Genomic DNA, 57,500 nt, shown 5'->3' with positions numbered 1-57,500 from the left:
TTTCTATTGCAAGCTGAACACTTTCTTCTGACTATTCCCTTCGTTGGTATCTAACCCATCAGAACCTGGGATTAGTGATTGTGTCTATTTATTCTATAGCCACAGACCCGGCACCAGAACAAATCTACAGGGAGGGCTTATGATTTTCATGGGAGGGCACACAAAACCGCAATGTGCCGCGGCCAGTATCGGCGGCAGAGATTTTCTTCTGGGGGTGCTGTGGGGTAGCTTGACGTTTCATAGAGGGTGCTCAAACATGTAGGGTTTCCTATTAATGTACCGGGCGCTACAGTGGAATGTTCTACTGCAACACTCCCCAGACGCACATACACAGTGTACCCGCGACTGTTACAATGAAGGCTCGATAATCAGCTCACGACATATAGGTGTAAGCAGGGGTAAAGTGCTATTTTTTTAAGTGGGGGTGGACCTAACCTCCTTTTTTTATATTGAAGTTAAAAGCATCAATCTGGTGCAGTTTGAGAGCAACATGAAGAGATCTATGGATACCTCTCTCAACACCCATATGAAACAGACCTGTAAACAGATGTTCTTTTTCTTTATGTATATTTTACAAATCACTCCCCTTTCAAACTGTATTCTTGTTTTATTGTCATATGTATTTCATACCTGTTTTGCATGTATTACTCTTATATTACTATCTGACATCACATATATCGTAGCCTTAAAGTTCACAGTTTATTTATAATTTAAAAAAAATAAAAATATATTTTTAAAATTTTTATAAATAAAATAAAACGTGTTTATTTGGGGGAGGGCAGGGATGTCAAATGGGAGGGCCCTTCCAGTCCTTCCCACGGCGCCGGGTCTGTATAGCCATAGCAATCTCATGAGCACAATAAGCATATAATATAATAATAAGAATCAGTCTTGCAATGTTATATAAAAATATCTCCATCGTCTATCCCCAACGTCTATCCCCATCGTCTATTCCTTGACCTCTGAGTGAAAGGTCACGGGGTTAAGGGATAGTGGATAGGAGAATTCAAAAGGACTTAGGAGAAGAGACTGCGGTACTTTAGAGAATCAAATGCACTTTCACTATCCCACGTGTTCATGATGCGCCAGCGGACGTCATGAATGTGCGTCTGCTGCTGTGGGGAAACTATGGAAACTACAGTTTTCTATACAGAGAACTACAACATGGATGAAACGCCCCCCCCCCCCCCCAGAGATTTATTAAAGGCACATCTTGTATGTCGTAATTGCATATATATTTTCAATAACCATATGCTGTCTGATGCAGATATTTATAATATTCCACAGGTTGGTTTCTGGTAAATTATTGTAACAATTTAAATAAGCAGCAACAGAATAAACAAAGATTGAAGTGCCAAATTGTGCATGCATGCTATATGACAGAGAAGCAGAGGCAGATTGTGTAGGCCTACTACTCAGCTATTTTAATAAGTTGAAAAATGAAGAAACAATAATACATTATACATAGACAGAAGTTTAGTAAAAATGAATATCTATATCTATGTCAGAAAAAATGAAAATCTATGTCTATATAAAAAATGTACATTTTCAAGTTAAACACAAGAACATGACACCACCCCGCCCCAAACCATATTTACACAAAGCTGCTCATGAACGTTTAAAAGAGCTAAAAGCCCTGAAAGAGGACTGTTCTGCAGAGCTTCTTTCTCGTGCTCCCTTTCTGCAGGTCAAGAGAGGGGAGTTTGGCAATGTGGTGTCGTCTTATTTTCAGAAACATAACCAATGACAACAAGTTGGAATAATGGTTGTCAAAGCCAAACTGCGTCTCCTCAATGTGTTCCCCAAGCTGAAAAACATCCTCCGTTCCAATCTCCTCCCGGACGATGTAGGTGACCGTCGACACCTTTGGAGCTTGCCTTGTTGGAGCTTGGCGAATCACCCTCTCTGCAGCTCTCAGCACCTTCACTGTGCCTTGTGATGGAGTCACTAGGCCATCGTTGTTTTTCAGGGCTAGAAGGTGGTAGCTCTCATCAAGTGATGAAGGCACAGCATCTCTGACCAAGCTTGCACGGCACACATCACAGGACAGCTTTCGCAGAATCTGATGGACTACAAATCCTGCGATGTAGACCAGGAAGATAGCTGTGGTTAGGGGTGGGCGATATGACGATATATATTGTCGTGACGATATTAGGTCTCCACGATATGCTTTTTCAGAGATATCGTATCTATCGTGAGAAAAAAAATTAAAAATTGAAAAAATAAAATCTTTTTTTTGGGAAAAAAATATATATAAAAAAAAAAAACTGATGTGAAAGACATGCTCTGAAGCTGTCTAGTCAGGATTCAGACAGTATTGCACTTTATTTATTGTCTTGTTTGATTCTGTTGGCTTATATTTTATTTGATCAATAAGGTATTTATATAGTTTTTCCCTTCAGTTATGCTAAAGTCTTTTATTGCACTTCAAGTCTAAAGTTTATATTTTAATTGTTTGGCACTGACTTTTCCTCATTGATGTTTTATGTTTTACTTAGTTATGTTTTACCCTCCTTTTCATGTTTATTGATGTTCACTGCTGGTGCTACCTCAGAAAGTTCATCTTATACTGAGAAACTGTGCCTTGAAGCCATATCCACATGTTGAATTGTTCATTCAGGGATTCATTTCAGAAATAACACCAGCTTGAAATGCTACTTTGGTCTGTTTCTCCTTTTTGTTTTAGTTCCTGTTACCTTGTAGGTGGTTGTTCTGTTAGGTAACTGGAAAAATAACCATAATAACCAACATGAAAAAATATCTCGATATATATCGTCTATCGTGATACTGCTTGAAAAATATCTTCATAATATATTTTTCAATATCGCCCACCCCTAGCTGTGGTCACTCACAACAGACCAATGGAGATGGGTGCTCTTCAGCAGTTTCATCAGAGGACATCTCTACGGCAGACAGGGACACAGTGTGATCTTGGGCTGCCACATAGCCTCACTAGGTCAAACACCACACCGAACCATCAGACGGCGGAAGATGGCCTGGAACTGGATTGTTATTCCAGCCACCTTGTTTGGAAAACAGGCACACAATACATACATTACTCATAAGTCATTTTCAGAATTTATTGCAATTAAAAGAATATCAACCCTACCTGACGCTCTGATGGAATTAAATAGGAGCTCCAAGTGATCCTGGCTGAACCTGTAGGTGAGGACATACCGCTGAACTTGGAGCAGTTCAGGAATCATCAGCTAAACGTGTCGATGTTAATGACAAATCCGATGACCGACAAGTACCTGCAAAAGAAAAACATTTTATGACTCTGATCGTGGCAAAACATATACAGTGTACTTGTAGGACACTTAGCTAACTAGGAACAATGGAATTGCAGAACTGGGATGACTTGAGAACAAGAACACATGCAAGAACACATGCAATACAAACCATTCTGACACCTTCATGTGCTTGATGTTGTGTAATACGTACCATTAGAAGCATCCGGGACCTCAAAAACAATGAATACAAGATCATTCAAATAGAAACAAAACTGCAGATTGAAAAACATTGAAACAAGAGAACATCGTTTCAACATCCATACCCTCCTTCTGACACCTGCAAAACTTGATGTTGAGTGATATATACTATAGAAGCATCTGGGACCTCAAAAACAATGAATCCAAGATAATTCCAACAAACAAAACTGAACACAGAAAAACATTGAAATAAAAGAGCATCATGCTAGCAGACAAAATTAAAGGGAAAAACCTTAGCATCATATGAACCTGATGTAGAGAACAGAGCATCTTATGAACTCGATGCGTAACGGAACAGAGTATCGTTGAACTCATGTCGTGAACTTTTCATGCATGAATAACAAGCACTATTTGAATAGACCTCTTAGATCGGTGAAGTGGTGTTCCATCTTTTGTCACCAAAGTGAGCAAGTACTCCCTGGCTCTTGACAAAAATGCTTTCCTCTCTATCCAATTCAAAGCACCCAAGGGAGATTTGAATCCTTTGGCACGAGGATTGCGTCCATTCATTGAGTCAAACAGCCTGTCAATGATCTATAAAGAAATATCGGCACCTAAATCACTATCATTACAGTGTTTCATTAGGTATCAGATAGTTGTAATCAATACTCATCTATTCAAGATATAAAGAGAACAGAGTACTTGTTTCTAAACTGTATGTTCAACGTGCAACATGCAAACTTAGTATTTCTCTACATAGGCCTGTTTTGTGCAACAGCAAATTTCACACAGAGCAGGGTAATGTTGTGAATGGAGTGGCCCGTGGTGGTGGTGGGGTTATGGTATGGGCAGGCGTATGTTATGGACGACGAACACAGGCCAATCGATTCACAACATTACCCTAACCCTAACCCTCACACCAGATGCTGACTGGTTTTCGGACCCCCCCCAGACCCCCCCAATAAAGCAAAACTGCACGTTTCAGAGTGGCCTTTTATTGTGGCCAGCCTAAGGCACACCTGTGCAATAATCATGCTGTCTAATCAGCATCTTGATATGCCACACCTGTGAGGTGGGATGGATTATCTCGGCAAAGGAGAAGTGCTCACTATCACAGATTCTTTCAGATTTGTGAACAATATTTGAGAGAAATTGTTATTTTGTGTTTATAGAAAATGTTTTAGATCTTTGAGTTCATCTCATGAAAAATGGGAGCAAAAACAAAAGTGTTGCGTTTATATTTTTGTTCAGTGTATATATGCACACACAGGGATAGGTATTTCACTCTGCCCTGTTATTGATAATAGAATATTTACATTTATGAATGCTAATAGCCTTATGATGATACACCTACTCTTTGGAGGTGAACCGGGAAGCTGAAGATGGAGGGAATAACACCATCTCTGAGTCGGACAATCTGTCCTGTCCTGTCAAACTCGTCCTGCTTAAAATGCTCAATGCAAATCACGGATGACTCGCTTGCAGTGAACCCTTCCCTCCTCAAAGCAACTTCCCACTTCTTCCTCATATCTGTCTTTGGGAAACCTTCAAAATAAAAATGGGAGATTTGAGAGAGTCAACACAAAAAAATGTTAAGAAGGAGGTCAAGCTTATTTTCTTCCTTCTTCTTCCTAGATAGATTAGATTAGATTTCATCCCACAACGGGGAAATTCACTTGTTACAGCAGCATATGATTTATAAAGGCCATAAATATAATGTTTGCTGGCTACGATTTCGCTGGCGGAAATCAATACAGTACAATAATATTCTATTTACAAAATACAACCAATAATAATGTTGAATCTTACTTGTGAAAAGTAATCCCCCGACCCCTGTTGGCAATCGTCCGCCGATTTGCACAGCAATACGCCGCACTGTGCTCTGGCATCTTGAAACCTCTGCTGTCTATGGGTACAATGTCTGTACAATATGGGTAGGATGACCGATCCAAGATGGCGGCCGTATTTGTGTGTCCGTCAGGAAACACGCTGTTAACACGTAGTTCCAGCAAAAATCCACTGATAAACTGCGATGTTAACAACCTCATGATAACCTCATATGTTTTTAACTTAGGATCGTACCTGTGTCTAGTCTAGAAAAAGGGAAATGTGTGTATTTTATTATAAAGTTGTGTATATTTACAGACTGTTGCAAAAACTAAGAAGCTTATAAACATCAGGTTTAAAACTAAAAGAGCTTTACAAAAAAACAATGAAATATGTTTGGAGTTTTATTTGAGTTATTAATTTACATTTTTTGTCAAAGAGATGCTGATTTGAAACCGTTGTTACATACAGTTACGGCATTTCCTGTTTCTGCAGGAGAGAGGGGAGGCCGTCCCAAAGCTTGCTGCTGTATTTACTCCCTCCATCTGACAGGAGGGAGCCTCGTTGAGCTGCGAGTGTGGCTACAGACGGAGTTCACTCCGTCACGGAGGGGTAAGGTCGAGGGAGTGGTTTGGGATTGGGCCAAAGTCTTCGTCAACCGAAACACCGCCGCCCCTCTGCTGCCCGCAGTTGCCAGGATACCACGGCAAAACAGAGCCTGCCCAGGTATATCTAAACAAGTACCTGCCTGTACAGTGGGGTTAGGCGGTCATGTTGCAGCTCGTGGTATAAAAATAGACAATGGCTAGAATATTCATGTGAAAATAGAGCCATATTCTGCCATGCCTGTAGAAATGTTGGGTCAAACATAATGCATACAAAGCACAGATGCCTTCACCACGAATGGCTACAAAAAGATCTCATATCCCAAGCTTATCAACGAGCTGATGTTGCAGCTGAAATGTTCTCCAGGTCACAAAGTCAACCTCACATGATGATGTGATCCAGTTTTCAAGCACAGTAAATGTTCTCTTCCCAGAGTATGATGGGACCAAGGTGATGATGTAGTAAATGGTTTTATTAATACTTCTGCTTTTCAATGTTTGCCATTTCAAACCATGAGCTGGTTCAAATCATATCTGCCTTGATTTACAATATGTTCTCATTTGTTTTATCAGTACAGTTTTGAAGCGTTTGTGCTTTTCGTTGCCATAGCACACTTTGGACTATATGAAATATTTCAGGTTTGCACTTTTAACTCACTTGAAATGTTCTCACTTGCTTGGTTTCAAAACATAACAAAGGCCATAATCTGTTCATTGGGACCATCAATGCTATTTCTCATTGCTGTTGCCGGCCACTATTGCTCATGTAAACCTACTACTGCTGCCCCCCTGTAATCTCAGAGGCACCCTGAGTCATTTTGTTCTGGACCCGGGCCTGTACACGGCCATATACTAAACAAACTACAGAGCCCATTCCGTGTCCTGTCAGTGTTCACTTCCTGTCTGTCTTCTTCTGGTGATTTATCTGACGTCCAGCGCTCCGTCTTTTAACCTCTTTCCCTTTCTCTTTCTTGATCCTCCTTAGCAACCTTCATTATAGTCCTTGACAGCGGTCTGTACTGCTGTATTAACAACGTGTCACATGTTAAGAATTGACCAATCAGAATCGAGTATTCAACTAAGCCGTGTAATACAAGTTGTTAGTAGCCTTAAGGGCCTACACAGTTGTTATGCTATACCACATTGCCCTTCACTGGATGCATAATGAGCTGCACTAAACTACATTCTAGCATTTAAGATACCTAGCCATTCTTTAGCGGTTATTTTGGTAAAGTAACTAAAAAGTAACTAAAGTAGTGTAACTCATTACATTTCAGAGACAGTAATATTGTAATGTAAGTTATTACTTTAAAAAGACAGTAATATGTAATTACATTTTGTAAGTAACCTGCCCAACACCGGTAATAAGTCATATGTACTGTATTATGGGAGGCGTGTGGTGCAGTGGGTTGTGCGTAGGTGTTGGGATCAGGGGGTCACAGGTTCAAACCCCACTGCAGTCAGCATGTCGTTGTGTCCCTGAGATACTTCACCCCAAATTGCTCCTGTGGGGATTGCCCACAGTGTTGAGTATGTAAGTCACTTTGGATAAAAGCGTCTAACAAGTGATGTGTTACATTTAACTTGCCCTACACTGAACCGGACACATGTTTCTTGATGCTGATTCTGAACATCTGTCTGAAATATTGTGTAGGGTTTCTCTCTGAGTGAAAGCAAAAGGAGTTTAGAAAGATATCCATGTACTGTTGTCAGTGTTTCAGGTAGAATGAATTGCAGTCTGATTGTTCTCTGAGTTCTCGTCATCAGAGAGAAGTGCAGGGCGTGTCAGAACGTGCTCTAACATCGTGTTTTTCTGTCTAACTCTTAATACTCTGAATCAGGGAGGCGAGGGAGAGTCTGGCAGGCTGACCGCTACATCCTGTAAGGCCGGTTTCCACGTGACTCTGACGTGATTTTACTCTCTGGATTTCTGAGGGTGTGAAGGCGTCGTCAGATCAGATGCAGGCAGACTCAGGACTGAAGAGGAAGAGATGAGCGGAGTTTCCTCCTCACCTGGAGAGAGTCTGTGAGTGGACCTGAAGAGAGTCTGTGAGTGGACCTGAAGAGAGTCTGTGAGTAGACCTGAAGAGAGTCTGTGAGTAGACCTGAAGAGAGTCTGTGAGTAGACCTGAAGAGAGTCTGTGAGTAGACCTGAAGAGAGTCTGTGAGTAGACCTGAAGAGAGTCTGTGAGTAGACCTGAAGAGAGTCTGTGAGTAGACAGGCAGTGATATCATGAAACTGTTAATGAGCGCATTCAAACACTTGGTAGTTTTTTTTACCAGCTGTTCTGTACAGCTTTTATCCTGGATAAAGTGTTTAAGTCATGTTAAAAGTTGAACGTCTTCATATTTGTCTAAAATTATAGTTTAGTATTCAATCATGAAGTATGACGCTGCGCTGTCAGTACGCTCCATGTTTTTGTGATTGGTTGATTTACTGAGTTGATAACCAGCATCGTAGGACCCACTTAGCGAGATCTCTTTTATTAGGGTTAGTTAAGATAACTCAAACATATCCAGGGTCTGTTTGAACATCTGTCTGAAATATTGTGTAGGGTTTCTCTCTGAGTGAAAGCAGAATAATAATAATAATAATAATAATAATAATAATATATTTTATTTAGGGCCGGGACTCGATTAAAAAAATTAATCTAATTAATTAGAGGCTTTGTAATTAATTAATCGCATTTTTAATCACATATAAATATCTGACCTGAGAACAGTGAGAAGCAATTTTTTTCACATGGATTTTAGTATACCATTGAATAATGACTGAATACATAAGCTAAAGCAACAAAACATTGTTTATTTTTTTCAAGATGGTACACTGGCCATAAAGTGTAGCAATAGCATATTTAGGAATATAGTACATTTCAGAGATTCAGGTAGCCTATAGGTAGGTAGACCTTCTGTAAACTATAACACTTTGTTTCTGAAGTAAAACACAATACTTTCAAGTACATTCAGAACATCGGAAACCCTGACTATTAGAAAACATCTCTCTGTTGCTTCAGAGGCCATAACAGACTTTGTTGATTTACCAACAGTTGATTTAAAAAATCTAATCAATTTCAGTCCAACTCTCTCAATAACCTTGGCCAAAACAATAAACAGTTCAACATAAAGTGCCAGTTGCACCAACAACATAATAAATAGTTCAACACAAAGTGTACCATTTAAAATCAAATAAAAAAGTTCCAGTGATTGACCTCAATCCCTCCTATTCTTCCAATATCCTGATGAAAAATAAAATCTCTCTGTTGCATAGGCCACTGTTTGATCAACGCGAATTGGGTGTGGGTCCTTGTCCTCCGAGTCGGGCTAACGTCCACGCTAGCTTCCACGCTAGCTGCTATATGTTTTGCATTGAGGTGATACTTGAGGCTTGATGTGCTGCGGTGATGTGCAAATTCCTTTTTGCATAATTTGCAAACAACCGTGCTCTTATCGACGCTTCCATCCGTCCGTTTTTTAAAACAAAATGTCCCATCCACGGGGCCAACCAAAGCGGTCTCATCAGCTTCTTCGTTCATGTTTGACTATTGTTCACTGTGGTTTGTTGTTGTCTGAAGTCATGAACGTTAGTTGGTGCTCCAGTATAATCGGTACCCCTGAAACTCATCCAGTGAGAAACGTTCCGCGGTGCAAAAATAAGTGCGATTAAAATGTGTTAATTTTTTTAACGCGTTAATTTTTGTGTAATTAATTAATCTTAATTAACGCGTTAAAGTCCCGGCCCTAATTTTGATTATAAGCGCACTTTTCATTTGCGTAAACAAAACTCAAAGTGCTGCAAAATTTTAAAAGGGTGAAACAAAACAACAAAAACAATCAAAACAATTAAGAACAATTTAAAAACAATTAAAACAACATAATGAAAGCCGTGACATTCATGCCGGCATGGCATAATGTGGGGGATTTAAAAATCGAGTTAAAAGCTATTCTAAAAAGATGCGCTTTTAGGCCTTTTTTAAAAACATCCACAGTCTGTGGTGTCCTCAGCTGGTTTGGGAGGGCACAGTCTCGGAGCAGCGGAGCAGAAGGCTCGGTCTCCCATGGTCTTCAGTTTTGTCCTTGGTGGGATGAGGAGGTTTGCCTTTACTGAACGTAGGTTCCTCATGGAGGTTTGTGGGGTGAGCAGTTCCTTGATGTAGGAGGGAGCATTTCCATATATGCACTGATGAGTGAAGAGGGTGTTTTTGTAGTCAATCCTGAGTGAGACCGGGAGCCAGTGCAGTGATTTGAGGATGGGTGTGATGTGTTCGTACTTCCGCACTCTCATCAGGATCCTAGCGGCGCTGTTCTGGATGTATTGCAGCTTCTGGATGTTCTTGCTAGGATTCCCAAAGAGAAGTGCGTTACAGTAGTCCAGCCTGGAGGAGACAAAGGCGTGGACAAGTTTAGAAAGATCTCCATGTGTTGTCAGTGTTTCAGGTAGAATGAGTCTGATTGTTCTCTGAGTTCGCGTCATCAGAGAAAAAAGCAGGGCATGTCAGAACCCGCTCTAACAAGTCCTGACTGATTTTATGTCCAACTCTTAATACTCTGAATGAGGGAAGGAGTGTGAAGGGCCCGTCTTCCAACACTGACCTGGTTTCACTGAAGAGCCTTGAAAATGTCAAACTTTTTTTTTTAATTTTAGATTATACATCTGGGACTAGATCGCCCAATTTCGAAAAAATATATCAAAGTACATATTTTTATATATATGTTGGGCTATACAAAAAATGATGATTATAACAAAAAAATGTTCTTCCCATAGATTTGAACTGCATTGTAATTTAGTTATGAGGGAACTTATTTTGTGATATATCAAAAACACATTTCTTATCAGTTCACAAAAGACCTCGTGTTAAATAAAGTCCATATCTCCTTTCATGTAATTAACGTACATATTTTAAGCCAAACAATTATATTTGTTCTAAACCTAACAAAGAAGTTTTGTTAAATGGTTACTGAGCGTTCAGTTGGGTGGGATATGTTGTGGGGGCAGGGCTGTAGATTACCTGTGGATGTACATTGAAGTGACTGTTTGTGTGTGCGGAGTCAACACCCTGGGTTTGTGTGTGGTTCTGGGGCTGTGGGGAACATTCTGGGCTGATCAGGTCCTGATGAGGCTTCAACAAGGTTCCTGAATATCTGAGAGGAGGGGAACTACCTGTGATGTAAAGCTTGTGGTAATGAATGAGCATGTTGTTGTGTTATAAGATGTATGTAGATAGTATAAGAAATGTGCAGAATGACAGTTTGATGGTGGAGGTACTGTATATACACATATTGATAGATGTCTTGTAATGCACTGTTGAGGAACCTGCGACCCAAGTTTTTCATTCATTGCATAACTACACCGTAGTTGTGTATAATATGATTTGTCAATAAACCTTCGAAAATCTTGAAATCTTGAAAGGGATGTGCAAACTACTCATTATATACAGTCTTTAATTAAATATTAATAGAGAATAACGAGTAATGAATATACTTTATAGGGATCCTATTAATATCTAATAATAAAATAATAAGATTCAATAACGTGCTTTAACCACCAGGTGTCCCTTTCTATCAGCTGTGCACCTTTATGGTGTAAATACAGCCTATCTACTGATTGCATCAAATATAAAAGTCAGCCGAATTAGTGTTGATACTGCAAGGAGACGTATTGTGTGAAAAGAAATTGAAGATTTTGTTTAATTGTTGATATATTTATGATCCACGTCACGTTTTCAGTTTTGGCGGCAGTTCTCCTGTTTGTCTAGAAGTCCTCTCATCAGGGCTCTATAAATAGAGAACTACTGCAGATATGTAATATTTAATTCAGCCGAACCGTGTATTACAATGCCGTTATGTGATGACCTTCAAAGAGAAAAGCAAGCACACTCGGAATAAAGTATTATTTTATTTTTAAAAAACGTTTTCAGATTTCACATCACATAAACACCAAATCCCAGCATGCATTGCGGCTAAACCATCCAATCATCGAGCTGAGGATCTTGCCTACGTCAGTTTCCGGTTTCGTTTATCACAGATGTATTTTGTTGTACACACATTCCTTCACATTTACATTTTAATTTGCATTAAAGTATTTTGTGAGGCCTTCTAACATGTTTTTAAATATAACTACGGTTCTAGTTGAAGAGTTTGTCTTAACATGAACCGAAGCTGTTGCCTGGCAACTCAATCGCACAACGTCACGTCCGTTAATTCCACATCCACACACATGGATTAACATCGATTTAATATATTAACGTAGCCTTTGTTTCTGCTAAAAGAGGTGTCGACCAGCTGGGGCAACAAGAACATTGGCGAAATCGAGTGTGACTATTAAAAAATAAATCATTATTATATTAATATTGACAATAACAACCGACCGTCGGGGTAGCATTTGCTTTGCATTTCCGGTTATTTCTCCACTGGTTAACAATACCGTGTAACTGTCACGTTTGAAGGGACGACATCGTGACATCTTCACGTCTCTCAGCATGGTAAATCGTCACATGTTCACGTCTTGCCGTGATACCGGGTTGACATACACACACCCTCCCGGTCAATCAATCAATCAATCAATCAATGTTTATTTATATAGCCCAATATCACAAATGTTACATTTGTCTCAGTGGACTTCACAGTTTGTACAGAATATCAGTATGACAATACGACACCCTCTGTCCTTAGAGCCTCTGTCCTTAGACCCTCTGTCCTTAGACCCTCACATCGTACAAGGAAACACTTCCAGAGAAACCCCACAGTTTAAAGGGGAACATGGGAGAAACCTCAGGGAGAGCAACAGAGGAGGGATCCCTAGGGATCGGTCTTCCCGATGGCCAGTCGGTGCCTGCCGGTGAGCGTGGAAGTGTGGTCTGCCGCAAGCGGACGGCAGGAGCGGGGCTGTCAGCATCAGCTTGTAGATGGTATTTTAAACTCGATGCGCTCTGAAACTACGGGGCGGCCGGGGAAAAAAAAATACTAAAATAATTAGTGGCGTTTTGTTTTGCGTTAACGCGTTATTAACGCATTAACTTGACAGCCCTAATATATATATATATATATATATATATATATATATATATATATATATATATATAATATATATATTTTTATATAATATATATATATATATATATATATATATATATATATATTATTAAGACAAAAATCCCTTCCAAAAATGCTCAAAATATATGTTTATTGTTCATATTACTGTTCAATATCATATTATTAAGACAGAAATCACTTTAAAAAGATGTACTGTTGATATTACTGTTTAATATTTTGTTAAGAATATTTGTAACAGAAGACACAATGAATGTAATGAATGAAAAACAAAAGATAAAAACCAAAAAATGTTTACTGTTAATAGAAGAATATCTGATGATTAATTATTAATACAAATATATATTAAGAATATTTATTAAGAAGCAGTATGTTTAATTTCTTACATTTGCCATCATAATGTACACATCGATAAAAAACTATTGCAACAGGGGGGGTCCCTGCCAGAGGATAATGCTATATGGGGGTCCTTGGCATGCAAAGTTTGGGAACCCCTGTGCTAGACCACTTTATGATCTGACTGAGACAGTTTCTGCTCTTTAAAGTCAGGTTACCAAGACATTAAAGAAAAAGACAGAATTGACTCTGCTGACTGTCTTCAAGTTTAGGATTGACTTCCTGAATGTCTTTCGTGAAGTCTAAGGTATTAAAACAAGTTTAGAGACGATTAGGGCATTTTCTAACTCGACATCTGAATTGAAGCCATCCAAAGTCACATGGCAGCTGTTCTTTGGATCCTGAAGGCCTGTTATGGTTTTCAAAAGTACAAAAATACAAAACAACAATATATAGTTCTGTGAGATAAAGATGTTCTTTCTCTGTATCTTTGCTCTGCAGGGAGAAAAGATGGAGACACCTAGAGAAGTCCTACTCAAAACTTTTAAAGATTTTGGGGGAAATGAGTTTAAAGACTTCAAGTGGTACCTGCAGGAGGAGGTCCTAGGATTCCCAGGAATCCCAAAGAGTGAACTAGAGGAAGCAGACCGAGGGGACACAGTGGATCTGATGCTTCGGGACTACGAAATAAACACCATCAAAGTGACCAGAGAAGTTTTGAAGAAGATCCCGAGGAATGATCTAGAAGAGGAATTATCAAAATTCCCATCAGACCCTGAAGGTAGGTCTTTAAAAAAGAGTATACCAAAATATAACTATATATATTATTTTATTTTTATTTTATTTTTCACAGCAATGCATCATATTTTTAGACTCCTGATATACCCCTCAGAGAACCGTCACCTCCACATGGTGTTGGGGTTGAGGTACCCCTTAAAGCAGAGAGGTCAGGGTCACTAGTTTCTGGCAAGATCACCCTGTTGGTTCCAGTTGAGGGGTAGTAAAACCTTTATAGATCAGCATTTTAGGAATCCAATTACCTTTCCTGGATTAGGAAGTTTGGGTTTCGGTAAAATTGTCCAAAACATCTTTGGGTTAATGAAAGAAGGATTCATCAAGACTTAGGAAAAGAGACTGCTGTGCTTTGACAATCCGACCGTACTGACACTATCCAACGTCGTTATGATGCGCCAGCCGATGTTATTAAGAAGGAGAAGACGCTTTATTTCATCCCAAAGGGGAAATTCACCTCAGTTGTTCCTTTGGTTGCGGTAACAGACAGTACAATACACACACAGGACAGGTGAGAGAGGTCTGAGCAAAACAGGCGGCCAGTCTGTCCAGTGCCAGGGAGCAGTTGGGGGTTCTGTGCCTTGCTGAAGGGCAGGAGGTGAACTGGAACCTCTCCAGGAACCAGTCTATACTCCGTATAATTTTGGTCCGATCAGGACTCCAACCGGCACCCTTCGTTTCCCAACACAAATTCCTACAGACTGCGGCAGTAACACCATCTGCTGCATTGGCTGGTAATCGGACCCGGGCGTCCAGGCGAGAATTCTACCACTGAACCACCAATGCTATATTTGTTATAGTTTCTCCTGGTGGGACATTGGAGATATGTAATACAAGTGGGTGATGCTAAAAGCCAGTGTTGGGGAGGGATGGATCAGAGGAATGACCAGAAAGTCATCAGTTGTGTCTGAAATGGCAGTGAGTCCTTGAGTGCTACGTTTTCCAAGGAAACGGACAATTCTGTTTGGAATGAGGTTTGTCCTGCCGAACTGTCAGATATCTCAGGAGGGGGAGTCATGGTTGAACCCCGGCTGTTTGCCACAGTGTAGGTTAGCTGCTGACTCAGTATCAGGATGTTGAATGGGACTGATGCACACTGAGTTCAGGAGGCAGAGCTGAGGGCTTGGAGAACAGCTGTTGTTGCTCAGGTGGTCAGAAGGGGCCACAGGGACACACTGTGGAGGTTTGTCCTGACATAACATTGACCAGTTGTGATCAATGTTGCATGGAGGCAGACAGGGTCATGTTTTAAAGGGGACTCTAGGGTAAGCTCTAAACATCAGAGGAGCACATTGCTCAGCCTCACTGGGATTGCTCACTGCAGATTCTGTCCTAGTCATTACTAAAGGCCCAGCCCCCTACAGGTGGAAGGAGGTATCATTTGCCGTCCAACATGACTTGGTGACGAAGGGGCGGGTTATTATTGTGACACCCCAGGGTATCTTGTAGATGGTAGGCTACTGCAGGAGTATACTGAGACTCAGTAAGAACCATCCACTTCCTGTATAACTGGAGAGAGAGCTATGTCCACACCCTCAGTGGGTGTTGGGATCTGCTGGTATCGTGCCTCGTCTCCCAGCAGCAGGAATAAGAGTCAGTCAGGTTTAGGGCCATGGTTCTCTGTGGGAAAACAGATGGTTCTCTGTGGGGTGGAACTTATACTGGACAATGTACAGATAATTATGCAACAATATCCAGTGACTTGATATAAGGAAAATAACCTGATATTTTGTCAGAAATTGGTCCAATTAGAAGGAAATACTTTGATGTGTCTTTCATGTAAATGTCTTTCTTATTCATTCAGATATTCTCACTAAGTGCCAAGGTGAACTCAAATCAAACCTGAAGGAAACATTTGAAAATATCAAATTAATGGAAAAATCTGAACCCCTACATGAAATCTACACGGAGATCTACATCACCAGGGGAGACACCGGAGAGGTCAACAAGGAACATGAGATCAGACAGATCGAACAAGCATTCACTAAACCAGACAGATCAGAAACACCCATCAGGCAAGAAGACCTCTTTAAAGGCTCAACTGAAAGAGGTAAACCAATCAGAGCAGTGCTGACAAAGGGCGTGGCTGGCATTGGGAAAACAGTCTTAACACAGAAGTTCACTCTGGACTGGGCTGAAGGCAAAGCCAACCAGGACATCCAGTTCATATTTCCATTCACCTTCAGAGAGCTGAATGTGGTGAGAGAGAACAAGTACAGCTTGGTGGAACTTGTTCATCACTTCTTCTCTGAAACCAGAGACGCAGGAATCTGCAGGTTTGATCAGTTCCCGGTTGTGTTCATCTTTGACGGTCTGGATGAGAGTCGACTTCCTCTGGACTTCCTCAACACTGAGATCCTGACTGATGTCACAGAGTCCACCTCAGTGGATGTGCTGCTGACAAACCTCATCAGGGGGAAGCTGCTTCCCTCTGCTCGCCTCTGGATAACCACACGACCTGCAGCAGCCTATCAGATCACTGAGTTTGTGAACATGGTGACAGAGGTCCGAGGGTTCACTGACCCACAGAAGGAGGAGTACTTCAGGAAGAGATTCAGAGATCAGGAGCAGGCCGGCACCATCATCTCCCACATCAAGACCTCACGAAGCCTCCACATCATGTGCCACATCCCAGTCTTCTGCTGGATCTCTGCTTCAGTTCTGGAGGAGGTGTTGAAAACCAGAGAGGGAGGAGAGCTGCCCAAGACCCTGACTGAGATGTACATCCACTTCCTGGTGGTTCAGTCCAAAGTGAAGAACATCAAGTATGATGGAGGAGCTGAGACAGATCCTCACTGGAGTCCAGAGACCAGGATGAAGATAATGGAGTCTCTGGGAAAACTGGCTTTTGAGCAACTGCAGAAAGGCAACCTGATCTTCTATGAGTCCGACCTGACAGAGTGTGGCATCGATATCAGAGCAGCCTCAGTGTACTCAGGAGTGTTCACACAGGTCTTTAAAGAGGTGAGAGGAATGTACAAGGACAAGGTGTTCTGCTTCGTCCATCTGAGCGTTCAGGAATTTCTGGCTGCTCTTCATGTCCATCTGACCTTCATCACCTCTGGAGTCAACCTGATGGCCCCCTGGTGGTCTAAAGTCTTCAGACCCAAACCTAAACTAACACATCTCTACCAGAGTGCTGTGGACCAGGCCTTAAAGAGTCCAAACGGACACCTGGACTTGTTCCTCCGCTTCCTCCTGGGTCTTTCACTGCAGACCAATCAGACCTTATTACATGACCTGCTGACACAGACAGGAAGTAGCTCACAGACCAACCAGAAAACAGTGAAATACATCAAGAAAATGATAAGAAAGGACCTGTCTCTGGAGAAACGCATCAACCTGTTCCACTGTCTGAATGAACTGAATGATCATTCTCTAGTGGAGCAGATCCAACAGTCCCTGAGGTCAGGAAGTCTCTCCACAGATAATCTGTCTCCTGCTCAGTGGTCAGCTCTGGTCTTCATCTTACTGTCATCAAAAGAAGATCTGGACGTGTTTGACCTGAAGAAATACTCTGCTTCAGAGGAGGCTCTTCTGAGGCTGCTGCCAGTGGTCAAAGCCTCCAGGAAAGCTCTGTAAGTGGAGATAAAACTACTTTAACTAGGAACAGGTTGAGACATGAAAATATAACTCTTTGTGTTCACTGCTGATCTTTCCCCAGGCTGAGTGACTGTAACCTGTCAAAGAGAAGCTGTGCAGCTCTGTCCTCAGTCCTCAGCTCCCAGTCCTCTAGTCTGAGAGAGCTGGACCTGAGTAACAACAACCTGCAGGATTCAGGAGTGAAGCTGCTGTCTGCTGGACTGGAGAGTCCACACTGTGAACTGGAGACTCTCAGGTCAGAGTTCAGCTTTTTAATTTGAAGCAGTTCAATTATTTTCATTCACCTTTTTGTTCATGTTGATGATGATGGTCAACCTCTGTATGATTTTCCTGCTGACGTGACTTTTTAAAGCACTGAGTTTACTGTATTCCCTGGTTCCAGTCTGTCAGGCTGTCTGGTCTCAGAGGAAGGCTGTGTATCTCTGGCTTCAGCTCTGAGATCCAACCCCTCCCATCTGAGAGAGCTGGACCTGAGCTACAATCATCCAGGAGACTCAGGAGAGAAGCTGCTGTCTGCTGGACTGGATGATCCTTTCTGGAGACTGGAGACACTCAGGTATGGACACACTGACTGCAGGTTCCTCATATTTTTCTAATTTCATCTCCTTCATTTCTGGTCTTCCATCATGAAGGACGTCTCATTTCCCTTGATTATGTTCACTGCAGTGAGTTAACCTTGAAGTCTTATTACATGGAAACAGCCATTCAGTCCAAACATCAGAGCCACTGCTTTCCTGGCTCTAGAGAGGATAATAATTGTCAGTTTATGAATTTGGTTCTGACAGAGATATCTCACCAATGGCTAAATATGTTGAGATGAGATTCTGTTTGACATTTATGATCCCCAAGCAGTGGGAATATTTATAGACCTACAAAAAGCATTGACACCATAGATCACAACATGTTACTGACACTGGAAAGGTATGGCATTAGAGGGTGGGATTAGACTGGCTGAGAGATTATTGAAGCAACAGACAACACTTTGTTAAATAGGTGAACATAAATCAGAAGACATGAACATAACTTGTGGAGTACCTCCAGGGTCTGTGTTGGGTCCACAGCTGTTCATCATATACATCAACCATATTTGCAGAGTATCAAATATATTGACATGTATTGTATTTGCAGATGATACTAATATGTTTTGTTCTGGTGACAATTTGAAACAGCTAATGGAGATTAAAGTCAAACATTGGTTTGATAAGAAAAAATGATCATTAAATATAAGCAGAACAAAGATTATGCTCTTTGGAAAACATCAAAGAAATCCTCAGGTTAATCCTAGACAACATAAACATAGAAAGAATATATGTAAACAAGTTCCTTGGTGTTAGAGCACAACATCAGCTGGAAACCTCATATCCATCATGTCAAAGCTAAACTGGCTAAGACTATTGTACTATTGGGGAAAGCAAGACACACTCTGGAGAACACATCATGATATACTCTGTGTGATACATTCACATCATGATATACTCTGTGATACACTCACATCATGATATACTCTGTGTGATACACTCACATCATGATATACTCTGTGTGATACACTCACATCATGATATACTCTGTTTGATACACTCACATCACATCTTGATATACTCTGTGATACACTCACATCATGATATACTCTGTTTGATACACTCACATCATGATATACTCTGTGTGATACACTCACATCATGATATACTCTGTTTGATACACTCACATCATGATATACTCTGTTTGATACACTCACATCACATCATGATGTGTGATACACTCATATCATATCATGATGTACTCTTTGACACACTCACATCATGATATACTCTGTGTGATACACTCATATCACATCATGATATACTCTGTGTGATACACTCATATCATGATATACTCTATGTGATACACTCACATCATGATATACTCTGTGTGATACACTCATATCACATCATGATATACTCTGTGTGATACACTCATATCATGATATACTCTGTGTGATACACTCATATCACATCATGATATACTCTGTGTGATACACTCATATCATGATATACTCTATGTGATACACTCACATCATGATATACTCTGTGTGATACACTCATATCACATCATGATATACTCTGTGTGATACAATCATATCATGATATACTCTATGTGATAGACTCACATCACGATATACTCTGTGTGATACACTCATATCACATCATGATATACTCTGTGATACACTCATATCATGATATACTCTATGTGATACACTCACATCATGATATACTCTATGTGATAGACTCACATCATGATATACTCTGTGTGATACACTCATATCACATCATGATATACTCTGTGTGATACACTCATATCATGATATACTCTATGTGATACACTCACATCATGATATACTCTGTGTGATACACTCACATCATGATATACTCTGTGTGATACACTCATATCATGATATACTCTATGTGATACACTCACATCATGATATACTCTGTGTGATACACTCACATCACATCATGATATACTCTGTGTGATACACTCATATCATGATATACTTTGTGTGATACACTCACATCATGATATACTCTGTGTGATACACTCACATCATATCATGATATACTCTGTGTGATACACTCACATCATATCATGATATACTCTGTGTGATACACTCACATCATGATATACTTTGTGTGGTACACTCACATCATGATATACTCTGTGTGATACACTCACATCACATCATGATATACTCTGTGTGATACACTCATATCATGATATACTTTGTGTGATACACTCACATCACATCGTGATATACTCTGTGTGATACACTCATATCATATCATGATATACTCTGTGTGATACACTCACATCATGATATACTTTGTGTGATACACTCACATCATGATATACTCTGTGTGATACACTCACATCATATCATGATATACTCTGTGTGATACACTCATATCATGATATATTCTGTGTGATACACTCACATCATATCATGATATACTCTGTGTGATACACTCATATCATGATATACTCTGTTTGGTACACTCACATCACATCATGATATACTCTGTGTGATACACTCATATCACATCATGATATACTCTGTGTGATACACTCATATCGCATCATGATATACTTTGTATGATACACTCACATCACGATATACTCTGTGTGATACACTCACATCATACCATGATATACTCTGTGTGATACACTCATATCATATCATGATATACTCTGTGATACACTCACATCATGATATACTCTGTGTGATACACTCACATCATGATATACTTTGTATGATACACTCACATCACGATATACTCTGTGTGATACACTCACATCATATCACGATATACTCTGTGTGATACACTCATATCATGATATACTCTGTGATACACTCACATCATGATATACTCTGTGTGATACACTCACATCATGATATACTCTGTGTGATACACTCACATCACATCATGATATACTCTGTGTGATACACTCACATCACATCATGATATACTCTGTGTGATACACTCATATCATGATTTACTTTGTGTGATACACTCACATCACATCATGATATACTCTGTGTGATACACTCACATCACGATATACTCTGTGTGATACACTCATATCATGATATACTCTGTGATACACTCATATCATGATATACTCTGTGTGATACACTCACATCACGATATACTCTGTGTGATACACTCATATCACGATATACTCTGTGTGATACACTCATATCATGATATACTCTGTGATACACTCATATCATGATATACTCTGTGATACACTCACATCATGATATACTCTGTGTGATACACTCATATCATGATATACTCTGTGATACACTCACATCATATCACGATATACTCTGTGTGATACACTCATATCATGATATACTCTGTGATACACTCATATCATGATATACTCTGTGATACACTCACATCATGATATACTCTGTGTGATACACTCACATCACGATATACTCTGTGTGATACACTCACATCATATCACGATATACTCTGTGTGATACACTCATATCATGATATACTCTGTGATACACTCATATCATGATATACTCTGTGATACACTCACATCACGATATACTCTGTTTGATACACTTATATCATATCATGATATACTCTGTGTGATATACTCATATCATATCATGATGTACTCTGTGGTACACTCACATCATGATATACTCTGTGTGATACACTCACATCATGATATACTCTGTGTGATACACTCACATCATGATATACTCTGTGTGATAAACTCATATCACATCATGATATACTCTCTGTGATACACTCATATCATGATGTACTCTGTGATACACTCACATCATGATATACTCTGTGTGATACACTCACATCACATCATGATATACTTTGTGTGATACACTCACATCACATCATGATATACTTTGTGTGATACACTCACATCATGATATACTCTGTGTGATACACTCACATCACATCATGATATACTCTGTGTGATACACTCACATCATGATATACTTTGTGTGATACACTCACATCACGATATACTCTGTGTGATACACTCACATCATATCACGATATACTCTGTGTGATACACTCATATCACATCATGATATACTCTGTGTGATACACTCATATCATATCATGATGTACTCTTTGACACACTCACATCATGATATACTCTGTGTGATACACTCATATCACATCATGATATACTCTGTGTGATACACTCATATCATGATATACTCTATGTGATACACTCACATCATGATATACTCTGTGTGATACACTCATATCACATCATGATATACTCTGTGTGATACACTCATATCATGATATACTCTATGTGATACACTCACATCATGATATACTCTGTGTGATACACTCATATCACATCATGATATACTCTGTGTGATACACTCATATCATGATATACTCTATGTGATAGACTCACATCACGATATACTCTGTGTGATACACTCATATCACATCATGATATACTCTGTGTGATACACTCATATCATGATATACTCTATGTGATACACTCACATCATGATATACTCTGTGTGATACACTCACATCATGATATACTCTGTGTGATACACTCATATCATGATATACTCTATGTGATACACTCACATCATGATATACTCTGTGTGATACACTCACATCACATCATGATATACTCTGTGTGATACACTCATATCATGATATACTTTGTGTGATACACTCACATCATGATATACTCTGTGTGATACACTCACATCATATCATGATATACTCTGTGTGATACACTCACATCATATCATGATATACTCTGTGTGATACACTCACATCATGATATACTTTGTGTGATACACTCACATCATGATATACTCTGTGTGATACACTCACATCACATCATGATATACTCTGTGTGATACACTCATATCATGATATACTTTGTGTGATACACTCACATCACATCGTGATATACTCTGTGTGATACACTCATATCATATCATGATATACTCTGTGTGATACACTCACATCATGATATACTTTGTGTGATACACTCACATCATGATATACTCTGTGTGATACACTCACATCATATCATGATGTACTCTGTGTGATACACTCATATCATGATATACTCTGTGTGATACACTCATATCATGATATACTCTGTGTGATACACTCATATCATGATATATTCTGTGTGATACACTCACATCATATCATGATATACTCTGTGTGATACACTCATATCATGATATACTCTGTTTGGTACACTCACATCACATCATGATATACTCTGTGTGATACACTCATATCACATCATGATATACTCTGTGTGATACATTCATATCGCATCATGATATACTTTGTATGATACACTCACATCACGATATACTCTGTGTGATACACTCACATCATACCATGATATACTCTGTGTGATACACTCACATCACATCACGATATACTCTGTGTGATACACTCACATCACATCACGATATACTCTGTGTGATACACTCATATCATATCATGATGTACTCTGTGATACACTCACATCATGATATACTCTGTGTGATACACTCACATCATGATATACTTTGTATGATACACTCACATCACGATATACTCTGTGTGATACACTCACATCATACCATGATATACTCTGTTTGGTACACTCACATCATACCATGATATACTCTGTGTGATACACTCACATCACATCACGATATACTCTGTGTGATACACTCATATCATATCATGATGTACTCTGTGATACACTCACATCATGATATACTCTGTGTGATACACTCACATCACATCACGATATACTCTGTGTGATACACTCATATCATATCATGATGTACTCTGTGATACACTCACATCATGATATACTCTGTGTGATACACTCACATCATGATATACTCTGTGTGATACACTCACATCATGATATACTTAGTGTGATACACTCACATCATGATATACTCTGTTTGATACACTCACATCATGATATACTCTGTGTGATACACTCACATCATGATATACTTAGTGTGATACACTCACATCATGATATACTCTGTTTGATACACTCACATCGCATTTTTTTCCTGGGGGGGCCGCTATTTTAATTAGTTCATCCCAAACAATGCCACACAAGTGCACTCACAAAACGGGCACACAGGTCCACAGAAACTACCGGTATGCTTAGTCCTACTTTAGTTACTGTACTGCAAAAAGCAGACGGCGCTGCGCTCAACACACACCCAGACTCAAAACCATGGACACACCGGCACATAAGTTACATCAACAATTTATTGGCCTAAGTTGCATTTCACTAGCAGGAACCACGCCACAACAGTGTGATGTTTGTAAGTTTATTGGAGTAACATGTAAATGATGTGAGGGGGGTGAAGGGATGATCTGGGAGGACGAACTGTGGTCCGTGCAGTGGGAGACTCAGAGTGGGGGTTCCGTCTCCGGCATGATCTGCGTGGGCTGATTACGGGCCCCCAGACGATACCTGGAATTAAGATGTTAGTATGTACAGTATATGAATATAAATGTTGATGGGCAGAGGATGTTGGGATGAAGGGATGAGGGATGAGGAATGGAGGGATGGAGGGATGGAGGGGTGTAGGGATGAGAGATGGAGGGATGAGGGATGGAGGGATGTAGGGATGAGGGATGTAGGGATGAGGGATGGAGGGATGAGGGATGGAGGGATGTAGGGATGAGGGATGTAAGGATGAGGGCTGTAGGGATGAGGGATGTTGAGGGGAGGGAGGGAAGAAGGGATTGATGGATGTATCGCTCGGTGTGAGTCGGAAGGGGAACTGTATGGGTAGGAGGGAGAGGGAGGGTGGGTTGAGAAGATGGAGACAAGCAGTGGCCGGAAGTTTTGCCGGATATAAATAGGGGTGGCCGTGGTTTGAGGCGGAGTTTTAGGCGTGGCCATGCTCCTGAGCCTATGTTAACAATTTAACCTCATAAGCTACAGTATTGCAACCAAGCAGACAGCACTGCTTCTCTCTCTCTCTCTCTCTCTCTCTCTCTCTCTCTCTCTCTCTCTCTCTCTATCTCTATCTCTATCTCCAATTTCAAAAATCTATTTAAAACCCATAACAAACAAACAAAATTCCCAAAGTTGTCCTGAAATGAACTTATTAAATAAACGAAACGAAAAATATAGCCTACTTATGCAAACAACATTGAATCTGGACTTGAAATTATTCTGATTAGGCCTAGCCTACATTGCAAATAAGCAGACAGCGCTGCTTTTCACACACACACACACACACACACACACACACACACACACACACACACACACACACACACACACACACACACACACACACGGTGCTGCTAGCCTCTTTCTTCTTGTGAATTATATTCTTTTTAGAAAATAAGTCAAGTAAAAAATGTTTGCCTGCCATTATAGAGCTTTTTCGTTAACGTTCTTGAGGGAAAGAGCTTCCCCAAAACCGGCGGGCGGCGAGCTGGCCCCCCAGTGGGAGTGTCAGTGACACACCCCCAGCTCGCCACGGGGTCACGAGCATGATGACGAATCATCATTTTTTAAGGAAATCGTTTTTATTTGTTATTGTAATTACTGTGAAATGTATTATGTTGTTGTCGTTATTACAACAAATACACACTTGCAACTGATAAGACTGGCAATGATTTTATATTTATTAGACTTTCAAAAAAATAAGATCATGCTCCAAATAAGTGGGGGTACGTCGTACCCCCGCGTCCAACGCCCACTACACCACTGCTCACATCATGATATACTCTCTGTTAGGGCTGTGTAATTAATCGTATTGTAATCGCGATTACGATTTTGGCTTGCAACGATTACGAAAACAACGCAATCTAAATAAAACGATTATTATTTTTATTTTATTTTTTTAAATGTAATTATTATTATTTTATTTTTTTCAGTTGAATTATACTTAAAGTTCAGGGTAATAAACTCTTAAAAACATACGGTTCACTTTTTTTTTTCAATCAATGGATGTTTTCAAAGTAAATGGATAATCATTTTTTAATAATCGTGATATCAATTATTGACAAAAATAATCGTGATAATGATTTTTGCCATAATCGCACAGCCCTACTCTGTGTGATAATCTCATATCACCATGTCTGAGTTACTGTGTGGAGATCTGGGGAAACAAAAAACCAACCTACAGCCGTTATGCACATTACAAAAAAGGGCTATAACCGGGTGTCCGCGGGGTCTTAAAAAGTATTAAAAGTTGATAAATCAATTTGGCGAAAATTAAGGCTTTTAAAAAGTATTAAAAAGTATTAAATGGCATTTTCCAAGGTATTAAGAAGTCCCACAGCAACGACAACATGAAACACTCTTTAATTTACTGAAACGACATGTCGGGAAACCCCACAAGGCGGCCCCATGCATAGCGCGCCGTAAAATGCTGCTTATTATTTTAAGTTTCGTTGCCTTGCTCCGCTCTGTGTGTGGGGGGGGGGGGGGAATAAACGACTACGGTAACGGGTCCCAAGGTGGGAAGACCGGCATACGCAACGCTCTGGGGGTCAAACGGCTCCGTGTGTGCCCTATATGATCATTTTCTGATAACGATGAAAGAGCCCGCCTCCCTCTCCCCACGTCTCCTGCTGCTGCTGGGCTGTCAGAAGAGGGGGAGGAAAAGAGAGGCAGTCACCGTTTATTAAATATTATTATATTATTATACAGAGAACAGAGTCGTTATCAATTTGTTTTAAAGCTCAATAAATAACAAAGAAGACCTCTGACCGGCACTTTCCTAATTTTGTACGGAAGATTTAAACTTTAACGGACATGTTGACCGGCGGAACATTTTTTTTAGGGAAACTGCCGCACGGTCCCCTCGTTCCTTGGAAGAGGCGGAGAGGTGGGTGTTTTTCATCTGCTGGTGGACTACCTGAGAGATACAGCAGGAGAACACGCCGTCCACCGAGGAGAATAAACAGAAGGGCAACCATGGCAACCATGCTCCGGGTTCTTCTTCGCTGCTTTTGGTGTATTTCGGGCGGCAGCAGCGCCACTTACAGGCATGACATATGTACTACATCGTTTCCAGCATTTGCAGCGGTCTAGTGTGAACGGACACATTAATGAATCGAATGCGTGTGAACGGAAGCCTTTTTTGCGCTTGCGTATGCGTTTTACCGTATGCGTCCTCGTGGTGCCGGGGTCTAAGCCAAACTATATCCGGTCACAGAGATCTGCTATTTTAAAGTAAAGTCAACACATATAGACCCTAATATAGTCTATATTAAGAACGAGAAAAGTCTTAACACATATATCCTTTTTTGTAAACATATGAAAAATGTGTGAGGGTGATGACGTCAGAGCATCGTCCTATGTGCCAGGGCTTAGCCCCGGACAGCCGCACCCCAATTTAACCCCTGGGTATTTGTGAGGGAGCTCCTATATGGCATTACCCCGCTGAAGCTCACCAAAGTTTAATATAATTCATAGTTCAAAGTTTTGTCAATTGTTTTGTTTATTGGTCAAATACTGGTTTCTAATGTTTTTTGAGGAGTTTTACTGGAATGAAAGAGGACAGAGTACAGAAGCAACAAAGCAGCATACTGCATTAAACCTGACCTTCAAAGAGAGGTTGAAGTTCATGTGGAGAGAAGGCTTCAGTAGTCTGTCTGCACTCTGTTTAGTTTTGCTATCTTACAATCAATATAGTAAATGTGAGGTAAAGTGTGTCGCCAATGTAACCGGTTAGAACTCAAAGTTGCGATGAGGTCTTAAAATGTATGGAAAGGGTCTTAAAAAAGGTCTTAAAAGGTATTAAATTTGAATTCAGGATTCCTGCATATACCCTGTATAAGAGTAATCAATAATGCTGGATATCTTGAACACACTCATTCATTATTCTTGAAGTCACACACTGAAGTTTACTGATCTGGTTACATTTCAAAGTGCATCATGTACAGAGCAAGAGATCATCTACTTCCTAGGAAACTACAGACGTTGTTCATAGACAGAGAGGGGGGGTATCATCTGAGAGGAGATCTACATTTGAAACAACTCAAGGTCAGAAGAACTCTGAGAAGAGCAGAACAATCTGGGGGGGGGGGGGGTTCATGGAGCGGTTTGGAGCAGGAGTTCAAACAAAGCACACATATCATTCACTTTAAAGGATGCACAGAAACACTTCTTTGGAAAACTATGAGAACTAGAAAATGCATTTCCTGCAGAAAATGCGTGCGAATGCTGTAAACTGTGAACATTTATGGCTGAATTTAGCTGAACATGCAGAAAAAGCTGAATATGTTATTAGCTGAATGGTAGCTGCTTTTAGCTACAGAGACCAAGTCAGTGTGTTGCTAAACTTAGTGGAGAAATGCAGAAAAGTGAAATGATTTGAATCAAATTGTTACAGCTCAAATGCATTGCAATGACTTTGTTGAAAACTAGAAAGTGAAATGTTAAACTCTCCCAAACCACGCCGCTCCTCCGCTCCCTTCACTGGCTTCCAGTAACTGCTAGAATCCACTTCAAGACACTGGTACTTGCGTACCATGCTGTGAATGGATCTGGCCCTTCCTACATCCAGGACATGGTTAAACCGTACACCCCAGCACGTGCACTCCGCTCTGCATCAGCCAAACAGCTCGCTGCACCCGCACTGCGAGGGGGACCCAAGTTCCCATCAGCAGAAACACGTGGGTTTGCTATCCTGGCTCCAAAATGGTGGAATGAGCTCCCCATTGAAATCAGGACAGCAGAAAGCTTACACATCTTCTTCAGACTGAAAACTCATCTCTTTGGACTCCACTTCCAGAGATAGAATTACTAACAAAGCACTTATATACTAATAAAGGGCTGGCTTATCTAAAGCCAGTTGAGTAGCACTTGAAATGTTTAGCTCTATGAAACCTGATGAACTTATATGATTCTGATTTCTTCAAGTTTGTATCTTCCTGGTCGAATGTACTTATTGTAAGTCGCTTTGAATAAAAGAGTCAGCTAAATGTGATGTAATGTAATGTAAACTGGAAGAGGAGGAAAAATAGTGAAGAAGCTTAATATTTAAAATAAAAGGTTTAAAAAAGGTATAACAACAACATGTATAGCCTCAATGTCCTGAAATAGCTGAATAAGTTAATAGTTGAATGGTTTGTAGCTGAAAGTAGGCTGAAGGAGTTACATATCAAATGTAAGTAGTAGTGATTGAATGTTTACAGACACCTGTGTGTGTAAGCCCAGAGATCAAAGGTTACCATGGTGACAACATTATCAAACACCTATTTATGTGTGTGTGTGTGTGTGTGTGTGTGTGTGTGTGTGTGTGTGTGTGTGTGTGTGTGTGTGTGTGTGTGTGTGTGTGTGTGCGTGTGTGTTTGTGTGTGTGTGTGTGTGTGTGTGTGTGTGTGTGTGTGTGTGTGTGTGTGTGTGTGTGTGTGTGTGTGTGTGTGTGTGTGTGTGTGTGTGTGTGTGTGCGTGTGTGTGTGTGTGTGTGTGTGTGTGTGTGTGCGTGTGTGTGTGTGTGTGTGTGTGTGTGTACCAGTCTGTCTGTAGGCGTGTCTGCTCTGATTAGATGATGTCACTCAGGTGTGTGGCCCCAATCTGCCCAGCAACACCATGGTTACCAACTGCAGAACTGAGTCCCATTAAGAATGCATTGAGGATTATATCTGACAATTTTGCCAACTGTTAAAAAAATATGGCTCCTATAAAAAACATTTGCAGACCGTGAGCATCAGGGAACCCCAATGAACTGATATATGTTTGTTTTTTAGGTTTTGTGTGTAAAATGTGGAAATGGGAGCAGTTAGTCTAAAGTGGACTTCTCTCTGTTCTGAAGAAAGATCCGGAACAATGTAACATGGGAGTCTATTGGGAGCTAGGTGGACTTTTTGTCACTCAGATCACTATTGGACCAGAACGGCGGGTCCGTTTGATATGATGGAGGCAATTGAGCAGGCCAGACTAATTATGCTCCTGAAATCTGATGAAATTATTTGAATAGAGTTTATATTTTGGCTCTGAGTGATGATGTCACGCACTCTAGCTCTGAAGAGTCGTCCCATAGACACCCATTATAAAATCTAAAACGGCCTGAAAATCTACCAAAACTTAAACGTTGATAAGTCAAAACGTGTAAAATATATCAAAAATCTGAAGAACGACTATATAGCTGAAGGTCTTGTGATCATTTTAAAGTTGGAATGAAGTCTTTAGCTGAAAGTATGTGGAAGGAGTAGCATTTGGCACAAGGTAAACAAGGATTTGAAGGCTCCTCCCATTGACTTCCATGTTAAAAAAAGAGTTTAAAAAGCTGAATATTTTGAAAAGTATAAAATATTTTGAAAAAGTTGAACGTTTCCCATCATGTGCTGAACAGGCTGAATAGTTTGATATCTGCAGCTGAAAGTATGCTGATGTCACTGAGAGCCAAAGTATTGGCTGAAATAAGAAGAGGAAGAGGAAGAATAAAGACTTGAAGAACTAAAGTGGAATGCTGTAAACAGAAACTAATAAAGAAATGAGATTGACGAGGAGAAATGATTGTAAATGTATAAATGTAAATATGTAAGTAGGAATAACTTGCAGAGATGATTGAAAGGATAATCACTGATCAGCAGTAAGTAAGGGGGATCAATAAGCACCTGCTCCCTTCGGACACAGAGGATCTATTGTCATTATTATGAACATTGATAAATACGTTATTCTAACAATACGCTGTTCTGTTTCTCACATGTGTGTTTCTCCCTCCAGGCTGGACCATGGTGGAGAGCAGAGGTTGAAACCAGGTGTGAGGAAGTGTAAGTGTGGATCAGTCACAGATGATGGAGGTGGTATTTATTCATTAGAATATGACTGATCTTGAAGCTTTATAGAAAGGACCACTTAACGGCCCGTCTACACTACAGGCATGAAAAAATCACATGAATGAACCAATCACATGAATCTCCCGCCCCCGACATACAAAGCAATAGCAATGTTAAAACGAAGTAAACTGGATATAAACTCTCCAAACAGGCGAAAAAACGACCAGTTTCACCCACTGTCTCTGCCACCTCCCTCCATGCCTGGTTCCTCCGGTTTGTATCCCGGTAAATAGGTAAATAGTTCCGGTCGTAAAGAACCGGGTGATTTGCTACCGTAATATCTCGTTTGGAATATGAGGAAATGAACTGCGGTCTGGCTCTCCCAGCTTGCACGCGGTTTGATTGGCTGCGCTTGCACTGGCGGGATTTGCATAAACGGGATTTGATTGGCTGATGCCAAGCATCGAGCCGCTCGTGATGCTTGGCATCAAGCCTCAAATGTGTTCAACTTTTGATGCCGATAGATGCTCGTGATGCTTGCAAAGCCATGCCATGCTCCCCACAATGCAGTTTGGCGAAGATTAAAAATCTTCTACGTCACCCCATTCAAGTGAATGGGCGAAGCGTTGAAAGCATTTTTTGATGCCTGTAGTGTAGACGTACCATACCCGTCTACACTACAGGCATGAAAAGATCTTGAAGCTGGGCGTGTCTGAAGCTTGGTGATTTTTTGCGAGCAACCAATCACATGAATCTCCCGCCCCCGACATACAAAGCAATAGCAATGTTAAAACGAAGTAAACTGGATATAAACTCTCCAAACAGGCGAAAAAACTATCAGTTTCACCCACTGTATCTGCCACCTCCCTCCATGCCTGGTTCCTCCGGTTTGTATCCCGGTAAATAGTTCCGGTCGTAAAGAACCGGGTGATTTGCTACCGTAATATCTCGTTTGGAATATGAGGAAATGAACTGCGGTCTGGCTCTCCCAGCTTGCACGCGGTTTGATTGGCTGCGCTTGCACTGGCGGGATTTGCATAAACGGGATTTGATTGGCTGATGCCAAGCATCGAGCCTCAAAAGTTGAACTTTTGATGCCGATAGATGCTCGTGATGCTTGCAAAGCCATGCCATGCTCCCCACAATGCAGTTCGGCGAAGATTAAAAATCTTCTACGTCACCCCATTCAAGTGAATGGGCGAAGCGTTGAAAGCATTTTTTGATGCCTGTAGTGTAGACGGGCCGTAACAGAGAGCAAAGCCTTCAGGTGAGTCTGATGATAAACTGCTGTCTGTGTCTCTCATCAGATTCCTGTGAACTCACCCTGGACTCAAACACAGTATTCAGATACCTCAAACTGTCTGGGAACAACAGGAAGGTGACATCTGTGTGGGAGAAGCCACAGCCATATCCTAATCATCCAGAGAGGTTTGAGTCCTGGCCTCTGCTGATGTGTAGAGAAGCTCTGACTGGTCTCTGTTACTGGGAGGTTGAGTGGAAAGAAGGGGTTCTCATATCAGTGACTTACAGAGGAATCAGCAGGAGAGGAGGAGACAGTGAGGACTGTGTGTTTGGAGGGAATGATCAGTCCTGGAGTCTGATCTGCTCTCGTAGAGGTTACTATGTCTGTCACAATAACAAAGAAACGCACATCTCCTCCTCCCCCTCCTCTGGTAGAGTAGCAGTGTATCTGGATCACCCTGCTGGCTCTCTCTCCTTCTACAGAGTCTCCTCTGACAGACTGATCCACCTCCACACCTTCAGAACCACATTCACTGAACCTCTCTACGCTGGGTTTGGGCTTTGGTTCGATGACTCCTCAGCGTCTCTGTGTCCTCTGTAGGAGGAGACCACTTCCTGTCCTGGGGTTTAAATGTTGGTGTTTTAAATCGAGGCTTCTCATTGGTTACCATGTGTCTCACTGATTGTGTCTGTAATAAAGTTTTCTCGAAGCAACGTATTAAAGCTGATACTGAAGACTGTAGTGATCGTCATTAAGTTGAATAAAGGAGCGAAGGATCACTTCTAGGCAGGGTTGGGAGGGTTACTTTGTAAATGTAATCAGTTACTGAATACTGAATACATGCTCTGAAAGTAATCAGAATACAGCTACAGTTACGTATTCAGATTACTTTTAGAATACTTTTGGAATACTTTATTTTTCCATAACAGATGGGTATGATTTGGTGCACAGGAGACACTTATTTGACTGTTTTAATGGCTTATCAAGAACTCAAACACAACATCTTGGTGTCATTCTGGACAGCTCCCTCTCATCTGCACCCCGCATAAAAAACATCACCCGGACTGCATTCTTTGTACTGTCTTAAAACCTTTCCTTGGAATATGTTATGAATTGTAAGGTGTCCTTGGGTGCTTTGAAAGGCGCCCCTAAATAGAATTAATTATCATTATTATTTATTATCTGAAACGATGTAATAACTTTTAAAACTGTTTCCAGTCACTTGCCCCATGCATTCTGCAGCAGCAGGCCATTCACTTTGATTTGATCCCGTTATGAAATGTCATCATTTCGACAATAAAGAAATGCTACATAAACTTTATCTTGCACATTTGATCTAACCATCTCCGTTTCTAACTTTCAATATATTTTAAAAGAGATCTCTCTCTCTCATCTGCGTGCGGGGGCGGGGCCTCACAGACAGCAGCGCTGTGCAGTGTGCACACAGTTCTGCCGGTAATGAATATTACATTTTGTGAGGAATCTTTTCCACCAATAATTCCAATAAGTATTCCAAAATGTATTCACTTCAGGTTTACTAAAGTAACTGTAATCAGATTACTCGTTTTTCAATCAATCAATGTTTATTTATATAGCCCAATATCACAAATTTTACATTTGTCTCAGTGGACTTCACAGTTTGTACAGAATATCAGTATGACAATACGACACCCTCTGTCCTTAGACCCTCTGTCCTCAGACCCTCTGTCCTCAGAGCCTCTGTCCTTAGACCCTCTGTCCTTAGACCCTCTGTCCTTAGACCCTCACATCGTACAAGGAAAAACTTCCAGAGAAAACCCACAGTTTAAAGGGGAACATGGGAGAAACCTCAGGGAGAGCAACAGAGGAGGGATCCCTCTCCCAGGACGGACAGACGTGCAATAGATGTCGTGTGTAAATTGAAAAGATAATACCTTTGCAACGTAGGTAGTCCAAATGCTTGGAAATGCATAATAGGAAGATGAATCCACGAGGATATCCATCCAGGACCACAGCAACAGGACCGCAGGATCATCCATGACTCCGGATCCCGGCGTATATAGACACCAAAAAGAAAGACATTTGGGGAAGCTGGGTTAATCGGAACATGAGAGTACACAGGTATAGACAGAGAGAAGGAAGAAGTAAGATGTCCCCCGACAAACTAAGCCTATATCAGCAAAACTAGGGGCTGAATCTAATCAGCCCTAACTATAAGCTTTATCAAAAAGGAAGGTCTTAAGCGCACTCTTAAAAATGGATAGGGTGTCTGCCGTCCGAACACAAACTGGAAGCTGATTCCACAAAAGTGGAGCTTGATAAGAAAAGGCTCTGGCTCCCATTGTACTTTTAGAGACTCTAGGAACAACCAACAACCCTGCATTCTTGGAACGCAATGCCCTAGTAGGACAGTAGGGTATAATGAGTTCTTTAAGGTAAGATGGCGCCTGCCCATTAAGGGCTTTGTAGGCGAGAAGAAGAATTTTAAATTCTATCCTGTGTTCTATAGGGAGCCAGTGTAAGGCAGCCAGAACAGGAGTAATGTGGTCCCTTTTCCTAACTCTGGTTAGTACACGAGCTGCAGCATTTTGAATCAGCTGAAGCGACTTGACTGACTTCTTGGTACACCCTGATAATAAGGAGTTACAATAATCCAGCCTAGAAGTAACAAATGCATGAACTAGTTTCTCTGCATCGTTTTGAGGCAAGATATGCCTGATTTTTGCAATGTTACGTAGATGGAAGTAGGCGGTCCTTGAAATGGATTTTATGTGGGTGTTAAAGGATAAATCCTGATCAAATATAACACCAAGATTCCTTACAGTCTCACTGGAGGCCAAATTATTGTCATCCATACTTAGTATATCTTTAGATAATTTGTTTCGTAGATTCTTCGGGCCAAGTACAATAACTTTAGTTTTGGTCGTGTTTAACATCAAAAAATGTAAGGTCATCCACGTTTTTAAGTCCTTGAGGCAGTCTTGAATTTTATTTAAATGATTAATTTCATCAGGCTTGATTGATAAATATAGTTGAGTATCATCCGCATAACAATGAAAGTTTACAGAATGATTCCTTATAATATTGCCTAACGGAAGCATATATAGGGTGAACAAAATAGGTCCAAGCACTGAGCCCTGTGGCACTCCATGGCTAACTTCGGTTTGCATGGAAGATTCATCGTTGACACGTACAAACTGAGAGCGTTCAGATAGATAGGACCTAAACCAGCCTAAAGCAGTTCCCTGTATGCCAACTAAGTGCTCTAGTCTTTGCAATAGGATATCATGGTCGATAGTATCAAATGCAGCACTAAGATCGAGCAAGACAAGAATAGAGACAAGTCCCTTGTCTGAGGCTATTAGAAGGTCATTAGTGACTTTAACCAGAGCTGTCTCTGTGCTATGTTGTGTTCTAAAGCCAGACTGAACATCTTCAAATAAATCATAGTGTTTTAAGTAATCACACAGCTGTTTTGCGACTGCTTTCTCATGAATCTTTGAAAGGAACGGGAGATTAGAAATAGGTCTATAGTTGGCTAAAACCTCTGGATCGAGGTTATGCTTTTTAAGAAGCGGTTTTATCACTGCTACTTTGAATGATTGTGGAACATAGCCTGATAATAAAGACATATTCATAATATTTAATAAAGAAGTGCTAATTAATGGAAAAACTTCTTTTAACAGCTTAGTTGGAATCGGGTCTAAGATACACGTTGATGGTTTAGAAGAGAGAATCATTGAATTTAATTGTTCAAGGTTTATGGCTGAAAAGCATTCTAGTTTACTATCTAGTGTAATATTAGAACTTACGTTTCCGGGAGCTGTTGATAACCAACACGTTTCACTCCCAACCCGTCACATATTGACGGACGGTCAGGGCCCCTCCCCGTCACTCTATTACGGACAGGGTACCCCTTGGAAGTCAGTTTTCAATGGGCAGGGCGTCCCATTGACTTGCATAGAGCTCCCTGAACGTTGGTAATAGAGGAGTCGGGATTGCGGCGAAATGCTCTCTGCAGATCCATTCTCACAGCGTTTATCAACCTTTAACTCAATATCAAGCCACACTTATTGTTTTTACTTCTTTATTTTAATTGAATAATGTAGGACTTTTGTTGCCGTCAGTTATGGGGAGAGTAGGGGCTCAGAAAACTGAAATCTGTATTATTTCATCGTTTGTTCCTTCTAATTTTGTATTCTTTTCTAAACCACACTGTTATCTACTCAACAATAACACATCATTATCCTTGTGTTTATTTATTTGTTTGATTAATAAACACAAGTTGGAGTCCGTCAGGACCGAGGGTCGGAGCAGCTCATTTGCTTTAGAGAATATTACACCCGGAAGTAAGTATTCTCTCCGCTTCTTGACAAACCCTGTGATAGTCCTCAAGCTCTGCGATTGGAGAGTCTGCTCCGAGGGTTACGCCGAGCATCGAACAGCACTTTGAAATGGGATGGAACCACGGCAGACTGTCCAAAACTGGTTTGAACGGGTTCACCCCGTCCCCCCCTACCCCACCCCGTCCCCAGAAGTACACATGCTGGCTATTGTGTTTCGCAACATGTTCTCTACCTATGGCACGTCTCTACTGGGAGTTGTAGTTTTAAAATACATTTTCGTATTTCCCATAATAAGAAGTTGCCAGTATTAAACTGTGAACATCCCTGGAGGTTTAGGGGATAGGAAACACTCACATTTAAAACATATCATTAATAAATAGGTGAAATTGCTTGTGCCCATAATGGGCAGCATTAATATATACCCACATGCCAGCTAAGGTCAGAAGAGCTTTATTTAACAGCTGCTCTTATGTCTGTGACCCCTCCTGTTGTTCATTGATAAGCCTGAAACATGCACTTGTCAAGGTTCAGAGGCACATCTGGCAGAACCATCGATCATCTTACATTACTTTACATTTAGCTGAGGCTTTTATCCAAAGCGAATTACAATAAGTGCGTTCGACCAGGAAGATACAACCTTGAAGAAAACAGAATCATATAAGTACATCAGGTTTCATAGAGCCAAACATTTCAAGTGCTACTCAACTGGCTTTAGATAAGCCAGCCCTTTATTAGTATATAAGTGCTTTGTTAGTAATTCTATCTCTGGAAGTGGAGTCTAAAGAGATGAGATATACTTTATTGATCCCAAGTTGGAAACATTTGCGTTACATCAGCATGTGTAACAGTTGTAAATATGCAGTGGTGTTTTTTTGTAAATCATTTAGTATAATCACACAAATTCTGTGTTCTTTATTTATTGATTTTTCAATACCTGACGAGGTCGGAGATGAAGAACTTGGGTCGCAGGTTCCTCAACAGTGCATCACAAGACATCTATCAATATGTGTGCATACCTCCACCATTAAACTGTCATTCTGCACATTTCTTATTCTATCTACATACATCTTATAAGAGTATAATACATATGTATAATATCAGTTAAAATAAGTGCTTAAACATACAGTAGTCAACATTGCAGGAAAGCAATATATTAGTACTTTGTCAGGCTTAATGTTTATACCCCCAAAGCTTTTTTCTTATTCAAAATAAGACCTTAACCTAAAGTATTCTTTAATGTTTAAATAAAGCCTTATTAGTTTGTCTGTCTGTGTCTCCAATTAATATCTAATAATAAAAACAATACATTTCAATAACGTGCTTTAACCACCAGGTGTCCCTTTCTATCAGCTGTGCACCGTTATGGTGTAAATATACCAATTGGATCAAATATAAAAGTCAGCCGAATTAGTATTGATACTGCAAGGAGACTGTTACGTTCCCTTCTAAATCTAGGGGGTACAAAGGGAAGTAACAACACACAACTACCGGCCGAGAGAAAGAGGAGAGGAAACTGAATGCTGAATACACAAAGTGAGATTTTAATTAATAAAAAAGTAAAGAGGCTCACCAGCCAAACTGCAAAAACAAAACTTAATTAACTAAGGACAACTTTCTTTCAAAAGAAAGTGACTAACATAAAACAATACACAAAGAAACACTGGAGCACATCTCCTAACAATTAGCAGTACACAGGTTAAACTAGGCCTCACACAGAGACACTACACTACAGCACGTAACACAGGCTGCACACATGCAGCCAGAGGAGAAGGAGAGAACGACTGCAGCTTTCCTCAGGTCCTTTATGGAGGCCCTGATTGGGGATTGGGAGCACCTGGGGAGAGGCTGCACCTGGAGACAATCAGAGGGAGAGAGAGAGACCCCCACACAAAAGCACACGAGCACCAACTGCGGCACGTAACAAGACGTGTTGTGTGAAGAGAAATTGAAGATGTTGTTTAATTGCTGATATATTTATGATCCACGTCACATTTTCAGTTTCGGCGGCAGTTCTTCCTGTTTGTCTAGAAGTCTTCTCATCAGGGCTCTATAAATAGAGAACTACGGCAGATGTGTAATATGTAATGCAGCCGAACCGTGTATTACAATGCCGTTATGTGATGACTTTCAAAGAGAAAAGCAAGAACACTCGGAATAAACTATTATTTTATTTTTAAATAAATGTTTTTGGATTTCACATCAACAGGAAGTCCGCTTAACTATAATGTCCGTGCGGAACAATACCCCAACCCATAGATCCGCGGGTGAATAATAATCACCACATTACACACATCCCTTCACATTTAAATTTAAATTTACATTAAAGTATTTCGTGAGGCCTTCTAAAATGTTTTTAAATATAATTACAATAACAACGGATCGTCGGGGTAGCATTTGCCGGGGAGCGTTCTCATGGCGTCTATTATCAACGCTATGGGAGGTCTATGAAGGTCTATGGGACGCCCTGCCCGTTGAAAACTGACTTCCAAGGGGTACCCTGTACCTAATATAGTGACGGGGAGGGGCCCTGACCGACCGTCAATATGTGACGGGTTGAGAGTGAGAACGTGTTGTGATAACACTATTCTGGTCAAAGGCAAGAGGTCATTAATTTTGTTTCTAAGAGTAACAATTTTATCGTTAAAAAAACATTTTTCAAATGTAACGCCAGCTGAATACAGTTAGTACCCAGGGGGCAAAACCCACTTTTTTAGGAAATCAGACATGGAATGTTGTAAAAGGCTGTCCACCAGAAATGATATCTAGGACCTTCAGGGATCACAGCCTGGGTGAACAACCCGGTCAACTGGCTACTGGAAAGCTACAGTGAGGGTCCAAACAATGCAACCCCTGTATGAAAAAAAGTCAAACATTCTGTCTGGTCAGATGCCATCATTCTCTTTCTCGTTGAATATCTCTGTGACAGTTCATGGTAAAGACAAACTGAGCCAACCTATTGAAAGAGCAGAAAGTAAGCTTTCAGGTGATGCCTTTGTTAAGCCTGTTCTCAATAAGGCCACTAGATGGCGCTGCGCCTTTTTTTGTCTCTCCAAAGCGAAATCCATTTCAAGCAATGCACTGGTGGTCCTCTGGATTGTTTGCTGTGTTCCAAATGGGTAAATATACTTGAAAGATTATTTCTATATAACATATTGAAGGGTTTATATTAATATACACAAGGTTTGCTGCCGATGCTAAGTTGAATTGATTCAATGTTTACAGATTTTCCAGCAAACATACACTTGAATACACTTGAATAAACATTGACATGTTTATTCAAGTGTATGAGTGACATAGAGCAAGTGAGATGGCCAGTGTTTCTCAAACTTTTTACACAGAGTACCACCTCAAATGATATTGGGCTCTCCTAGTAACACCATCATAGACCTTCCTGGGTACCACCGAGATAAAGGATTTAATATGAAAAGCCATATGATGCTCTCATTTGTTAGTGACATTCCACATGCAAATAAGATAAGATGGTACTTTATTGATCCCAATTTGGGAAACATGTTTTAGTTACAGCAGCATAAGGGACAAGGCATTTTACAATAAATTAGAAATAAGCAAGAAAAATAAAGAAAATTAAAACTGCGGTCGCGCGCAGTGATGAGCGGGCCCTCGCGTCCGTGCACCTGTCGGGGAGGGCAGCCGGTCGTCCCGGCGTCAAGCAGACGCGCGCGAGTCGGAAATGAGCCGTTTGTCATTTCTCTAATTTTTTGCGTCCCGGAATCCCAGGTCCTCCGGCAGCGACCCGGAAACGGAAGTCGGCGCGCCGTCTCGAAGGAAAACCAATTTCTCTAAAGGCTCGTCAAGGATCGATTATCGAGGAGGCTGTCTGGAGGAGCCGTAACCGAGGATACACTGATTTGGAGGAGCTAGAACCGAGGGTCCACTGATGCAGAGGAGAGAGGAGTCTCTCTGACTTTCTGCCCTTTACCGTTTGTTTACTCACTAATCACATCTCCCCTGGATGTTAGGGTATATTTTTTTGATACAACTGGTTTCATTCAGACGCGATGTTTACAGTGAGAAAAGCAATAATATATGTAACAGGCCTACATTACACACTTTATTTGTATGCTTTAGTAGATATCTACAAGTAAACAGTAGATCTTTTTCATGAAACCATATAGTGCTTCACATTATAAAATATACAAGGGCTGTAGCCTGATATACATCATGCTTTAGAAGCTGTATGTGTGTGTTGTACAGTCAGTAGGTGTGTGTTGTGGAGTGTATAGGTGCCTGTTGTAATTGAATTTGCCGCAAGCAGAGCCGGTGTGTGTGTGTGGGTTAGGGGTAATCATAACCCTAAACCCTAACCAGTTATGAGCATTTATTTCTAAGCCCCGTCTTTTTGCAAACAGGTTTAGATTAATGATGGCCATATTTATCGACTGAACATGCTCATTTTCTACGGTAATGTGTCTGACCCTCCACCGATGCTGTATACTAAGTTTGGCGTTGAAAAAGAAAACATTGAAATTTAAGGTAATATTTCACTATTTTTAAAATTATGCTAATTTCAAACAAATGAAGTAGGCGGAGCTTAGGGGTTCAAGGAGATAATATGTAGAGTAGGTCCACCGAAATACGTGTGCAAAATGTCAGGTCATTCGGAGTTAACGGTGTGACTTTGTAAATATTATTCCAAAAATGGAAATATAGTAGTTTGGATTGATGTAATCGTCAAACACTGTACATTCTCCGTTAGCTTACGAGCTCCCCGTTCGAGCGAACAACTATTCCTTTTCAATATAGCATCACATTGGATATGCGCTTAAGTTGTCCTAGATTGGAATTTTTCTTATCTTTTCCCTAAAAGGAATTAGCAGACATGTGCTTAAAATGCATGAAAAACGCACATTTTTCAAAATGGCCAGCTTTCTGGGGGGCGGGGCTAATTAAAAGCAATTTGAAATATGTGTGCAATCATAATAGCAATGTGAATACAGTGTTGCGTGAATATCGGAAAAACTATATGCGAGCATTTTGGAGCAATTTGCGCCATGTAAATCGTCAAATTGTGTAATCGCTGTTAGCTTACGACCTCCACGAGTGATTTTTCTAAAATGTGCTCCGCAATTAAGTATCATATTGGATAGAGGCTGAACTTGTCCTGCATTGGAATTTTTCTGATCATTCCCCTAGGAGGAGTTCGCAAGAATGTGCTGAAAATGCATGAAAAACGCACATTCTTCAAAATGGCCGACTTCCTGGGGGGCGGGGCTAATGGAATCTATTTACAAATATGTCCGCATCTCCATGAAGAATGTTTGTGCCAAAATTCGTGAAGTTCTGAGAAACTATATGTGACTACCGCACAATAGGGGGCGCAAGTGAGCAGTTTTTTTGAAAAATTCGGTGTTTTTTTTACATTCTCGAAAAGGTCGTGGGCTCTGACGTGTGTCCCAAGTTTTGCGTCCGAAGCTTATTTTATGCTATCGCAATTTTAAAAAATTGTATAGGCCACGCCCACATTCTGAATTTGTTTTAACACTTTAAATCTGAGTTTGTAATCACCCCGAGAATATGTGTAAAAAAATAAAATAAAATATTCGTCCATACGCTCTTGAGTTATAAATTGGTGGTGTTTTTGGCGTCCCCTATAGCCAAAAATGAAAATGCTTTGGTGTGCCTATTCCCCAAGACAGACTGAACCTATTAACCAAAATCTGTGATGTTTGGATACATTGTTGATGAGTTATGAGCATTTCTTTCTAAGCCCCGCCTTTTTGCGAGTACGTTTTGATTGACGGCGGCAATATTTATCGTCCTAACATGCTCATTTTCTTTGGTAATGTGTCTGACCCTCCATCGATGCTGTATAGGAAGTTTGGTGTTGAAGAACTGAAAATTGAAATTTAAGTGAATATTTAACTGTTTATGTAGATTATGCTAATTAAAAAATATATATATATTTTAGGATATATATATATAATATACATACATAAATATAACGGACATACGGCATGTGGAATATTAATGTAAATATTCAATATTGAACAGATTATATATGTGTAAAATGTACAACGTGGTGGAGAGAGTTATCTTCCAGCCAGAGGTGATTTGTTTTACAGAGTTATGGCACAGCGGAGCTTCAGCAGTCTGTTGGAGAAGGAGCTCCGTTGACTGTCCAGCTGCAGGTGGAGAGGGGGGGGGGGGGGGGTATCTGTCTGTCCAGCTGCAGGTGGAGAGGGGGGGTGGGGTTATCCATGATGGACAACAGCCTGTTCAGTGTCCTCCTCTCCTCCACAGCTTCAAACGGGTCCAGCTTGATGCCGATGACAGACCCAGCTTTCCTGATCAGTTTATTGATCCTGCTGGTGTCACCGGCTCTGATGCTGCCCCCCCCCCCCCCCCAGCAGACCGCAGCAAAGAAGAGTGCACTGGCCACAACAGACTACAGGGCTATTCAACTACACATTCAGTTGGGCCAGATTTTATAACTACAAAATTGAGCTGGGCCAGACATTCAGTGGCCTGTAAAAAGCGGATAGTGACACATTTTAAACCAACACATATTACTGCGATGAAAAACATGCAATTTTTATTCATTGTTCATCTACTGTAACAAAGGTAGGTCAAAAAGTGCATAAAAACACAACTAATTAGCATTAATTTAACAGAATCTGAAAAAAAGTGCACAGTGTTAGCATTACATGTGTTTGCTTTAGAAGTCAAATATTCAGGTTATGTTTTTTGAACCAGGCACATCAAAAAGTGCATTTACTGAATCCAATAATAGCAGTCCTAATAAATGTCCTCACATCCAAAACAAACAGCTAAAGAGCTCCAATGCAACACAAAGAGGTAGTACTGTAGCAATACTATTTTTTCACTTTTCAAGTAATAACAAAAGAAATCATCCGTTTTGGTCACATTTGACCCAGACACATTACAAAGTGCACTTAAATGAATACAGAAAGAACTGTCAAACCCTTCAGTGCACAAACCCATAACAGGGATACGGGTAACTATATGAATGAATACTACACAACACGTCTACTATAGTAAACTAGGTGCTTACTATCACCTCATTTGTGATTGGTCATCGCTGACTTTCTCAATGGGAGAAGGGACATTTTTTGTTTTGAACAAGAGCAGTGATTTGTGGCTCATAGGATGTCAATGCAATCCTAAGACATTGGTGAAGAGTGCTGTCAGTCAGGGAGCAGCGAGTGCTACTTTTGATTGAGTTCATGTGTGAAAAGCTTGATTCACATGTGTATCCATTGTTGATCCAAAGATACTGAGCACACAGATCGCTACTTTCTGTACGTTAGGGAACTGCTGTTTGTTGACATCACTCCAAAACTTCGCTGGCCCGTTAGTGCGCTGCATGTCAATAAGTTCCATTGTATATTTCCCCTTGTCGATGCAGGGGACCACTTCCTTTTCTCTGGTTGATACGTCCCCCTCTATTGCAACAGTGAAGGGGTCTCTGGCAAAGCCCATCACCTCTGTGGGCAGAGCAAGTCCATCCAATCGACCGGAAAAGTTCTCTTTCAACCTCGCAATGAAATCTGTCATCACATCCTTGATTTGTGCCGGAGATGTGATGTGTTTGGGGAGCGTCGGAAAATGCAGCATCCGACCCGTTACAAGTCGGTCGCGAAAAGGTCCAGCTTGACTTGGATCTGCTCCACAAGATCAATGACCGTTTTGTCTCTGTTTACGCTTCAGAGTTGAGAGAGACATGTTTTAGAGTTGCTATCATAGGACCACCGTTACTAGCACCACTAGATGCACTTTCAAAAAACGTGCTGCGTTGTGGTTTGGTGGTTTCTATGCAACGCGGAGTGTTGCGTTCATGGTCTGTACTAGTGTAGGAATTTGGCTACGGGAGGCTGGGCCACTCGGGAGTTGGTTCTGGGCCGCATCTGGCCCGCGGGCCACCATTTGAATAGGCCTGGTCTAGAAGATCTCCAGCATCTTGCTGCACACGTGGAAGGATCTCAGCTTCCTCAGAAAATAGAGTCTAGTCATCTCCTTCTTGTGCACAGCGTCAGTGTTGATCCTCCAGCTCAGCCCGTTGTCTAAGTGCACTCCCAGGTATTTGTAGTCCTCCGCAACAGCCACATCCTCTCCCAGAATGCACAGGGGTAGAGGAGACGTCCTCACCCTCCTGAAATCAGTGGCCATCTCTCTGGTCTTGGCCACATTCAGAATACTCACAACATTAGGCTGAGGTTCATCTTCCGCTCTTCTTGAAGTGGTTGTGCTTCTTGTTGCTTCCGGCTAAAACAAACATTAAAGACATTTTGAGTGTTTAAAATGTGCTGTAATACACAACACATTATTTATTCCTAAACTTGCAGAAAGAAAAACTAAAGTGTGACATTTAATCACACACCTGAGTGACATCATCTAATCAGAGCAGACACGCCTACAGACAGACTGGTACACACACACACACACACACACACACACACAATATTAACTGTAACTCACACAGTAGTAACTCGAGGACAACAGGATGGATATATGAAGTATGAATGAGTTCCTCCTCACCGGTGATGCCGTAGTGCTGAGCCGCAGCGCAGGCGACTCTGTGGGGGAAGAAGGGGGAAACCTCCACAGCGTAACCATGACGACCCGCACAGTGAAACACCTTCTCCATCACCTGCGGGGGGTTTAAAGGTCAAAGATGGGATCGGGTAACAGTAAAACAGGGACAATGTGTTGTCTGGGGATGAAAGGAATATAAAAAGGTTAGAAAAGTGTCAAAAGAACTATAACTTCACGGGAAGACTAGGGGTGGAGGGATGTGAGGATTTGGTGAGGGATATTTCCAAATATCTGGAACAAACTCCCAGAAACCTGCAGGTCCGCTGCAACTCTGACTACTTTTAAATCCAGGCTGAAGGCTTTTCTTTTTACCTCTACTTTAAATTGAACTATTCACATCTCACACTGCAACTTTTATTCATGTACCTGTTATTCATGTTTTGTTATCTTTGCTTTTTAATGTTTCTGATGTGTTCTATGCTCTTAATGTCTTTTGTAAAGCACTTTGAATTGTCTTATGTGGAAAGGTGCTGTATAAATAAACTGGCCTTGCCTTGCAGCTCCTGAGGAATCATAATGACAATAACTACTGGGGTCAAAAGGAAAAGCAGAGGTGTAAAGTAACCAAGTACATTTACTGTATTTAAGTACACATTGGACGTACTTGTAAGAGTGTTAAGTGCCGTAGTGGCTGCTTGTGTGGAGGTGTGTGGGTCTCTCTCCCCTGATTGTCTCCCTCCAGGCTCAGCCTCTCCCTCAGGTGCTCCCAATCCCCAATCAGGGCCTCCATGAAGGACCTGAGGAAGGCTGCAGTCTCTCTCTCCTTCTCCTGTGAGCTGCATGGATGGCAGTGGATGATCTGTGCAGCAGTGTCGTGTTGCTGTCTACGTGAGACGTGCAACTTGTCGAATATCTGAGTAGCGTTGTGATTTACTGTGGTCGCTTTCTGTTATGAGAAAGTTGTTTTGGTTTGTCGTAAGTTTGCAAATTGGCTGGTGAGCCCTCTTTTTCTTTTAGTAATTAAAAGACCATCTTGTGGCTTCACAATCAGTCTCCTCTCCTTTTTTCTCTCACCGGTTATTTTATATTTTGCTACTTTCCTTTGTACCCCTAGTCCAGGAGGGAACGTAACAAAGAGTATTATCATTCTGTACTACTCTACACTTCTACTATACTACATTTTAAACCCCCACATTTGCACTATTTACTCCCCTACATGTATTTTACAGATTAAGTTACTTGTTATTTCATTTATAATAATGATTATAAAACATATGTAGAACATCAAATACCACAATTGTCTTGTCATCTATGGTTGTTATTCTGTAAAGCTACTGGGAAAAGCCTGTTTTGTGATTTGGGGCTTTAAAAATAGATCTTGAATTGTTTTTATAACAACCAATAACCACAGTTTGACGTTACAAACGGACACAAACATCCGTTTATATCTTGTCACGTAGAAACGTTAAAACACCTGGAAAACAGCTCATAAATCCTTAGAAAGTGGACGTTTTGTCGACTTTTCGAGCAGGTTTTCTCCATGGATGTATCAGGAGAAATTCAAAAAACCTACTTCCGTGTTTTGATCAGGTGACCAAAAGACCCGGATGAAGGCTGGTTTAAGTGTAATATTGTAATTTAGCCAGTAGGGGGAAGTGTTTTTCAGAAATTGAAAACACTATAATAATTATAATAACACATTAATAATTAAAATAATACAAATGTAAAATATATTAAAAGGCAAATATATAACTAAATGCATTATTAATACATTTAGTGGAGTAAAAGTTCACCATTTACCTCTGAATTGTAGTGGAGTAGAAGTACAAAGTAGCATACCATGGAAATACTCAAGTAAAGTACAAATACCTGAGTAAACCTACTGACTTTACACCACTGGCTTTAATAATGTCCCTGCTGTGTGATGAATAAAGGATTTCTCGGTCTGATATATCGTAATATAAAATACAGCCAGAAGAGGAATTGTTTTTATTAAAAACAGCACAAAAACATGGTAAAGAAGACGGTACAATATTATGAAAACTCCTCTATAGGGAGGTATATTTTTCATAAAGTCAGCAAATATGTGATTCACACTAAGGCTGCACAGCTTGGGAAAATATCCAATTGTGATCATTCTGAAATTGTGATTAGGATACGATTCATGATATTACAGGAAATTAATGATTATGGTGGAGGATCTGCATCACAAGGATTTTACAACCAGGCTGGAGTATATCTGCAGCTGCACAACACTTCATTCAAAAGATGAATTTCAACACATATTTCTTTATATTTGAAAATGTCTGCAAATGGACAAAACAAAGTTTACTTTCTTCACCACCTTAGGTCTGTTGTTACTAACAAATGTCTAAATGACACGACTTAACGCCATCATGTACAACATTAGCCGCCTTTAGCTTAGCGGTGGCGACGTGAAGTCATGTGACCGTGCTGTAGTTCCTTTATAGCCCAACATTAGCCTCCTTTAGCTTAGCTGTGGTGAAGTCATGTGACCGTGCTGTAGTTCCTTTATAGCCCAACATTAGCCTCCTTTAGCTTAGCGGTGGTGAAGTCATGTGACCGTGCTGTAGTTCCTTTATAGCCCAACATTAGCCACCTTTAGCTTAGCGGTGGTGAAGTCATGTGACCGTGCTGTAGTTCCTCTATAGCCCAACATTAGCCACCTTTAGCTTAGCGGTGGTGACTTGAAGTCATGTGACCGTGCTGTAGTTCCTTTATAGCCCAACATTAGCCACCTTTAGCTTAGCGGTGGTGAAGTCATGTGACCGTGCTGTAGTTCCTCTATAGCCCAACATTAGCCTCCTTTAGCTTAGCGGTGGTGAAGTCATGTGACTGTGCTGTAGTTCCTTTATAGCCCAACATTAGCTTTTTACTTCATAAATCATAAAGTGGTGTTAATATGTGGAGATTATCCTGCTAAACTTAAACGTGTAAGAATCATAAACGTTGAGATTATTTTCTGCAATGATTCAAAATGGCTTATTATAAACGGTGCTGCCTTCAGGGACCAACACAGAAATAGAAATACCACTATACTGCGATAACATTTTGGATCGTCGTCTTCATATGGTGTCAAAACTGAAAAGCCCTCAGAGAAATGGAGAAAATGTGTGATATTGGGCTGTATAAATACACTTTTTTATTGATTGATTGTGCAGCCCTAGTCCATACAACAGGGGTGTCCAAACCTTTTTCCCCGATGGCCACAGACAGAAAAATATTCGGAGGGCTGGGCCGCTCACTAGTTATATCGCCTCGTAAGTTTGGTTATAAATTAGAAAATCTTTCAAAGGTAGGTAAATTACAACATCACAGCCCTCCATAGGGTTTTATTCAGCTACTGTGTAAAATATTTGAACATATATATTTAAGAAGTACAATAGAGAAGTTTCATTTGTGGGCCATATTACATTATACTTTTTGAAATGGCTGAGGGTCGATTCAAAATGAAATCTTAGAAAACGGAGCCCCCGGCCATACAGCCTATAAACATATACAATATATTTCACTGAAAGCTGGTGGCACCGAACTCAGCTTCGTGGAGGAACTGCTGGATCTTGGTTCTGACCCAGGACTGTTTCTGTTGGGTCAGTCTCCTCAGAGCGGGGGCTAAACTCAGGAGAAACAGCGTCACATCGTCTTTTTGAGCCTCGCGGGCCTCCGTCCTCCTCAGATGGTCCTCCAGCAGGGCCTCGCCCCTCCTCTTGACCCTCGGATGACCCTCCCGAGACACACCTCCAGTTCTGAGCTCTCGACACTGGCTCCCTGTCTGTTGAAGAACATCAAAATACTGGTTTATGAAGCATTTAAAGCAGCGGTGTCAGAACTTTATTCCCTGAGGACCACATATAGAAAAATATACGAAGGGCTGAACCGCTCACTAGAGGTGTATCGCCTCGTAAGTTCAGTTATAAGTTAGCAAAATGTAGGTGTGGGCCGTATTCCATTATAATTTTTGAATTTGCAGAGGGCCGATTCAAAATGGCCGACGGGCCGCAGACCCCGAGGTTGCGGTCGAATAGTCCAAAAATCAGCTCCTAACGTCTAACCCTATCTCCTATTCCTTGACCTCTGAGTGAAACGTCACGGGGTTAAGGGATAGTGGATAGGAGAATTCAAAAGGACTTAGGAGAAGAGACTGCGGTACTTTAGAGAATCCGAATGCACTTTCACTATCCGACGTGTTTATGATGCGCCAGCGGACGTCCTGAATGTGCGTCTGCTGCTGTGGGGAAACTATGGAAACTACAGTTTTCTATACAGAGGACTACAACATGGATGTTTAATAAGAACGAGGGACTCATCTAGAGACTCTGCACCGTGCTCTGATGCTGTTGCTTTATGCTTTATGAACAACAGAGAAACATATTCTTCAAGACCAAAGCTGGAATTGAAATAAAAAATGAAAGTGAAACTTATGCTCGTCACCCTCTCCCTCCAGTCCACGTTAATACAAATGATCCCAATACGTATGATTGATGAAAAGATCTTAAAATCAATACAAATGTATTTATTATAAACTAGGGATGTAACCATACCAAAAACTAACGGTACGATAATATCGTGATAAAAAGTCCACGGTACGATATTTATCGCGATATTGAAAAATAAAGAAAAAAAATGTGAATTCTTTTTTTTTACTTAAATAATAAATCTGATTTGTACAGCATTTTAGTAGGATAGTAGTATCGTGGTAGATTTTGTTAGTCTCACGACGGTATTGAGACATTTATTTACCGCGATATTGTGATATTCGATATATCGTTACATGCCTATTATAAACGTTAGTCCTTAACATCTATCACTGTGTACATCATTCAAACATCTTTTAAAAGTTGAACAAACCCCACACAGCTCAGTGAAATGTTGACTTTATTTGATCATTTCAGTAAAAACTAACGTTCATATTTCTCTTTGTGATTATAATACTGATGAACGTTCAAAACAAAGCACTTTGGCAACTTACCAAATACGTTTTAAAAAGCTTAATAAGCACCGTAACTTTCATGATATAAGATTCTCCGTCATAAACGGTTGTGTCCGTGAATGGCCGACTGTTGTGTGACGGCACATGCTGCGGCAGCAATGCATTGTGGGGCAGCATTTTCTCCTCTCCTTTGGGTGAGGGAGGTCCAGTGGTTCCTAAGCTAAAGGAGGTTATAAAGGAAGTTTGAAACCTCCTTTCATCTAGAGAATTCAAACAGCACTTATCATGGCTGCCACTGAGGGACTTCCGGGTCATTCGACCGCAACCCTGCCCTATCCCAACAGGAAAGTCAACATGAGTCTTGTTTTTCAAAATAAAACCCAATAGAGTTATTGTACTGTGGATTAGGAATGCTTTTCAAAATAAAAGCCCCAATGGAGTTACTGTATCCTTTCAGGAAGCTTAACGAGGCATTTCTTTTTCAAATAGAAGCCCCATAAGGCAACAATACAACCACTGCTATCAATACCTACTAGTTAGAGTTAGCTATAGATGTATTAGCGACATCCCCTTTTAAATTGGTCCATCTTTATTACTTTACATATATTTGTGTTATTGTTTCAGTTAGCTCAGGAACAGGCTGCACTATTTCCTAAATGCTCTTAATGTTGAGTTATATATAAATAAACTTGCCTCCTCTCGTTCGTCGTCGCTGAGCACCAGAAGCTCCGCCTCCTGATTCTCCGTTTTCAGGTGATGGTTCAAGGTAGGCTGATCCAACGATGATGAAGAGGAGGAGGAAGGGTGTGAAGATGCTATCGACGCAGCTAAAGAACTCACTGAATGCATCATCATCTCAAAAAGCTCCTTCATGTTGTCGTGCTGCTGCTGCTGTTGCGTTTGAGCACAATCGTTTTTCTCGGCACCGCCCTCCATCTTGGCTTCTTTGAATCTGAAGTTGTCCCCCGTGTCGGATGACGGTCGTTTCCTCTGCACGAATTCAGAGGAAGGAGACGATGTTGTGGTGGTCGTAGCGTCGCCTACAGAGATATCTGAGAAAAAAAGATAGAGAATTCATATTTAATTATTGATCCCGCAGCTGTGATCAAGAAGAATATCACATGAACGGCATGTTTTTCAAAATAAAAGCTTCATGGAGTTAGTGGATTAAGCGTGTTTTCAAAATAAAGAGCCATAAAGAAACTGTATCCCAACAAGATGGACAGGAGGAGCCTTGTTTTTCAAAATAAAAGCACCATAAAGAAACAGTATCCTTTAAGGAAGTGTAGGATTAGCACTGTTTTCAAAATAAAGCACTATAAAGTAACAGTATCCCAACATGATGGACAGGATGAGCCTTGTTTTTCAAAATAAAAGCGCCATAAAGAAACTGTATCCCAACATGATGGACAGGTTGGGCCTTGTTTTTCAAAATAAAAGCTCCATAGTGTAATATATCCCTAAAGAAAATTCAGGATTTTTTTTCAAAATAAAAGCTCTATTACAAATCCATCTTTGTTAACGTATACGCACCGTAGTGCTCGTCGTCGTCGTCGTCGCTGCGTGTCTCCGTGGTGGTGCTGCAGCCGGTCTCTGAGGAGATGAACATGGAGGGCTGAGGGTCCAGAGCCCAGCCGTTAGTTCCCGCTGCTCGAGCATCGATGAAGGGGTTCAGGAAGGACAAGATGGCCGAGTATCTCCAGGGCCGGTAGTTAAAGAGCCCGATGCCGCTCTCTCGACGTTCCTTTTCCCGCTGCCTCTCCCTCCGGTGCTGATCCCTCAACGTCTTCCACTTCCTCCGGCACTCAGACTCTGAGGAGACACGATTACACGTTTAATCCAAAGCTTCGTTATACAATACGATAACACTTTAATGGTCAGATCAAGTCTTAAATGTGACTTGCCTCACAGCAGCTCCATATGTAACATCAACAGACAAATATTACGACACAACACATGAACAACAAACAACAAACATTGAACATAACAGCAGGATCACTGAGTTATCTGAGAAACGCAAGAGGATGCAGACACTAAACATATTCAATTGAAAGTCAGACTGAAGCTGAACTGAGTTTCTGTATCCTTTCAGGAAGCTTAACGAGGCATGGTTTTTTTCAAAATAAAAGCCCCAATGGAGTTACTAGTAGCAGTCCACACTCCATATTTAGGTCTGTTCGGGGACTTGAACCAGCAACCCTACGGCACCCAGTCCAAGCCCCTACTGACTGAACCACTGCCGGATTGTTGTCATTATCACAATTAAAACTAACTTTGTTGGTACTTAATGGTAACAACAAGTAATCACTGCAATAAAAGGCTAAATCTGCAAAATGTTCTTATCGATATAATATATAGGGAGGCTGTGGCGCAGTGGAATAGTGCGTTGGTATTCGGATCAGGGGGGCACAGGTTCAAACCCCACTGCAGTCAGCATGTGCGGGGCGGTGGTGGCGAAGTCGATAGGGAGTTGGCTTGGCAACTGGAAGGTCACCAGTTCAAGTCCCGGCAAGACCAAGTGCTACAGAGGTGTCCCTGAGCAAGGCACCGTTCCCTACACTGCTCCCCGGGCGCCGTTCAAAATGGCAGCACACTGCTCCTAACACTAGGATGGGTCAAATGCAGAGAAACAATTTCCCCACGAGGGATTAATGAAGGTCCATCTTATGTAGTTGTGTCCCTGAGACACTTCACCCCAAAGTGGTGGGGATTGTCCACAGTATTGAGTATGTAAGTCGCTTTGGATAAAAGTGTCTGACATGTAGTGTAATATAGCAGTACAGTGTCTATTGTACATTGATCCAATACCTAACTATCAAAAGGAGGAATTAATAGCATTATTTCTAAGTCAAAACTCAGATTTTATTTTTAAATTTAAAAAAACGTGGTATCTGTGAGGTTTATAAGGATAAATAGGAACCAATGTGGCTATGAACCACAGGAGTCGGACGGTATTAGGATGCGCACCCTTCTTTGTTTTGATCTTTAAAACATCAGATTTGACAGAAACTGTTAAAGTTAAATCATCCAACAGACTCTCGTTTCACGGCCACGGTAAATCTGCTTCTTTTGGGGTGAATCTGAGACAGAAACGGTCATCGTTAGCGGTTGAAACGGTTTAAACGGAGCTCTTACCGGGAACACCGACGATCTGAGAGACCTGCCGCCACGATTCAGCTCTCATATTCAGGTCTCTGTAGGTCAGAGAGCCGCTGTCGTACAGAGAAGGGAATCCAGACACCGCTACGATCAGTTTATGCTCCATTTATCACCTGTAAAGCTCCTTTACCTGGAGAGAGGCGAGAGGGGAGGAACCCAGACAACAGAAAACAACAGGGTACTTCCGTATCCGGTTTGCCGCTCAGCGTCGATTTCGCAGGAACAGCGCCCCTCTTTGAAGATGGTTTATTTAGGGTATTTTGGGAGTGGCCAAACGGTGGTACTGCAGCTCCGGAGGCAAAAGATAATTTTAGCCATTAACAGCTCTGGAAATAATTAGGAGACCACTCAGATGTTTTCTTTAATCACGCACATGCCAATAAATATTAAAACCAGAGAGACTGACAATGCTGCAGTGGTATCTTAATTTGTTTCAGAGCTGTATTACTGCAGGGAAATCTGTACTGACAGTGATGGAGTTTCCACGAGGAGGCGAGCTCGCTCCAAGAACTCTGTAAAGCAAATTATAGTTATTATTTATAGTCAAAATTCTGAGGAAAATAAAAGTCTAATTTTTTTTGATAAAAAATACAGTTCTGAGAAAAAGTGAAAACTTCGAATTTTTTTAGAAAAAGTTAACAAAATAATTAGTCAAAATTCTGGGGAAAATGGAAATGTTAGAATTTTAAGAATAAAATGAAAAAGTTAGAATTTGGAGGGAAAAACATGTGGAGAATCTTTTTTTTTTAAGTTAGAATTCTGAGAAAAAAAGAAAATAGTCAGATATTTTTTGCTAAATCTGAATTTTGAGGAAAACGTGAAGAACTTTATTTTTTGAAAAATGTACATTCTGATACGCAGAGGCGTGTGGCGCAGTGGCTAGAGTCTTGGTGTTGGGATCAGGGGAGCACAGGTTCAAACCCCACTGCAGTCAGCATGTCGTTGTGTCCCTGAGACACTTCACCCCAAAGTGCTCCTGTGGGGATTGTCCACAGTATTGAGTATGTAAGTAGCTTTGGATAAAAGCATCTAACAAGTAACATGTCATGTCATGATAAACGAAAAATCTCGGAATTCTGAGAAATCAGGCGAAATTCTGACTAAATACAATTCTAATTTTCGGTCAGATCTCAAAAAGGATTTCCCACGTGACCCTAATCCTCTTCCGTGCTGTAGATGTAGAAGTAGGCGTGTGGCGCAGTGGACTAGTGTGTTGGTGTTGGGATCAGGGGAGGTTCAAATCATAGACTGTATAAATAAATGGATGTAGTGTCCGTGACATCACCCATAGGATTCTGCAGAGTTGCTGCCGAGAAGCCTAAAGGCCCAGATACACCGGCCAGTCACCTGATAAGACGCCGACACCGACTGTGGCGTCGCCGGACTCTCCTGCGTATTTGCCGACTTTGCGCACTGGAACACACCGCATATCCGAGCCGAGCACGTATGAACTGCGTATGCGTGAGTGGCAATAACTCTCCTTACCAGCAGGCGGCGGTAGTGTGTATTCATCATTCAAAAGAGGAAACAACCGGAACAACCGGAAGACAGAGAAGAAGAACAGACTCCTTGATATAAACAAACAACAAATAGCGTTTTTCTTTCCATTTTCACTCTCGTCCATTGAAAACATGAACGAACAGGAGCTCTATAAACCCATGAGGTGAAATAGCCGTCCGTGTGTGTTCCATCTTCCATTTTAAATCATTTGTTTACCTCCCTCACTTCCGTTAATGATTCTCATGCACTGATTCGCTAGCTGAACAGCCAATCAGTGTTATCCCTTTGTCCGACTTCCGGTGGTGTTCCCGACGCCGATTCAATCGGCAAGAAAAGGCGTCAGGTCGGCAGAAAAGACCCGACGGTGCGGCGCACACCACTCCGAATAGGGCGTGCCCACGCTCATGCTCGGCCCGACTCCCATTTACTGCCGATTTCGGGCCGGTGTATCTGGGCCTTAAAGTAGGCGGTGTCGGCCACTAACGGCTCGACAGTGACGTCAGAGTCTAACTCCTGCCTGATCCAAGTAAGGGCAAAGAGGCGGAGCCGAGGCCGGACCTGCTGCTGAAACACAAGGCGGGGCTCCAAGCTCCCGATTTAGCTGAGGCTACCAAGCTAGGCTAACATACTCACAATCTGCAAGATGATTAGCTATTTTTTGTTATTCTTAATGCTTGTCATTCACACGTTAATAAGTAATAAAATAAGTACCGATACATAGCAGAACAATTGTGGCGGATGTTCAGCTTAATAAGCCTTGTTCAACATAATTTCTTTAGCTAAACTACAGCGGGTTGCAAGCGAACCAAGTCCACGTTTCGCTGCATTCCTGGGGCCGTATTCACAAAGGATTTTAGGGCTAAAAGTAGCTCCTAACTGGCGAATTTAGGAGAAACTCCTAAGCATAATGGGCGTGTCAGTCTTACATTTAGGACTCCTAATTTTATTCACTAAGAGCAATTCACAAAGTATTTTAGGCCTAAAAGTAGCACCTAAGTCTGGGAGAGCTTAAAAGTCCTCGAGAGGACTCCTAACTCAGTAAGACCTATTCACAAAGAATCTGAAAATGGCTGAGAGACGAAATGTTTTGGAGACAATGGAAGACTGTGAATTGATCAAGAGATATAGGCTAAATCGTGAGGGTATCAAACTTGTTGTGGAATTAGTGCGGGATGCAATAACATCCCCGACTAACAGGAATAACCCGATTAGTCCGGAAATAAAATGTTTGGCAACACTACGATATTTAGCAACAGGGAAAATGCAACTTTGCAATGCTGACGATTTAGGAATATCGCAACCATCAGTCAGCCGTGCCATAAACCAAACCATCACGCGCTCTCTAGACCACATATCATCCAACAGTTTATTTTCCGGTTCCTTTGGACAATCAACAACTACACAGGATCAAAGCCAACTTCAACGTGCATATACAACGTCATTATCGTGGTCTGCACAAACGTGTCATCATGCGTGTATTCTGCTAACTGCACTGTCCATTAACTATTTGATAGGAATACATTTCTAGCCTCGGCTATTTCCTTGTTTTAGTGGGCTCGTTTGTGGGATGTTGCGGATGAGTTTCACCGAGACCAGCCTGCTCTGAACAACCAATCACCGTACTGACCGCTTCTAAACTCATGCACGAGAATCGACGTAATCCATAGCAACGGCGCGTCACTCTTAGTTCACTCTTAGTGATTTATCCTTAGTATGAGTAGGTCTCAGCGGCTTTGTGAATAACTTTTAAGAACAAACTCCTACGTAAAATGTTTTAGCGCGAGTTAGGAGCACTCCTAGCGGTAAGATAAAATGCTTTGTGAATACGGCCCCTGATCTCCAGTTATAGCCCCGGATACCACCTCCGAGGATGCCGGCCGGAGCTCACGGAGCCGCAGGGGGCTACGTGAGCTCCGGCGGCGGACTTCGGTGGCCACCACTGATAATTGAGGGTCCCTTTTAACATTTGCTCCCGTTTAGCATTATGGCCATAGACTATAAAAGTCTTACCCCAAGGCTGAATCATAAACTAAACTGTATATATATATATATATATATATATAGTATATATATATATATAGCCTATGTGTTTCTCTGAAATCCCGTTTGAGTTAAAAAGCCTTGAGGATAAATAAATAAATCACCCTTTACATTGTTTCTCACCAGATGCTCACATTTGTCCGAACAGTGAAAAATGAGCATCTCAGAATCACATGTTGGGGAAATCCCTATCAGTTTCCCAGACTGTTTACAAAGCCTAAATATAGCAGTGGGGGAGGGGTCAAAGGTCAAGATGTTTAAAAATAGAGCCTCTAGAGGTCAGACAATTAAACTGGGCAGCAGCAGGAAATCCTAAAAACACACAAAGAGAAAAGTGGTTCGTGACAGGAAGCACAGATAAGAGACAGCTGTCAATCAAATGACAGTCAACATCACACGGGTGGTTTTGATGAGATGCTTACAGGTATACAGGTATTCAGGTATACATACATGTATTCAGGTACACAGGTATACATACAGGTATACATACATGTATTCAGGTACACAGGTATACATACAGGTATACATTCAGGTATTCAGGTATACATAAATGTATTCAGGTACACATACATTCAGGTATTCAGGTACACAGGTATACATTCAGGTATTCAGGTACCTTCTAAAAACAAACCCTAAATTGAGCTCATAGGACTTTTACAATCCCTTATAATAATCAGCACCTTCTGAGTGGATAAAGGGGTAATAATATCATTGGGGTCATCAGGTGTCCCCTCCTTCCTCAGTGTTTCATTGGTAGGCCCTAATTATAGTAAAAAATTCAGAGAAAAACAAAAAAAATACTCTTTTGAAAAAAAAAAAAAAAAACCTAATT

At 40.9% G+C, this 57,500-nt stretch overlaps 4 protein-coding genes across 6 annotated transcripts in view; 2 read left to right on the top strand and 2 right to left on the bottom strand.

The window, feature by feature from the left end:
• Positions 1 to 7,761: 7,761 nt before the first annotated feature.
• On the top strand, positions 7,762 to 32,913 carry LOC307016981 (NLR family CARD domain-containing protein 3-like). Of its 2 annotated transcripts, none has more exons than XM_079646392.1 (7): positions 7,762 to 7,889; positions 13,748 to 14,027; positions 15,843 to 17,616; positions 17,703 to 17,876; positions 18,024 to 18,197; positions 30,884 to 30,930; positions 32,244 to 32,913. In XM_079646392.1, exons 2-7 carry the CDS (start codon positions 13,757 to 13,759, stop codon positions 32,777 to 32,779), a joined length of 2,976 nt encoding a protein of 991 aa, XP_079502518.1. In that variant the 5' UTR covers positions 7,762 to 7,889; positions 13,748 to 13,756; the 3' UTR covers positions 32,780 to 32,913. The 2 variants fall into 2 exon arrangements, with proteins under 2 accessions (XP_079502518.1, XP_079502519.1); XM_079646393.1 differs by having other exon boundaries at positions 7,848 to 7,958.
• Positions 32,914 to 44,120: 11,207 nt separating this feature from the next.
• Positions 44,121 to 46,120, bottom strand: LOC307016998 (uncharacterized protein). Of its 2 annotated transcripts, none has more exons than XM_079646414.1 (2): positions 44,962 to 46,120; positions 44,121 to 44,748 (listed from the first exon to the last, which is right to left on the bottom strand). In XM_079646414.1, exons 1-2 carry the CDS (start codon positions 45,097 to 45,099, stop codon positions 44,425 to 44,427), a joined length of 462 nt encoding a protein of 153 aa, XP_079502540.1. In that variant the 5' UTR covers positions 45,100 to 46,120; the 3' UTR covers positions 44,121 to 44,424. The 2 variants fall into 2 exon arrangements, with proteins under 2 accessions (XP_079502540.1, XP_079502541.1); XM_079646415.1 differs by having other exon boundaries at positions 45,022 to 46,120.
• Positions 46,121 to 48,156: 2,036 nt separating this feature from the next.
• Positions 48,157 to 53,358, bottom strand: LOC307016988 (uncharacterized protein). Its single transcript, XM_079646402.1, has 4 exons — positions 53,105 to 53,358; positions 51,503 to 51,781; positions 50,659 to 51,021; positions 48,157 to 48,807 (listed from the first exon to the last, which is right to left on the bottom strand). Exons 1-4 carry the CDS (start codon positions 53,232 to 53,234, stop codon positions 48,548 to 48,550), a joined length of 1,032 nt encoding a protein of 343 aa, XP_079502528.1. The 5' UTR covers positions 53,235 to 53,358; the 3' UTR covers positions 48,157 to 48,547.
• Positions 53,359 to 56,498: 3,140 nt separating this feature from the next.
• The window catches only part of LOC307016316 (hairy/enhancer-of-split related with YRPW motif protein 2-like), a gene marked incomplete at its 5' end in the record, with an annotated part of 19,414 nt that continues 18,412 nt past the window's right edge, over positions 56,499 to 57,500 (top strand). Inside the window, one exon of the mRNA XM_079645356.1 lies at positions 56,499 to 56,534. Coding sequence (XP_079501482.1) covers positions 56,499 to 56,534 — 36 coding nt within the window. The remainder of the gene's footprint in view (positions 56,535 to 57,500) is intronic.

The sequence above is a fragment of the Notothenia rossii genome, assembly GCF_949606895.1.
Source record: "Notothenia rossii genome assembly, chromosome: 8".
In the NCBI taxonomy this organism is placed as follows: Eukaryota; Metazoa; Chordata; class Actinopteri; order Perciformes; family Nototheniidae; genus Notothenia; species Notothenia rossii.
The sequence above is the reverse complement of the archived record's forward strand: the minus strand, read 5'-3'. Positions and strand labels throughout refer to the sequence as shown.

Excerpts from the sequence above, each read along its gene's own strand:
- LOC307016981 (XM_079646392.1), top strand. The coding sequence starts at position 13,757 with ATGGAGACACCTAGAGAAGTCCTACTCAAAACTTTTAAAGATTTTGGG. Across the intron at positions 17,617-17,702 it reads AAAGCCTCCAGGAAAGCTCT|GCTGAGTGACTGTAACCTGT; the intron begins GTAAGTGGAGAT and ends ATCTTTCCCCAG. Across the intron at positions 30,931-32,243 it reads GAAACCAGGTGTGAGGAAGT|ATTCCTGTGAACTCACCCTG; the intron begins GTAAGTGTGGAT and ends GTCTCTCATCAG.
- LOC307016988 (XM_079646402.1), bottom strand. The coding sequence starts at position 53,234 with ATGGAGCATAAACTGATCGTAGCGGTGTCTGGATTCCCTTCTCTGTAC. Across the intron at positions 51,022-51,502 it reads CGACGACGACGAGCACTACG|ATATCTCTGTAGGCGACGCT; the intron begins GTGCGTATACGT and ends TTTTTTTCTCAG. Across the intron at positions 48,808-50,658 it reads CGACGAACGAGAGGAGGCAA|GGAGCCAGTGTCGAGAGCTC; the intron begins GTTTATTTATAT and ends TTCAACAGACAG.
- LOC307016998 (XM_079646414.1), bottom strand. The coding sequence starts at position 45,099 with ATGGTTACGCTGTGGAGGTTTCCCCCTTCTTCCCCCACAGAGTCGCCT. Across the intron at positions 44,749-44,961 it reads TGTCCTCGAGTTACTACTGT|CCGGAAGCAACAAGAAGCAC; the intron begins GTGAGTTACAGT and ends TGTTTGTTTTAG.